The sequence below is a fragment of the Salvelinus sp. IW2-2015 genome, linkage group LG20, assembly GCF_002910315.2.
Source record: "Salvelinus sp. IW2-2015 linkage group LG20, ASM291031v2, whole genome shotgun sequence".
NCBI lineage: Eukaryota > Metazoa > Chordata > Actinopteri > Salmoniformes > Salmonidae > Salvelinus > Salvelinus sp. IW2-2015.
Window position 1 is genome coordinate 48328076 of NC_036860.1, and position 59661 is coordinate 48387736.

The 59661-nt window shown below is 43.0% G+C and overlaps 2 protein-coding genes and 1 pseudogene across 5 annotated transcripts; 2 read left to right on the top strand and 1 right to left on the bottom strand.

Moving 5' to 3' along the window:
- Positions 1-660: 660 nt before the first annotated feature.
- On the top strand, positions 661-28293 carry LOC111980677 (platelet-activating factor acetylhydrolase IB subunit alpha2). Of its 4 annotated transcripts, none has more exons than XM_024011539.2 (6): positions 661-861; positions 1535-1616; positions 13122-13211; positions 14801-14917; positions 15061-15183; positions 25670-28293. In XM_024011539.2, the coding sequence occupies exons 2-6, from the start codon at positions 1536-1538 to the stop codon at positions 25946-25948; spliced, it is 690 nt and encodes a 229-aa protein (XP_023867307.1). In that variant the 5' UTR covers positions 661-861; position 1535; the 3' UTR covers positions 25949-28293. The 4 variants fall into 4 exon arrangements, with proteins under 4 accessions (XP_023867307.1, XP_023867310.1, XP_023867308.1 ...); XM_024011540.2 differs by lacking the exon at positions 661-861 and adding an exon at positions 868-1033; XM_024011541.2 differs by lacking the exon at positions 661-861 and adding an exon at positions 1063-1436.
- A 14383-nt stretch (positions 28294-42676) lies between these two features.
- LOC111981507 (apolipoprotein A-Ia-like) lies at positions 42677-45110 on the top strand (annotated as a pseudogene).
- A 516-nt stretch (positions 45111-45626) lies between these two features.
- LOC111982129 (RING finger protein 214) lies at positions 45627-53629 on the bottom strand. The gene is made up of 15 exons (XM_024013709.2): positions 53147-53629; positions 52847-53012; positions 52697-52756; positions 52367-52507; positions 52112-52245; positions 51896-51964; positions 51663-51759; positions 51412-51500; positions 51217-51304; positions 51016-51111; positions 50580-50911; positions 50320-50437; positions 50058-50228; positions 49849-49950; positions 45627-49620 (listed from the first exon to the last, which is right to left on the bottom strand). The coding sequence occupies exons 1-15, from the start codon at positions 53182-53184 to the stop codon at positions 49558-49560; spliced, it is 1764 nt and encodes a 587-aa protein (XP_023869477.1). The 5' UTR covers positions 53185-53629; the 3' UTR covers positions 45627-49557.
- Between the last annotated feature and the right edge of the window lie 6032 nt (positions 53630-59661).

Here is a 59661-nt window from a genome sequence, read left to right on the forward strand (position 1 = left end):
AGGGGATTAATTTACAATTATAAACTGGGTGGTTGAAGCCCTGACTGGGTGGTTCGAGCCCCTCCCCTTAGCATTTGCCATATACCACACCCCCTCAGGCCTTATTGCTTAATTATAAACCTGGTTTGAGCCCTGAATGCTGATTGGCTGAAAGCCGTAGTATATCAGACCATATAGCACGGGTATGACAAAACATTACTTTTTACTGTTGGAATTACTTTGGTAACCAGTTTATTATAGCAATAAGGAATCCCGGTGTTTGCGGTATATGACCAATATCCCACGGCTAACGTCTGCGTTGCCTCATGCTTAAGAATAGCCATTAGCAGGTATGTTGGCCATATACCATACCCCCTTGTGCAAATGATCTAGCGAGTTTAATAAGGGTGAATTGTCTTTTATCTTGCCACATATTCAAATTCCTTTATTACGTCATGTTATAGCTTGCAATAATTATTATTTTGAGGAAACACGAATTTTCGTCTTTAGAAGTTACTCTGATATTCCTTCTTAATTGGCTCGATAACGTTGTGGGAAAAGGTTTTATTGTATAAATATGGCAACTCATCTCTTGCTGTGAAAAAGAAATGTGGCTAGTTTCAGGTCTTTTGTGCACATTTTCTGTGGTAATTGGGCTAGAATTTTTAGCTTTACCTGGCAACCCTGCTGGAGAGAGAAGGGAGGGAACAAAACGGAAACGTCGGATGCTGAAGAGCGGGAGGTTGGGTCGACTCGACCGATAAGTTTCACATTTAGAACAATCTCTGAGACATTTATTTTGCAGATAGTTGATTGTTAGAGTAATAGAGAAGCTATATCGTAGTTCTTTATTGACAGGAAACGAGGAGCTAATTTATCAGGGTGAGTTGTTAGCCAGCTAACGTTAGCTTGTTAGCATCCAAGTGCGAGAGCAGAATCTGCACCGAAGCACTATCATCATTGGATGCAAAAAAATCGGAGCCGTGCAGCCTCCGTGCGCAAGGAAATATTCATGTTATATTGACAAGAACTAGCCATCATCAGAAGCTTCCAGGTACAAGGGGTAGGGTACGGCGGTTTCACGGGCTGACTGACTCGCGGGCTTGCGTTGTGTGTTGGTCGAGAGAGACAACAGCGACAGTCCGCAGTTATTAACGCAGTTTCTTGGGTCGTCTAGCATGGCCCTTTCATAATTCAAACTCAAATTAAGCTCGCAGAACTGCTAGCGCTAAGGACAGTGCGTTGTTGTTATCAGTAGATACGATGTGTGCGAAATTCCAGCCCTTTGGCTTCATTGCCCTCGCCTCGGTGTTGTCATTAGATTCTCCCGACCATCCCACCCCTGGCTGTCTGTGAGGCCTCCCAGCAGGCAATGTTGTCTCTCACCACCCACTCTGTGCACAAACCGAAAGCTAGAAGCTAGCCTCAACCACTTTCTGTCAATAGAAACCTACCAGGTGTTATTCTCCAGAGCATATTAATGGACATATTATGTTTTATTGTGTGTGTGTGTGTGTGTTGTAACGTTAATTCCTCTGTGATGTGTGTCTGATAGGATGAGTGGCGATGAGATGAACCCAGCAGCAGTGGCCCAGGCAGTGGAGGATATACAGGGAGACGACCGCTGGATGGCCCAGGTTAGTCGACCCTACTGCCTCTGTCTAACTGCACCATACTGTCCTGTCAGTAACTTACCCGAAGTACTCAGCCTCTACAAAACCTAAGGTCACTGATTCATGGTAATACATGTGTGTGTGTGTAGAAAACATAGAGAGAACCTAACATGGATGGAACAGAGAATCATGTCCATCTTAAATTCAATCTCCATCTCCACCAGTATGTAACAAATCAAATTGTAGTTGTTACATGCGCCAAATACAATGGGTGTAGACTTAACGGTGAAATGCTTGCTTACTAGCCCTTCCCAACGATGCAGAGTTTAAAAATAATAATGAAAAGAGAAATAGTAACACAAGGAATAAAATACACAAGAATGGAGATACTTTTGTATATATAGTGTATGTGGATTTGGCTATTTTAGCCACACCCGTTGCAGACAGGTGTATAAAATCAAGCACACAACCATGCAATCTGCATAGATCTCTATAGACAGACATTGGCAGTAGAATGTCCTTACTGAAGAGCTCAGTGACTGAACGTGGCACCGTCATAGGATGCCACCTTTCCAACAAGTCAGTTGTCAAATTTCTGCTCAACTAGAGCTGCCCCAGTCAACTGTATGTGCTGTTATTGTGAAGTGAAAATGTATAGGAGCAACAATGGCTCAGCCGTGAAGTGGTAGGCCACACAAGCTCACAGAACGGGACTGCCGAGTGCTGAAGTGCGTAGTGCGTAAAAATCGCCTGTCCTCGGTTGCCACACTCAGTACCGAGATCCCAACTTCCTCTGGAAGCAACGTCAGCACAAGAACTGTTCGTCTGGAGCTTCATGAAAGGGGTTTCCATGGCCGAGCAGCCGCATACAAGCCTAAGATCACCATGCGCAATGACAAGCTCCGGCTGGAGTGATGTAAATCTCGCCGCCATTGGACTCTGGAGCAGTGGAAACGTGTTCTCTGGACTGATGAACCACGCTTCACCATCTGGCCGTCCGACGGACGGATCTGGGTTTGGCGGATGCCAGGAGAATGCTACCTGCCCCAATGCATAGTGCCAACTGTAAAGTTTAGTGGAAGAGGAATAATGGTTTTGGGCTGTTTCTTCATGGTTCGGGCTAGGCCCCTTAGTTCCAGTGAAGGGAAATCTTACCGCTAAAGCATACAATGACATTCTAGATGTTTCTGTGCTTACAAAGCAAGGTCTATACAGAAATGGTTTGTCGAAATTGGTGTGGAAGAACTTGACTGGCCTGCACAGAGCCCTGACCTCAACCCCATCAAACACCTTTGGGATGAATTGGAAGGCAGACTGCGAGCTAGGCCTAATTGCACAACATCAGTGCCTGACCTCACTAATGCTCTTGTGGCTGAATGGAAGCAAGTCCCCGCAGCAATGTTCCAACATCTAGTGGAAAGCCTTCCTAGAAGAGTGGACCAACTCCATTAATGCCCATGATTTTGGAATGAGATGTTGGACGAGCAGGTATCCATATACTTTTGGCCATGTATTGTGTATATACAGGGAGTACTAGTAACACTAGGAATAAAATGCACAAGAATGGAGCTATATACAGGGAGTACCAGTACCAGATCAATGTGCAGGTGTATGATGTATTTGAGCTAGATACAGTATGTACATGAAGGCAGGGTAAAGTGACTAGGCATCTGGATAGATAATAATACGATTAAAATAAAGAACTGAGTAGCAGCAGCATATGATGAGTGTAAAAGTGTGTGTGGGTGATTCTCATTAAACCATGTCTGTGATGAATTCAGATACAGTGCCTTCAGAAAGGCTTAAATTCAACATTTTATTAAATACATTTTTTTCTCATCCATCTACACACAATTCCCCATAATGACGAAGTGAAAACCAGTTTTTAGAAATGCTAGCAAATTTATTGAAAATTAAATGCAGAAAAACAGTATCTCATTTACATAATTATTCACCTGAGTCGATATAAGAGCTAAGAGCTTTGCACTCTCTAAGAGCTTTGCAAACCTGGATTGTAAAACATTTGCCCATTTATTCTTTTCAAAATGTTACATGCTCTGTCAAATTGGTTGTTGATCATTGCTTTAAGTCAAAACTAACTCGGCCACTCAGGAACATTCACTGTCTTCTTGGTAAGCAGCTCCAGTGTAAATTTGGCCTTGTGTTTTAGGTTATTGTCCTCCTGAAAGGTGAATTCATCTCCCAGTGTCTAGTGGAAAGCAGACTGAACCAGGTTTTCCTCTAGGAGTTTGCCTGTGCTTAACTCCATTCCATTTATTTTTATCCTGAAAAACTACCCAGTCCTTAAAGATTACAAGCATACCCATAACATCATGCAGCCACTACTCTGCTTGAACATTTGTAGAGTGGTAATCAGTAGTGTGTTGTATTGGATTTTCCCCAAACATAACACTTTGTATTCGGGACAAAAAGTGACTTGCTTTACCACATTTTTTGCAGGTTTACTTTAGTGCCTTGTTTTATTTTTTACCCATCTACCAATAGGTTACCTTCTTTGCGAGGCATTGGAAAACCTTCCTGGTCTTTGTGGTTCGATCTGTGTATGAWATTCACTGCTCGACTGAGGGGCCTTACAGATAATTGCATGTGTGGGGTACAGAGATGAGCCAGTCCTTCAAAAATCATGTTCAACAGTCCATGCAATTTATTATGTGACTTGTTAAGCACATTTGTACTCTTATTATMTAGGCTTGCTATTACAAAGGGGTTGAATAATTATTGACTCAAGACATTTAAGCTTTTCAAATTGTTTTAATTTGTAAAAAAACAACAACAAAAAACATAATTCAACTTTGACATTATGGGGTATTGTGTGTAGGCCAGTGACGACAAATCTAAATGTAATACATTTTCAATTCAGGCTGGGGGTGTGAATACTTTCTAAAGGGACTCGTAAATTATTTACTTTCATATTAAGGCTCACTATGCTTGGTTTCTGGCTCTTTAATCTGTTTTGGGCTTAAATCTTAAGTGTAAAAAATGTAAATAATAATCTCATTAACGTAATACGTTCGGGTCCAAGGACTTTACATGCATTTAATTGCTAAAAAATAACGGTAACGCTTTACTTGACACACAGCGTCACAACACGTTATGACACGGTCATAACCATGTCATATGTCATAACAGCTGACATAACACTTTCATTACACATATATTTAGACCAGTTGTGATATATGTTGCGTTATTTTGTGGCTGACTATGACACCTACATAAATGTCAAAACCTACACAAGGCAAAACATTGCATTACACCATAAACATACTGTTGACAAGTAGGCTATGTTATATTACATTTTCAGAAATTGACCATATTAAATGATCATGGTAATTGTGCACACATTGATGTCAGACACGCACCTACCCCAATGCTCTGTTTCTGAAGACTGGGATGAATGTAGGAACAGATTTCAGCGGCAGGACTGATGACTGACAAGGGCATGTACCTGATAGGCCTATCTAGTTTATACGATTATGATGGTCGTAATTCTTCTTGACGTGTCATAGAGTGTATTTTCTTAGTCGTAAGTGACACAGGATGGTCATAATGCCTTATGATTTTCGTCATAAAGTGTATTTTCTACAAGTTATTTAAAATATGATGAAAAAAAATGTAAGGAATTCATTACAACAACAAAGGACTTTTGAATAAACACAAATACATTTTAATAAACGTGGGTTTTGACATAACCAGCCATAAAATAACGCTATATATGTCACAACAGCTGTATATATATGGGTCATGACAGTGTTATGACCATACTATGACAGATTATAACCTATGTCAGCTATTATGACATGATTATGTCCGTGTCATAATGTGTTTTTACGCTGGGTGTCAAGTAAAGTGTTACCAAAATAACTAACATATTTAATTAAAACCTATGAAATATTGTTTAAAGTGCTACGTATTCAAAGACAGTTATCATTTCTAGGTATTCCCGTTACAAACTAGTCATATTTTAGACAAAACATGTCTGAGCACGTGTTTCACATTACCGTAGTATTTCTTAATGTTCCTGTACAAAGTACAGTGTTTTTGTTTATTTATTTTGACCCATAATGCATTACTAAGAAGAGAAGATCAAAGATGGCTACAAGGTAAGCTGGTCTCTTTTATTATGTTTAAATTGATAATTGTCCTCTTACACCCCATTTAGCCATTTTAGATGACCATCACCATAACTGTGTAATACTTTGAGCAATATTATTGATTCAACTATTTACAGTATAATAGATTAGAAAGTGCATGAATAGATTTTTTMGGGGTGCAGATTTTTCCCAGACCGAAAAAATGGTCTCCTGGTGTGGTTTAAGCATTGTTAGCACATWAAATTTTGTTGTTTTTCTTTTAGAAAAGTGATTTTTAAGAGGGGAAACCTGGAGGAAAAAAATCTGACCAACCACCACCCCTGCCCCTTCCATGACCATTTCGTGTCCCACCACTGCAAAAATAAAATATAGGGGAAGCACTTTGTTTTTTAAAGGCACATTACACTTAAAAATCTACATTTTGTCTGATGTTTTCAGAACTCAAAAGTGGTCTTTGGTCAACAAATGTCCCCATCCTAGACCATCTGTTTTGTAGATTCAGCTCAGCTGTATGCAAACAYTCCAAAATGAATGAAAAAGTTGAGCACCAAAAAATCTTCCCTGATTTGTGGTGGGTATCTTTTCCACTGAAGACTAAACTTCTTGGTGTTATATTAGATTGTAKACTTTCATGGTCAAAGCATATTGATTATATTGTTGTAAAGATGTGGAGAGGTTTGTCTGTGATAAAGAGATGATCTTCTTTTTTAACCTCACATGCTACCAAAAAGTCCTGCAAGCTCTGGTTTTGTTGCATCTTGACTATTGCCCAGTTGTATGGTCATGTGTGGCAAAAAAAGACAGAGAATGCTYCAGCTGGCCCAGAACAGAGCAGCACGTCTGGCCCTCAAATGTACACGGCGGGCCAATGTCAATAACATGCAGGTCAGACTCTCCTGGTTCAGAGTGGATGAGAGATTGACTGCGTCACTGCTGGTCTTTGTAAGAAGTATTGACATGCTGAAAGTACAGAATTGTCTCTTCAGCCAGTTAACAGACAGCTCAAAACCTATACATATCCCACATGACACGCAATCGGGGTCTCTTCTCAGTCCGGAACAGAGGCTGGGAGACGCACAGTGCTGTATAGAGCAATGACTACATGGACTTCTCTTCCAACTCAGGCAAGCAATACAATCTCTTAAAAAAAAGAGAAGAAAAAAAGAAAACACCTCAAGGAACAATGAGGAGACACCCACACATTACTTGTAGTATTATTAATTWATTTTTCTTTATTTTCTAGTTCTTATTACTTTTTAAAATAGTCATATTGTTCTTTAGTCCTAGTGTTAGTTAAAATTTGTGTTCCTGTCAATTAGTGTTCTGTATTTGTCATGTTTTGTGTGGACCCCAGGAAGAATAGCTGCTGCTTCTTCAACAGCTAATGGGGTTCCGAATAAAAGCAATACAAACCATTTGGGTGGAGACATATAGTATGATGTTCTAATTGTTGGCATGCGATTTAGACTCTTCTTGAGATTACACTACTTTTGAGGTCTGAAAGCAACTGACAAACTTTGATATAAATTGTGTTAAGGGGACATTACACTCAAATTCCAACATTAATTCTCATTATGAATAGAAGATGATGCCAAAACTGGTGGTTTACCCAATACATTACATTACTGGGAGCTTACAGTGCATTCGGAAAGTTCAGACCCTTCCCTTTTTCCACATTTTGTTATGTTACAGCCTTATTCTAAAATGGATGGAATATTGTTTTTTCCATCCATCTACACACAAAGCCCCATAATGACAAAGCAAAAACAGGTTTTTAGAAATGTTTGCAATTGTCTTAAAAATAATAAACAGAAATACCTTATTTGCGTAAGTATTCAAACCCTTTGCTATGAGACTCAAAATTGAGCTCAGGTGCGTCCTATTTCCATTGATAATCCATGAGATGTTTCTACAACTTGATTGAAGCCCACCTGTGGTAAATTCAATTAATTGGACATGATTTGGAAATGCACCTGTCAGAGCAAAACGCCTTGAGTCTTCTTGGGTATGTGGTCGAAGGAATTGTCTGTAGAGCTCAGAGACAGGATTGTGTCGAGGCATAGATCTGGGGAAGGGTACCATCAAATTTCTGCTGCATTGAAGGTCCCCAAGAACACAGTGGCCTCCATCATTCTTAAATGGAAGTTTGAAACAACCAAGACTCTTCCTAGAGCTGGACTCTTAGACCATGAGAAACTAGATTCTCTGATCTGATGAAACCAAAATTGAACTCTTTGGCCTGAATGCCAAGCGTTACGTCTGGAGGAAACCTGGCACCATCCCTATGATGAAGCTTAGTGGCAGCATCATAATGTGTGGATGTTTTTCAGCGGCAGGGACTGGGAGACTAGTCAGGATCGAGGGAAAGATGACCGGAGCAAAGTACAGAAAGATCCTTGACGAAAACCTGCTCCAGAGTGCTCAGGACCTCAGACTGGGGCGAAGGTTCACCTTCCAACTGGACAACGACCCTAAGCACACAGCCAAGACAATGCAGGAGTGGCTTCGAAACAAGTCTCAATGTCCTTGAGTGACCCAGCCAGAGACCGGACTTGAACTCGATCGAACATCTCTGGAGAGACCTGAAAATAGCTGTGCAGCAACACTCTCCATCCAACCTGACAAAGCTTGAGAGGATCTGCAGAGAAGACTGGGAGAACTCACCAAATACAGGTGTGCCAAGCTTGTAGTGTCATACCCAAGAAGACTCGAGGCTTAATCACTGCCAAAGGTGCTTAAACAAAGTASTGAGTAAAGGGTCTGAATACGCATGTAAATGTGACATTTCTTTTTWAAATTTGTAATAAACTTGCAAAAATGTCTAAACCTGTATTTGCTCATTATGGGGTATTGTGTGTAGATTGAGGGGGTGTAAAAATATTTAATACATTTTAGAATAAGGCTGTAATGTAACAATATGGGGAAAAATCACGGGGTCTGAATACTTTCCAAATATACTGTATATAGAGAGTGTGCGACTCTATTTTTATAGCCTACAGTTTTACTCACTGTTAGTCAGCACCTCTACTAACTTTTTTGGGGTGTGTGCCAGCTCATGCTTTTCACAAGATAAATACACATCCCATGCCATTGATTGTGTAGAGCCAGTTGTATGCCTCAACACCATCATTTCCAGATCTTATTTGGTGCCTGTCTTTTTCATTAATTTATTTAATATTTTTTTTGCATAATGGGTGTATTTACACAGTGAATGGCCTGGGATGTGAACTTAAAGGGATAGTTCACACACATTACAAAATGGCATATTGGTTTCCTTACTCTGTAAGTGGTCTATGAACGAGATAAGACTATCTATGCTTGTATTTTGTTTACCTGGTCACTGTCTCCAACTTTGTAGCATTTATAGCACAAAACCAATGTAAGTTATTATCCATGATATTAGAATTTTTCGCATTTCATTTCCATATCTTAAATTAACTTTATTGAGCTATGCAATGCTTTTTTTTTACACTTTGGGATGATTTGGATATGGAGCGTGAAAATGCTTATGTCGGGGATATCCACTTGCAATGGTTTTGRGCTATAAATGCTAAACAAAACCAAAGCATGGTTTGCTATCTTACCTTGTTCATCAACTGCTTACAGTTTTCATCAGCCGATGTCACAAAGTGCTGTACAGAAACCGAGCCTAAAACCCCAAACAGCAAGCAATGCAGATGTAGAAGCATGGTGGCTAGGAAAAACTCAGAAATACCAGAACCCTAGAGAGGAACCAGGCTCTGAGGGGTGGCCAGTCCACTTCTGGCTGTGCCTGGTGCGTTGCACAAACAACATGCTGATCTACACCACCACTGGTAGCAACCTGTATTAGAGCTAATGTTTGCTTTGCCCTAGCTGGTGCATTTAGCTAAATGGCATTTAACTAAACTCAGCAAAAAAAGAAACGTCCCCTTTTCAGGGGACGTTTCTTATAGTTATATTACAGTTCGTAGAAACATGTCAAACGATGTATAGAATCAATCTTTAGGATGTTTTATCATAAATCTTCAATAATGTTTCAATCGGACAATTCCTTTGTCTTTAGAAATGAAAAGGAACGCAGCTCGCTCTCACGGCCGCGCGCCTGACTTAGCTCATGGCATTCTGCCTAGACCTCTTAGTCAAACAGCTCTTATTGGCTCCCCCTTCATAGTAGAAGCCTGAAACCAGGTTCTAAAGACTGTTGACATCTAGTGGAAGCCTTAGGATGTGCAATATGACCACATAGACACTGTATATTGGATAGGCAAAGACTTGAAAATCTACAAACCTCAGATTTCCCACCTCCTGGTTGGATTTTTTTCTCTGGTTTTTGCCTGCCATATGAGTTCTGTTATACTCACAGACATCATTCAAACAGTTTTAGAAACTTCAGAGTGTTTTCTATCCAAATCTACTAATTATATGCCTATTCTAGCCTTTGGGCCTGAGTAGCAGGCAGTTTACTCTGGGCACCTTATTCATCCAAGCTACTCAATACTGCCCCCCCAGTCCCAAAGAAGTTAAAACAGAAATAATTTATAAAAATCCAGGTTATGAACATGTCACATGTTACGGTAATGACAACTGATTAAAATGAAAATATACTTAAATCAAAATGACCTTTTTTTTATCTTAGGCAATTAGGCATTACAAAATAAAAAGTGTTTTGCCTATGAATTTTCAAAATGTACCAAGTTCGTGAGAATCACCCACGTGTGTTTGAGTTGTCGGTAGAGATCTTCACGAATCCACCTGTACGCGAATACCCGATCCTGTACCCGAATTCTAAATAATGTTGCGGGTCTCGGTCGGTTCTGATATGATTGTCATGGGTCTCGGATATGTGTAATTTTGAGAGCGAGAGACGTTATGTTGCTGCTCTTGCTTTTCACGATAGTGGAGGGTGGCGTGTGTAAATTGTTCTTGTTGGGCGGCCAATCATAAGTCATCAAAGCGGCAATAGGTTACAGTCATAGAGCCTCTGTTTGGCAAAAGTTAGGAGATATCTAAACAATGGAAGATGGAATTAAAAGTTAAAGGAGAAGGATCGGGTACAACGACCAAGAGCCAACTGGCAGGCTGCTACTTAATATRCTGAATGGAGTTATTTGTAACTGTAGGATGGGAAAGCTCATGCACTGCAGCCTCAATTAGCCTAGCTAGCTAACATTAGCTAGCGTAACTAGCTTCTCCCGGTTTGACTCAGTCAAGACGGGTACTACGTTAACATATTTGATGATAAATTACTTAGCTATGGCAGCTATTAGTCTACTAAAGCACGAGTCTACTTGGTCGGTTCCTGTCTCTCCCTCCCTGCTTCCTGTCACTCATTCACAGTACGGCCCCTCCCCCGCCTGCTAGAGTGGCACCTCTCTCCTCCTTGCGCTTTATCAGCTCCGGTTAATAAAGTAGCTTAAAAAATGACTTTTCTGCAGCTTCCCTCACTCAGACCGGATCTGGATCCGACCAGGTCTATACGAAATGGGTCTAGCTTTTCTCTGGTCCGTTCGGAGCGGGTCTCTATATATAAAACAATTATTTGTGCATATTGGGTCTGGGTGGGGCAACCCCAGGTCCATTTCAGAAGGGGTAAAACTTTTTGAACCCGTGAAGACCTCTAGTTGTTTGTGTGTAAAAGCCAATTCATGCTTAATCCAAAATGTGGTCGGAGACTCCACATTGAGGCTATGATGCAATTGTGGAGCCTCCAGAGGCATGCAGAGGCCAAATTGAGCTCCGTAACGCATCGCCGTGCGCCTCCCAAATTCTGTAACAATGTGGAGGGCTCCACATTGACATGATTGTTTGATGGTAGGTGGGGGCGGGAGGTCCTGTATAAATAAACACACTCACTTCCTTGACAACAGCTCTGCTCAACAGCTCTGCTCAACAGCTCTGCGCTGCTCAACAAAGCGCAAGAAGTATGAATGCCCTGACTTCTGCTGAGGCCGTATCACATGCAGCGCCTTTTAGGCTTGGGAGATATCCAGAATGTCATACCGACCTTGTGCCATACCGGAATATTTGGTAATACTGGCACTGAACACAAGGGCTGCTGTTTTCAAAGCCCACTCATACTTTGTAATCCTAATGTTAGCAATGCTAACAAGTACATGTCAAATCCCGTAGAGAATGCTCACTAAATGCAAACGAGCGCATTGCAAACATTTCATACAGTGTCTGACCTAAACTATACAAGTAACTCAAGTGCTTCTCACAGTTTGTTGCACGCACAAAACAAATATTAGGCAGCAAGGCTCTTGATCCAGGAGGAGATTCTCTGCTGTTACCAAGGGAACGCTTGGTTTCGGAAGACGCTAACCAGTAAATTAGCAAACTAAATCTAAACTGCAGAGCATTTATCACATTTTAGACAGTTAATATAATAGTTATAAGATATCTAGCTGATTAACATTACATGGAGCATGCTGCACAACAGTTGGTCTCTCGTCGTTGTGTGCTTGTAAACAAGCACCAGGTGACGTGACTGGGGACTACCAGAGGTATTGACATGTTGAATGCACCGAGCTGTCTGTCTAAACTACTGGCACACAGCTCGGACACACATGCATACCCCACAAGTCATGCCACAAGAGGTCTCTTCACAGTCCCCAAGTCKKYYWCKSKKWGMSKYGKACACAGTACTACATAGAGCCATGACTACATGGAACTCTATTCCAGATCAAGTAACTCATGCCAGCAGTAAAATTTGATTTAAAAAACAGATAAACACCTTATGGAACAGCGGGGACTGTGAAGCAACACAAACATTGGCACAGACACATGCATACACACCCACACACACACGATAACATACGCACTATACATACACATTAATTTACTACTGTAGATATGTGGGAGGGGGAGAGTATGGGCCTGAGGGCACACAGTGTGTTGTGAAATCTGTGAATGTATTGTAATGTTTATAAAATTGTATTAACTGCTGTAATTTTGCTGGACCCCAGGAAGAGTCAGCTAATGGGGATCCATAATAAGTAATAATAAATACCAGTAAGCTTCATAATGAAAATGATATGAAATTAAGAATGCAGTCTTCTTTATCTCCAAACGAATTGCACAAGTTGACTGCAGGGATTTACTTAGGTACAAATATTCAAATGTTTTAAAATAAATAGTTTCAATGGTATTGAAAAACCATCCCGTGGCTTTTTCCAAATACCCCTGTATACAGTATATAAGGTATACCGCCCAGTCTTATGACTTGGGGGTAGAAGCTGTCTCTGAGCCTGTAGGTCCGGGAGCCGATGCTCCGGTACCACTTGCCAGACGGTAGCAGAGTGAACAATCTTATGTCTTTGGTGGCTGGAGTTTACCAAGCGGTGATGCAGCCAGTCAAGATGCTCTCGATGGGGCAGCTGTAGAACTTTTTGGCTGTAAAGTGTCTGCCTGGGGATGACGTGTTGTGTTTCTGCAGCACACGCGGTTTGTTCAGGAGTGTAAAGATGCAGAACCAGAGGTGCTGTTTATTGGAGACTCCATGGTGCAGCTAATGCAGCAGTACGAGGTGAGAGAGGACAGATGCCTGTGTAGACAACATACTTTGTGTGTGTGTGTGTGTCAGGGTTTCCGTTAGCTGGTAACAGCTGGCTTTTGGCCCCCCAAAAATATAAATGAAAAGGCGATAAATACAATTTGGCGCCGGCCAATTGTCCGGGAGAATAAAAAAATTCCATTGCAAAATAACACATTAGCCTATTTATTGATTGTTCCCAGTCAATGTTGCGTGAGCGCTGCTGCTACAGCTCATCAAACAGCTAGCTGTTGGTTGCTACTGGAGTGAAACCTACCCAATCATTGCACTACAATTCTTAATGCAATCGCATGTTAAAAACGATGGCCAAGATTAAAAAGAGCTACTATTTTTATTTCTCAACTGGTAATTAAAGCGAGTTTCCCATTTGCCATTCAAGTACATAGGCAACTAGGCAAGCCTCAGCAGGTCACACACCACTTTGCAATGAGCTGGAGTCAGTAGGCTTATCCATTTTGAAAATGTATACATATTTGTTTGAAACCTGAATGTTTTACTGCATATAATGAGGCATGTCTTACCTTGCTTCAAAGTAGCTTAGCCAAAATCCAACCAAACGTGCAGGCAGTTATTTTATAGACTTCCATATACCATTGAAAACAGTAGCCTATTTCGCTCATGTTCTATTGGTTTTCAAATCAACTTTCTTTCATTGTCCAGTAGCCAAATGCACAATCCTAGTCATATTAGCAACTCATGCTAGTTCTTGCATCTTTAGATCTCCCCTCTTTCAAAATTTGTAATGGATATTTTAATTTGTCTCATGAAACCACTCAAATGTGCGGCGCGCTTTTGACAATGTTTTCCCGCTAATTGCATTAGGTAAAGAACAGTCGCATGTAGCCTACTGCCATGTGCGCATTTCTGCGCTCATAATGTGAAAAAATAATAGTTTACCAACATTTAAGCTAAACATTCTGATCTGTTGCATGAGCCTCATTGCGTTTACATTATTTTGACTGTTGCCTAGGCCTACAGGTTGTATGAATTTGGGATCTACCGTCCCACAACTTTCCCAGTGTGTGTTTGGAATGGGCTATTTCTTTCTTGCACAGAACGACAAGCTGACCAATAGAATAGGTTAACTTTTCTACTTTGGGGCATAGTAGATTGGCATAGGCTAGTGATTTTGCTGTTCGGAAAAGTAAATATGGACATCTTCAAATTGTGCATTCGGTAAGGACGGACGCCATTGCATCCTTGAGTTTTATGTTCTGTTAAGATTAATTACCATGAACTAAATGTGATTGCTGTCATTCTGAGCACTGTAGGTGGATGCCCTAATCCGGTTATGCACCCAATGCATATGGGTCCGGTAAATCTCTTAAATGTCTGTTAAATTAGAATGCTGCAGGTCAACTGTCCAGCACCACAACGGAAACCCTGGTGTGTGTGTGTGTGTGTGTGTGTGTAATACATGTTGCTGTGCATTATATCAGTTATAATACTGTGTATGTGTGGACCTCTGTGCATGTGTTAGTTGTTTACCTGTTGCTATGACACTGGTATTTTACACTAATCCTTGTCCTGGATCTCAACCTGCTACATCACTCACTCCACAGATCTGGCGGGAGCTCTTCTCTCCTCTGCACTCGCTCAACTTTGGCATCGGGGGAGACACCACCTGTAATGTGCTGTGGAGGCTGCAGAATGGAGAACTGGACAACATTGGGCCTAAGGTGAGACTCAATGGGCCAGCACAGGCTCTGAGAGAGGAAAGGGCACAGCACAGGTGGACAGTTGTGGTCCTGGAGTGCTTTTCATCCAGATCAGAACTATAACATCTGATTAAACTAATCAATACCTCGTTGGTCCCCTTCAGGTGACGGTGGTGTGGGTAGGAACCAACAATCATGAGCATTCGGCAGAGCAAGTTGCAGGGGGAATCCTTGCCATTGCACAACTGCTCACCTCCCGTCTTCCTAAGACTAAGGTTGTTGTTCTGGTAAGTGAAAGTTTTTGTTATTTTTGTACAGTGGAGTGTACCATTATGCAATCTCYTGCAGGGTTTGCATTCAGATTCAGAAAGTGTAATTGTCCCTTTGGTAATTTGGTTTGCTTTATCACCTCAGTGTCAATACTGTACTATATGAGCCAGACCTGGGTTCCGATACTATTTCAAATATCTCAATTACTTTCACATACTGTACATACAAAGTAAGTATTGAGATATATTTTATTTAAAAGACAAGTAGTTGAATATTTTAATGTATTTGGAAATACACTTTGAAAGTATTTTAAAATATGGAGTGATCTCATTGCCAACAGAGATTGTATTTGAATTCCATAATTTTGAATTTGTGTTAGGATATTGAATTGGGATGTAATATTTTTTAATTGAATCGTTGATTTCATGATTTGAAACTGAATTGAGTGAACACAGTGTTTTACACATGCACATGGAGTAGCCAGCCAAATACAGTGCATTCGGAAAGTATTCAGACCCCGTGGCTTTTTCCATATTTTGTTACGTTACAGCCTTATTCTAAAATGTATTAATGTATTTTTTCCCTCATCAATCTACACACAATACCCAATACAAATGTATAAATACATAAAAAACTGAAATAGTACATTTATATAAGTATTCAGACCCTTTAACTCAGTACTTTGTTGAAGTACCTTTGTCAGCGTTTACAGCCGTGAGTATGACACTACAAGCTTGGCACACCTGTTTTTGGTGAGTTTCTCCCATTCTCTGCAGATCCTTTCAAGCTCGGGCAGGTTGGTTGGGGAGCATCGCTGCACAGCTATTTTCAGGTCTCTCCAGAGATGTTCAATCGGGTTCAAGTGGCTGGGCCACTCTAGAACATTCAGAGACTTGTCTCGAAGCCASTCCTGCGTTGTCTTGGCTGTGTGCTTAGGGTCGTTGTCCTGTTGGAAGGTGARCCTTCGCCTCAGTCTGAGAACCTGCTCCTGAGCGCTCAGGACTTCATCAAGGATCTCTCTGTACTTTGCTCCATTCATCTTTCCCTCGATCCTGACTAGTCTCCCAGTCCCTGCCACTGAAAAACTTCCCCACAGCATGTTGCTGCCACCACCATGCTTCACCTTAGGGATGGTGCCAGGTTTCCTCCATACATGATGCTTGGCATTCAGGCCAAAGAGTTCAATCTTGATTTCATCAGACCAGGTAATCTTGTTTCTTATTGTCTGACAGTCCTTTAGGTTCCGTTTGGCAAACTCCAAGCAGGCTGTCATATGCCTTTTACTGAGGAGAGGCTTCTGTCTGGCCACTCTACCATAGAAGCCTGATTGGTGGAGTGCTGCAGAGATGGTTGTCTTTCTGGAAGGTTCTCTCATCTCCACCGAGGAACTCAGGAGCTCTGTCAGTGACCATCAGGTTTTGGACACCTCCCTGACCAATGTCCTTCTTCCCTGATTGTTCAGTTTGGCCGGGCGACCAGCTCTAGGAAGAGTCTTGGTGGTTCCAAACTTCTTCCATTTAAAAATGACGAAGGCTACTGTGTTCCGGGGGACCTTCAATGCAGCAGAAATTGGTACCCTTCCCCAGATATGTGCCTCAACGCAATCCTGTCTCTGAGCTCTACGGACACTTCCTTCAACGACATGGCTTGGCTTTTGCTCTGACATGCATTGTCAACTGTGGGTCCTTATATAGACAGGTATGTGCCTTTGCAAATCATGTCCAATCAATTGAATTTACCACAGGCGGACTCCAATCAAGTTGTAGCAACATCTCAATGATGATCAATGGAAACTGGATGCACCTGAGCTCAATTTCGAGTCTCATAGCAAAGGGTCTGAATACTTATGTAAATAAGGTATTTCTGTTTTTAATTTTGTATACATTTTCAAAAGTTTTCTACAACCCTGTTTTCACTTTGTCATTATTTGGTATTGTGTGTAGATTGATGAGGAAAAACATTTATTTAATCCATTTTAGAATAAGACTGTAACGTAACAAAATGTGGGAAAAGTCAAGGGGTCTGAATACTTTCCGGATGCACCGTAGAAAAAAGAGTGGGTTAAGACATTTTTGCCAAACAAGCTGTGTTTTGGTGGGCTCTGGTGGCCTTGATTCRGTTCGAAAAACAGCATAATTATTATTTTGTTTACAGTTACTGAAAATGTATGAATTCAGTGTGTTAGTAGTTTTGGATATTGTCTAGGCAAAGACCTATATGATCATGAGAACATTKAACCTTTTTTAACATTTAAGCTGTCTTCTCTTGAGATTAAAGTATTTTCCTGCAAGATATGAATTGGCACCATTATATTTGTTTTTTAAATGATATATTTTATTAAAAAAGAAAAATGAAGTAAATAGCCCAAATGATCTTGATATATAAATTAAAGATACCTTTTTAAATCAAACTAGTTGTGTGATGGACACTTTCATATTATGAAATGGATCTCTAAACAGAACAGATGTTCACATGTTAACCTCCTAGAGCAGGGATGGGCAAGTTTGATGGGGATGGGGGCCACCAAAAATTCCGAACTCAAAGAGGGTCCGCAGTTGCTCGCTGGTCTGCTTACCCACATCCATACCCCACACAGTCTTGACAGGGAAGAGAACATTTTTACGTTTTAGAGTACATTTTGTGCATTTGTACACATTTTGCCATGGGGTGTAGAGAAAATGTTGCCGTTTCGAAGCAAGTTTGCTGCAATTCTATACATTTTGCCATGGGGCAGAGAAGATTTAGCAATTGTATAACTAATGTAATGCCATTTTACTTATTTTGCTATGTTGCGGAAGGGAAAATTAGATGTTTTACAGTTATTTTCTTTCAATTCTACACATTTTGCCATAGGGTGGAGAGATATTTGCAGTTTTTAATATGATATATGACTGAGACTAACAACCAAAATCAATGGGGGTCCCACTGCTGGTAATTTGACCATGATAACAAGTTTAGATATTTGGCAACTAAACTAATTTAGCAATCTAAAAATGGAGGGGAATTGATCCGTGTCCCTTCAAAGGGGTGTGGGCTGCCAGTTGCCCATCCCTGCGCTAGAGTCTAAGGGCCCAGGGCTGGGTTTCTACTAAGCTAAGATATGGAGTTCTTTTAAGATGGTCATACCAAGGATCATTTAGCTATTTGATTTTGACCCCTGTATTCATTTAACCAGGGAGACACATTGAGACTTAGGTCTCATTCACAAATGTGCCCTGGGAACAAGAGTCATCACATCAGCACACAAACAATTATATACATACAATATACACATTAGCCATTATAATCAAATACATTTATTTTTATTTTTTATCCTTAACCAGTTTCCTAAATTTATCCAGGGACACCAAATCATTCAAAGGAAGTGACTATTCCACACGAGGTGCCTGATATGAAAAAGTAGATCTTCCGAACTCTGTGGTTACCAAGGGAGTCATCATCGTTAACCAACCCTGTGACCATTAACCAACCCTATTTTCCACGTACCAGAACCCATCACTACACTGGTAAAGGCCTATTTCCAAGACCTGCAATTATGTTTCACAACACCTGACTTCACAACAACATGGCAGCGCTTGGAAGTAGGCATAATGGCAGGCTGTACAATTTCAACTCTGGCCTTCACTATGGCCATGGAAGTCATCATCAAGGCATCGAGATGGGTGGTCGGCGGTGAGAGAACTAAGGAAGGGCTCCGTCTCCCACCTATCTGAGCATACATGGATGACATGGACTACTACTGAACCACCACTGCAGCATGCACCAGGCGGCTACTTGCAAAACTGCAGGATAACATCAAGTGGGCCGGATGAAAATTAAGCCAAGCAAATCTCGAAGCATTTCCATAGTCAAGGGACAGCTTAAAGATGTGAGGTTCTGCATTGAAGATGACCCGATACCAACGGTGTCTGAGCAACCCGTCAAGAGCCTGGGTAGATGGTACAACGAAAGCCTCCGGGATAAAGATCAAGTGCAGCAAGTAAGGCAGGACATCGCCGACGGTCTTGAGAACATCAACAAGACCCTACTGCCTGGGAAGCTCAAGCTTTGGTGCCTACAGTTTGGACTTCTCCCCCGGGTAATGTGGCCACTCACCGTCTATGAGGTCACAATAACAACAGTGGAGAAGATGGAGCGAACCTTTACCTCATACGTGAAAAAATGGCCTGGTGTCCCACAATGCCTGAGTAACATCGGCCTCTATGGTAAAGGGTCCTTGAACTACCTCTTACAAGTCTAACAGAGGAGTACAAGTGCTCTAAAAGTAAGACTTCAGATGACATTGAAGGACTCCAAAGACCAGACCATTAGCCAGACCACAAACTGGACGGAAATGGACATCATCCAAGGCTGTGCAGCAAGCAACATCAGCCCTGAGACACCAAGACATTGTGGGGAATATCCAGCATTGAAGAGGAGGCTTTGGCCTGGCAGCAAGCAAACCAACGTTCCATAAGGCAACAACATCTGAACGCAGGAAGCTGGTGGTCGAGGAGGTGCGCAGACAGGAGGAGACTGCAAGAAGTGCAAAGGCTGTCTCTCTTGCTAAACAAGAGGCAATGGACACGGTGGGAAGGCCTGGAGAGGAGAAAGATCAACTGGAGTGAGCTTTGGCAAATGGAGGCAAGCAACATCAGCTTCATCATAAGAGCTGTTTCTGATATGCTTCCATAACCAAAAAACCTACATCAATGGATTGGCGAGGACCCGACCTGCCCCCTCTGCCCAGCTCCAGCGACTCTCAGGCATATAATGACAGGTTGCAAGACCAGCCTCTCACAAGGCCGCTACACCTGGAGGCACAATCAGGTCCTCAAAAGCCTGGCTGCAGCACTTGAGACCAAGAGAGTGCAAACCAATTCATTACCTCCAAAAACAAGCAATCCAGTCAAAACAACAACATTCATCCGGGAGGGACAGAAAAGGCCCAAGCATCCTCCTACGAAGCCAGAAACTGGACACCTAGCCACGGCCCGGGACTGGAAGATGCTTGTCGATATTGGCCAGCAACTCATTTTTCCACCTGAGATTGCTTCTACCAACCTTAGGCCAGACATGGTACTCTGGTCCCCTTCACGAAAGGCTGTGTACATCATAGAGCTCAAAGTCCCGTGGGAAAACTCTGTTGAAGAGGCCTACGAGCGTAAGAAACTGCGTTACACAGAGTTGGCAGCAGACGCAACTCAGCGTGGCTGGAATGCAAAAGTCTGGCCAGTTGAAGTGGGATGCAGAGGATTCGTGGCTTCTTCCACCATCAGGTTGCTGAAAGAACTTGGAATCCATGGACAGGCTCTGCGGCAGACTGTCAGAGCAGTTTCTCAAGCAGCTGAAAGAGGCAGCCAGTGGTTCTGGATCAAACGGAAGGACCCTTGCTGTGCTATAACTTCATGACCCCCCACCCCCACCTGAGAACCCAATTCAGATCCCTCCAACTTGAGGAGGACATATGAGGTATGCGGTCAGCTGTAGGGCTGGCTCAGGGAAGAGGACGCCCCTGCCTTGCATAGTCCCGTGGGAAATCTTAATTGGGCATGGGACACAAGCTAAGGCTTGATCACCCTTTAGCTGGCCACCTTTGAGGGTGTTTAGTGATCAAAGGCCGAAACACCCACTGATTCGAAGGCACACTACTGAGGATGTGTCCCAAAATTGACATCTTAACCCAGTCTAAGAAATAAACCTCCCATGCCACTCTGTCAACATCACGGCAAATCTCATGTGAGTGCATACCATCTATTGGCACAATGGACAGTTTTAACATCTCGTCCCGTGTTTTATGATTCTGACCTTGTATTATAACCTGAAACTCTAAATTTCAACCAAGATGTTAAGTATATTGGAAGCTTGTGGAGTAGGGCTTTATAAACAAAAAGAGAGTAATGAAGTGTCTTTAAAGAGGTCCAGACACATTTTTGTTAAAGGATGCAGTGATGAGTATTAAAACTGTCAGATGTAATAAAACGAAGTGTGCTATGATTAACAGAATCAAGGGATTTTAGAGTAGTCAGTTGCACTTCATAACAAGCTCATTTGTATGCTTCTTAAATTATAGATCATTGTCCATCCAAATACCAAGGTATTTGTATACAGGGACATGTTCTATTACAGAACCATTCAAGGAGTGAAGATGTAACCCAACTGAGATACTTTTATGAGACTTTGACAGTTTCGTCAACACAATACCATGATCAATATGTGTGATAGGCCTTAGACAGATCTATAAACAAAGCAGCACAACTCATTTTAGCATTCAATGCATTGACAAGGTCATTCACAACTAATGTGGTGGCTGTAATAGTGCTATGCCATGGTCTAAACCCTGATTGATTTACATTTAAAATACATTTCTCAGTCAAAAGACTGCACATTTATCAACGACTCAAGAATCTTCGCTAGACAAGGAAGCCTAGAAATTGTTCGGTAATTGTCAAGATGACTACTATCACCACCCTTATGGAGTGGCAACACATACGCAGATTACCATACTTTAGAAATAATTCCTGAAGACTGAGGCAGCAATGAGGGTCGCTGCACATTTTAGCAGACCAGGTTCCAAATTATCTGCCCCTTTAGATGTATTAATGTCTCATACTAGCAAGGCATCAAGGACTTCCTTAAAAGAGAATTGTCTGAAAGAAAACCCCAGATCAACATTTACAGTATCAATCAACAAATTATCTCCATTAATATGCAGACTACACTTAATGTGAGTTGGCTTAGAAACTGAGTCAAAAATATAGCCCACAGAAATAAAATGGTGATTAAATGCATTAATTACATCAATTTTATCAGTAATGGTGCTAGCTCCACTCCAATTTGCATACCGCCCCAACAGATCCACAGATGACGCAATCTCTATTGCACTCCACACTGCCCTTTCCCACCTGGATAAAAGGAACACCTATGTGAGAATGATGTTCATTGACTAGAGCTCAGCGTTCAACACCATAGTGTCCTCAAAGCTCATCACTAAGCTAAGGTCCCTGGGACTAAACACCTCCCTCTGCAACTGGATCCTGGACTTCCTTATGAGCTGCCCCCAGGTGGTAATGGTAGGCAACAACACATCTGCCACACTGATCCTCAACACAAGGGCCCTCAGGGGTGCGTGCTTAGTCCCCTCCTGTACTCCCTGTTCACCCACGCCTGTGTGGCCAGGCACGACTCCAACACCATCATTAAGTTTGCAACGYTGGTAGGCCTGATCACCGACAACGATGAGACCGCCTATAGGAAGGAGGTCAGAGACCTAGCGGTGTGGTGCCAGGACAACAACCTCTCCCTCATCAAGACAAAGGAGATGATCGTGGACTACAGGAAAAGGAGGGCTGAGCACGCCCATATTCTCCTCGACGGGGGTGTAGTGGAGCAGGTTGAGAACTTCAAGTTCCTTGGTGTCCACATCACCAACAAACGATCATGTTTCAAACACACCAAGACAGTTGTGAAGAGGGCACGACAACGCCTATTCCCCCTCAGGAGACTGAAAAGATTTGGCATGGGTCTTTAGATCCTCCAAAAGTTATACAGCTGCACCATCGAGAGCAACTGATTCAGAGGGGTTGGGATAAATGAGGAAGACACATTTCAGTTGATTGAATTCAGTTGTACAACTGACTAGGTATCCCCCTTTTCCTTTCCCGACTAGTTGCATCACCGCCTGGTATGGCAACTGCTCGGCATTTGACCGCAAGTCGTTACAGAGGGTAGTGCGTATGGCCCTGTACATCACTGGGGCCAAGCTTCCTGCCATCCAGGACCTCAATACCAGGTGGTGTCAGAGGAAGGCCATCCTAATTATAGACTGTTCTCTCTGCTACCGCACGGCAAGCAGTACCGGAGCGCCAAGTCTAGGTCCAAAAGGCTCCTTAACAGCTTCTACCCCCAAGCCATAAGACTGCTGAACAGCTAATCAAATGACTACCTGGACTACTTGCATTGACRTGCCCCTGCTCACTTTTTTTTTATGCTGCTGCTACTCGCTGTTTATTATCTATGCATAGTCACTTTACCCCAACCTTCAGTATCAATGAAAAGTTTCAACACACCAACTCATTCCAGGGTTTTTATTAGTTTTACTCTTTTGTACATTGTAGAATAAGTGAAGACATCAAAACTAAAAAATGGAACACATGGAATCATGTAGTAATGACAACAGTGTTAAACAATTTAAAATATATTTTATATTTGGGATTCTTCAAGTAGCCACCATATGCTTTGATGACAGCTTTGCACACTCATGGCATTCTCTCAACAAGCTTCATGAGGTAGTCACCTGGAATGCATTTCAATTAACAGGTGTGCCTTGTTAAAAGTTCATTTGTGGAATTTCTTTCCTTCTTAATGCGTTTGAGCCAATCAGTTGTGTTGTGACAAGGTAGCTGTGGTATACAAATGATAGCCCTGTTGGGTAAAAGACCATGTCCATATAATGGCAAGAACAGCTCAACTAAGCAAAGAGAAATGACAGTCCATCATTACTTTTTAAGAAATGAAGGTCAGTCAATCCGGAAAATGTCAAGAACTTTGAACGTTTCTTCAAGTGCAGAAACCATCAAGCGCTATGATGAAACTGGCTCTCATGAGGACCGCCACAGGAAAGGAAGACCCAGAGTTGCCTCTGCTGCAGAGGATAAGTTCATTAGATTTACCAGCCTCAGAAATTGAAGCCCAAATAAATGCTTCASATAGTTCAAGTAACAGACACATCTCAACGTCAAATGTTCAGAGGAGACTGTGTGAATCAGGCCTTCACGGTCAAATTGCTGCAAAGAAACCACTACTAAAGGACAGAGTCCAAATTTGAGATTTTTGGTTCCAACCGTGTCTTTGTGTAGGTGAACGGATGATCTCTGCATCTGTGGTTCCCACCATGAAGCATGGAGGAGGAGGAGTGATGGTGTGGGGGTGCTTTGCTGATGACACTGTCAGTGATTTATTTAGTATTCAAGGCACACTTAACCAGCATGGCTACCACAGCATTCTGCAGCAATAAGCATCTGGTTTGCGCTTAGTCCCACTATCATTTGTTTTTTAACACACCTCCAGGCTGTGTAAGGGATATTTGACCAAGAAGGAAATTATGGAGTTCTGGGTCAGATGACCTGGCCTCCACAGTCACCCGACCTCAACCCAATTGAGATGCTTTGGGATAAGTTGGACCGCAGAGTGAAGGAAAAGCAGCCAACAAGTGGTCAGCATATGTGGGAACTCCTTCAAGACTGTTGGAAAAGTATTCCAGGTGAAGTTGGTTGAGAGAATGCCAAGAGTGTGCAAAGCTGTCATCAAGAATATAAAATGCATTTTGATTTAACAATTGTTTGGTTACTACATGATTCCCTATGTGTTATTTCATAGTTTTGATGTCTTCACTATTATTCTACAATGTAGAAAACAGTCAAAATAAAGAAAAACCCTTGAATGAGTAGGTGTCCAAACTTTTGACTGGTACTGTACATATTACCTCAATTACCTCGACTAACCTGTACCCCTGCACATTGACTCGGTACCAGTACTACCTGTATATATAGCCTCGTTATTGTTATTTTATTGTGCAACTTTTTAAAAACTTTTAGTTTATTTAGTAAATATTTTCTTAACTCTTATTTTTCTTAACTGCATTGTTGGTTAAGGGTTTGTTAGTAAGCATTTAACATGTAAGGTCTACCTGTTGTATTTGGCGCATGTGACATAAAATTTGATTTGATTTGAGAGATGAATTTTATGGGGAAGAGAAGAAGAGCTACAGAGATGAATGCTTTTCCAGTTCTTGGCCAGATTCCCTGCACAATCAGTGCGCTAACAAAATAATCAGATTTTGCTTTTCTAACTAGTTTTACACAGATTTCTCAATCTCCTAAATGATTGCCAATCTGGMCTTGAGTCTGTAAAGCTAGTTTTGGCCCAGACAGCATCTCTATTATGAATGTATAACTTTGTCTAGCTCCAGTGTTTAAGGGAATATGCTCATCGACAATAACATTTTTATTGAACCTTTATTTAACTAGGCAAGTCAGTTAAGAACAAATTCTTATTTACAATGACGGCCTAACGGGGAACAGTGCCCCTGAACACTGCCTTGTTCAGGGGCAGCACGACAGATTTTTACCTTGTCAGCTCGGGGATTCGATCCAGCAACGATTGGGAGCAATATTCATTCAATTCAGTTTCAAATAATGAAAAAGTTCAATTTATTAATTCAATGATTCAATTTGTGCATTACAAATTCAAAAATATTAAATAAAAATGCAATATCCTAATATAACTTCAGAATGATGGAATTCAAATACAATTTCTCAAGTAAAAGTATTTTTTTGGGGCTGTATAATTAAAAATACTCATAAACAGAGAATTATTTTTTTGTTAAAAAAAAAAWKCCAGTTACTCAAATACATATGTATTTGAACCCAGGTCTGATATGATCATGTATATGAGGATGCATGCATTTACAGATGTGTCCTTAGCTCCCAGTAATAACTAACCTCTCCTGTCTGTCCGTTTCAGGGTCTGTTGGCACGGGGCGAGTGGCCCAACCCGCTGCGGGAGAAGAACGTGGCGGTGAACAGCTTCCTGCGTTCCTGGCTGCCACGGCTGGGCCAGACCCAGTTCCTGGATGTGGGGGCGGGCTTCGTGCACTCTGACGGGACCATCTCCACCAGGGACATGTTTGACTTCCTGCACCTGACAGCGGCGGGCTACCGGGCCATCGCCAAGCCCCTCATTGACCTGCTGCGGCAGATACTGGAGGAGACGCCTGAGGAGAAGAAGGCCTCGCTGCTCTGAGGGCCTCGCTGCTCTGAGGGCCTCGCTGCTCTGAGGGCCTCGCTGCTCTGAGGGCCTCGCTGCTCTGAGGGCCTCGCTGCTCTGAGGGCCNTCTGAGGGCCTCGCTGCTCTGAGGGCCTCGCTGCTCTGAGGGCCTCGCTGCTCTGAGGGCCTCGCTGCTCTGAGGGCCTCGCTGCTCTGAGGGCCACGGCCCAGGGGCCACAAACCCACACAGCCAGGGGCATGCCTCACTCATTCACTCTGCTGGGGAGTAGCTGGAATTTGCCTAAAACCACTAATCCAGGATCTGGTCCTAGATCTGTCCTAGATCTGATCTGTTGCTAGATCTGTCCTAGATCTGATCTGTTGCTAGATATATCCTAGATCTGATTTGGTCTTAGGTCTGTTGTTAGGTGCAAGATCTCTGGCAACTTCTACCTCTATGGGGGGGGGGGGGGGMGGTAGTAGTCAGGGGTGAGGCATGCTCCTGTCTATTGAGATGGGGTCAGATCAAGATGTCACTTGCTGGGCCAAGCAGAGAGAATGGGCACACATATGAGTGGAACTGGAAGTGCAGGAGAGGAGGGGGAGTGCATGGGTTCATGTGCATGTGTGCAGGGAGACAGAGTTGACGGTGTGGAGAAGTGAAAGAGAGCGAGACAACAATACTTCCAGAGACATCGTACACGCTATAGCAGCAACAGAGGATAGAGAGAGATCGGACACCTGCACAAGCTGTATAAAGAGGCTAATGGCAAACATGCATAGACTCTGAGAGAAGAGAGACACAGACACTGTAGTAGACTCTAAAATGTCAGCTTTGCCAATTGAAATGTAAATTAGCTTCCTACTTGGGCACAGCTTAACAGCACAGTAATAAACACTCCTATATATTCCCTCTCAGAAATCTGTTAGAGTTGGCTCCATATGCCACAGTCTAAACCAACAGCCCTTTAAAAGCTTTAAACCGCCATCCGAGTACCAAGTGTAATCTTCTCTCCTCCCTCCCTCACTCTGTGCCTTGAAACAGTGAACAGTGAAGTCCAGCTATCCTCCCATACCTGCCACACACACACACACACACACACATCGGCTTTCTCTCCCTTTCTTACACATAGGAAACTACACTCTCCTACAGACTCCAATACCTGCTTACTCTGTCTCTCGCCTACTCTTCATTTCTGTCCCTATTTTGTCTCGTTGTGTGTAGCATACAGAACTCCGACCCATCCCTGTCCACACTACCACCTGCCTCCTAACATATGACATTGTCGCAGGACGTCTTAAACAGTAGCATCATGATAAAGCTACTGACATAGAATTACATAGATTTTATAGTCTACTACTACAGTAAAACCCAACCACAGGTCACAACCCTGTTTTGTCTCTTCCTGGTGCAGTTGAACTGAAGTGGTTTCTGAGGTCCTCTTGCTCTCATGTTACTAGCTACTGTCTTTAAGGAAATGTAGCTCTTTTTTTTTTACAACCAAATCTCTGTTTTGATGTAGATGGCAAATTTATAGAAAGGTTCAAACACTTTTTTTTCTTTTGCGATTTCACTTGTTTTTGGGAAACTTACCCCAGCCATAATTTCCTCGTCCTGCAGTACTGGGGCTCTGAACAAATGCTCCAAAAACACCCAAATACGTCCTTTTATAAATGGAAACGCTCTCAGTATAGTGATGCAGGTCTTTTGAACTTTATGCGCAACTTTATATTTCATTTTGTGCTACTCAAGCCGTCAAGCCCCTATCCAGCTGTTTCATTTCCCATGTAGCCTGCTGCTAGAATGGGCGGAGAGATATCACTCGAGTTGTCTGTTTCATGTGTACAACATCTAAAGACCTGCATCACTATACTGAGAGCTTTTCTGTTTCTAAAAGGATGTATTTTGATTTTTTTGGAGCCCCCGTACTGCACATCGAGGATAAGGAAGTGAATCGTTGGTTGGGGTAAGTTTCTCAAAAACAAGTGAAATCACCAATTGTCTGGACATGCCATATGCATTTTTTTTTTTTAATGATTTGGTTGTAAAAAGCTAAATTGTCCTTTAAGCTCTACACGTATTCTTCTTGTGCTCTGTGTGTGTGTGTGTGTGTGTGTGTGTGTGTGAGAACCTTCAACACTGGCTTGGGTGAGAAGTGTGTACAGTATGTGTCACTTATGGTTGGTTGTATGACTGTTTAGAAGTGACCCATTTGTATATAATACATATATGTGAAGCTTGGATAGATGACCTTGTATTGCGGATGTGGTAGTGTTTGTAAGATAATTAACGTTAGCGAGTATCTGTATTTGGTGCAAACTGCGCTATATTTGGCTTATTCTCACATGCTTAAGTGTTCCAATAAAGGACCATGAATGTACATCATTTGTGGTGTTGCTTCATTTCACTTGATTTTAAGGTGTAAGTGTGAAGAAAATTTGTTTTATCATCAAGGTTTGTGATTAGCTAGCCTATCTGCGATTCAGTCACTGCATTACTAACTTGCGGGAGTCCCATTTAACCTCTAGAGCGGCCATTCCCAAACTGGGGTACGCCAAATTAAAATGTTATTCACATTCAAACAGTTCATTTAGATTTTCCAACAGGGCTATACATTTTGGGTGATTTTTCTTTTTTTCTCACCTGAGTAGCCTCGTTTCACTGCCAAAAATGAAATTAAACCGTCTAGTGACACAATGTCAAATACAGGTAGCCTAGTCAAATAATTAACATCCAATCACATTAACCGTTACTCTCTCGGGAATTCCACAAACCGTCCGTATGTAGCCAAACGTAGCTGCAGCTCATTCCGTTTGCTAACAAAATCGATAAATGGTTTGAAAAAAAGTAAGGCCGCGTCCATAGAGACACATCAGCTCTACTGGTAGTACTGCTACGACCAGCAGTACTACACCTGCACCTGTCGACGACACAAGTTCTGCTTCCACGAGCACATCCAATGCTAGCATCAGTAATTCTACATTTGTTGCTAGCCCAGTGAGCATGGACACTGACAGTTGTGAATCTAATGCAACCGAAGAGCTACTGCCCCCTTACCAGGGAAAGCCCCGAACGACAGGGACGTTTGACAATTGGAAAGGCGCAAATATGATGAGAACTACATTGATTTGGGATTGACTTATATTGGGAGTAGTGCCTTTCCTCAGCCACAGTGTGTTATATGTGCAAAAGTACTAGCTCATAACTCTATGAAACCTCCACTCTTGCGCAGACATTTAGACGAAACATGCCAATTTGAAAAATAAGCCACGGGAGTTTTTTGAGTGAGAATTAAGACGACTTTCGAGTAGTAAGACATGTATAAAAGCAACAGATACCATTAATAAGGGGCTAGAACTTCTTATATGGTGAGCTACCGAGTGGCTATTACAGGAAAGCCCCATACTATTGTGGAGGACTTAATTCTTCCTGCTGCCGCGGATATGGCTAGGACAATGTTCGGGGGATAAGGCAAAAAAAAAATACACAGACAATGCCTTCATCAAACAACACTTTCACGACGCATCAGTGACATGGTAGGAGATGTTTTGAAACAATTACTGCTTTGCATACAAGCCAGTGAATTATATGCATTACAGCTGGACGAGTCAACAGATGTGGCGGGCCTGGCACATGTCCATTACGTTTATGGGGGGGTCAATTAAGGAAGACATCCTCTTCTGGACACCAGGACAACAGGATAGGATATTTTTTAAAGTCCTGGACAGCTTTGTGACATCAAATGGACTTTGGTGGTCAAGATGTTGGTATCTGTACTGATGGCGCAAAAAACATGACAGGGAGACATAGTGAAGTGGTAATGAGTGTGCAAGCAGTTGCTCCCGAAGACACTTGGGTACACTGCAGCATCCACCGAGAGGCTCTTGCTGCCAAGGGAATGCCTGACAGCTTGAAAGACGCTTTGGACACTACAGTGAAAATGCTTAACTTTGTTAAAGCACCTAAACTCCTGTGTATTTTCTGCATTATGCAATGATATGGGCAGCGACCATGTAACGCTTTAACAMACAGAAGTGTGCTGGTTATCAAGAGGCAAAGTATTGACACATTTTTTGAATTGAGAGACGGGCATAAAGTTGACTTGCTGGTTAAATAAAGGTTACATTTAATTATCACTTGTCTGACTGCTTGCATGATGACGAGTTTCTCACACGACTGGCCTATCTGGGTGACTGCCTGAATGATCTGAATCTAGGATTACAGGGACTCTGCAACTATATTCAATGTGCAGGACACTGTCTGCAATAACGAGGACAACACACAAGTCTTTCCATCATTGAACTCAAACTTACAGATAATGTCAAATGTGATATAGCAAAGCACCTGAGTGAGCTGGGTGCGCAATTACATGTACTTTCCCGAAACGGACGACACTAACAACTGGATTCGTTATCCCTTTCATGCCCTGCCTCCAGTCCACTTACCGATCGATATCTGAACAAGAATACCTCATTGAAATTGTAACAAGCGGTTCTGTGAAAATGTAATTTAATCAGAAGCAACTGCCAGATTTCTGGATAGGGCTGCGCTCAGAGTATCCTGCCTTGGCAAATCGTGCTGTTAAGACACTGATGCCCTTTGCAACCATGTACCTATGTGAGAGTGGATTCTCGATTCCTCCCTAGCATGAAAACTAAATACAGGCACCGACTGTGTGTGGAAAATGAATTAAGACAGACTCTCCCCAATACAACCCAGTATTGCAGAGTTATGTGCATCCTTTCAAGCACACCCTTCTCATTAACCTTCGCCCCAGTCTGAGGGCCTGAGCGCTCTGGAGCAGGTTTTCATCAAGGATCTCTCTGTACTTTGCTCCGTTCGTCTTTCCCTTGATCCTGACTAGTCTCCCAGTCCCTGCCGCTGAAAAACTTCCCCACAGCATGATGCTGCCACCACCATGCTTCACCGTAGGGATGGTGCCAGGTTTCCTCCAGATGTGACGCTTGGCATTCAGGCCAAAGAGTTCAATCTTGGTTTCATCAGACCAGAGAATCTTGTTTCTCGTGGTCTGAGAGTCCTTTAGGTGCCTTTTGTCAAACTCCAAGCGGGCTGTCATGGGCATTTTACTGAGGAGTAGCTTCCGTCTGGCCACTACCTTAAAGGCCTGACTGGTGGAGTGCTGCAGAGATGGTTATCCTTCTGGAAGGTTCTCCCATCTCCACAGAGGACCTCTGGAGCTCTGTCAGAATGACCAACGGGTTCTTGGTCACCTCCCTGACCAAGGCTCTTCTCCCCCGATTGCTCAGTTTGGCCGGGCGGACTGTTCTAGGAAGAGTCTTGGTGGTTCCAAACGTCTTCCATTTAAGAATGACGAAGGCCACTGTGTTCTTAAGGACCTTCAATGCTGCAGAAATGTTTTGGTACCCTTCCCCAGTACTGTGCCTTGACACAATCCTGTTTGGGAGCTCTACAAATATTGTTTATCATGACGTCCAACACTAGGGCATGTTTAGTGATATTGAATATATCCAGTTACATACGTAAAGTATGTCAGTATTAATGTATACAATTTATGTACTAAGATTTTGCGTGCCAGAAACAACACATAGATGATAAGTGTCATCTGCCGTTCCAGAAAAATTGTAATACTTTGACATTCAGAAGATTGATAGTAACCCCAGTACATAACATCAGGCAAACCCAGTAACCCATGCATGTACAGTACCAGTCAAAAGTTTGGACACACCTACTCATTCAAGGGTTTTTCTTTATTTTTACTATTTTCTACATTGTAAAATAATAGTAAAGACATCAAAACTATGAAATAACACATAGGGAATCATGTAGTAACCAAAAAAGTATTGAACAAATCAAAATATATTTATATTTCAGATTCTTCAAAGTAGCTACCCTTTGCCTTGATGACAGCTTTGCACACTCTTGGCATTCTCTCAACAAGCTTCATGAGGCAGTCACCTGGAATACATTTCAAATAACAGGTGTGGAATTTCTTTCCTTCTTAATGCGTTTGAGCCAATCAGTTGTGTTGTGACAAGGTAGCGATGGTATACAGAAGATAGCCCTGTTGGGTAAAAGACCAAGTCCATATTATGGCAAGAACAGCTCGAATAAGCAAAGAGAAACAACAGTCCATCATTACTTTAAAACTTCTTCAGGATCAGGGGGTCCCCTGCGGGACGGTTGAGCTAACGTAGGCTAATGTGATTAGCATGAGGTTGTAAGTAACAATAACATTTCAGAGGACATAGACATATCTGATATAGGCAGAAAGCTTAAATTCTTGTTAACTTCTAGTTGCACACAATCCCGGATCCGGGAGCACCCCCATCAGTAAAAAAGCTGACTAGCATAGCCTAGCATAGCGTCACAAGTAAATACTAGCATCTAAATATCATTAAATCACAAGTCCAAGACACCAGATTTTGCTGCCAACTTTACTTTGCTAGCTGACAACTTACCGTTTTTTTGTTTTGTTTTTGTTTTTATTACCGTTTATATTTTTAGTTTTTTTTCCATCGCAACTTTTTCCCTCATTCAACTTTTTCACTCCGGACGCTTTATCTGGACATGGTTCGTCAACACCTTCAACAGCCGAAGCTAAGTAGTAACATTAACATGATGTCTTCTAATTGCAGTCGCTGTACTCATAATATAAGGGAAACGATCGCCTTACGGCGAGAATAGCTGTGCTACAAGCCCAGCTTCAGACGCAATCGTTAGGCAAGGGTAATTTCAGTGTAGGAAAGGAAGAAACAGCGTCTGTGCCACCAGTAAGTACAGATAGTAACGTTAGTATAAATCCCCCCGCACAGTCCCCGCAGCCGGACAACTTTCTCATGGCTTCTGGAGGGAAATGCTGTTGGAATGCTCAACCGGTGTCGCTCATTCAGCCGACAGAAACTTTCAACCGGTTCTCCCCATTATGTAGCGAGTCGGAGTCTGAGTCTGAGTCTTCTCTTGTCTCTACTCCTCCCGTTACGGGGTCTGAGACGCCGAAGGCTCCCACCATTAGCTCTGACAAATTGAAAACCCTAGTCATTGGCGACTCCATTACCCGCAGTATTAGACTTAAAGCGAATCACCCAGCGATCATACACTGTTTACCAGGGGCAGGGCTACCGACGTTAAGGCTAATCTAAAGATGGTGCTGGCTAAAGCTAATCTGGCGAGTGTAGAGAGTATAGAGATATTGTTATCCACGTCGGCACCAACGATGTTAGGATGAAACAGTCAGAGGTCCACAAGTGCAACATAGCTTCAGCGTGTAAATCAGCTAGAAAGATGTGTCGGCATCGAGTAATTGTCTCTGGTCCCTCCCAGTTAGGGGGAGTGACGAGCTCTACAGCAGAGTCTCAGCACTCAATCGCTGGTTGAAAACTGTTTTCTGCCCCTCCCAAAAGATAGAATTTGTAGATAATTGGCCCTCTTTCTGGGACTCACCCACAAAGGACAAGCCTGACTGCTGAGGAGTGACGGACTCCATCCTAGCTGGAGGGGTGCTCTCATCTTATCTACCAACATAGATAGGGCTCTAACTCCTCTAGCCCACAATGAAATAGGGTGCAGGCCAGGCAGCAGGCTGTTAGCCAACCTGCCAGCTTAGTGGAGTCTGCCAATAGCACAGTCAGTGTAGTCAGCTCAGCCATACCCATTGAGACTGTGTCTGTGCCTCGACTAGGTTGGGCAAAACTAAACATGGCGGTGTTCGCTTAGCAATCTTATTAGGATAAAGACCTCCTCCATTCCTGCCATCATTGAAAGAGATCGTGATACCTCACATCTCAAAATAGGTTACTTAATGTTAGATCCCTCACTTCAAAGGCAGTCATAGTCAATGAACTAATCACTGATCATAATCTTGATGTGATTGGCCTGACTGAAACATGGCTTAAGCCTGATGAATTTACTGTGTTAAATGAGGCCTCACCTCCTGGTTACACTAGTGACCATATCCCCCGTGCATCCGCAAAAGGCGGAGGTGTTGCTAACATTTACGATAGCAAATTTCAATTTACAAAAAAAAAATGGCGTTTTCGTTCTTTGAGCTTCTAGTCATGAAATCTATGCAGCCTACTCAATCACTTTTTATAGCTACTGTTTACAGGCCTCCTGGGCCATATACAGCGTTCCTCTCTGAGTTTCCTGAATTCCTATCAGACCTTGTAGTCATAGCAGATCATATTCTAATTTTTGGTGATTTTATATTCACATGGAGAAGTCCACAGACCCACTCCAAAAGTCTTTCGAGCCATTATCGACTCAGTGGGTTTTGTCCAACATGTCTCTGGACCTACTCACTGCCACAGTCATACTCTGGACCTAGTTTTGTCCCATGGAATAAATGTTGTAGATCGTAATGTTTTTCCACATAATCCTGGACTATCGGACCACCATTTTATTACGTTTGCAATCGCAACAAATAATCTGCTCAGACCCAACCAAGGAGCATCAAAAGTCGTGCTATAAATTCTCAGACAACACAGAAATTCCTTGATGCCCTTCCAGACTCCTTCTGCCTACCCAAGGACGTCAGAGGACAAAAATCAGTTAACCACCTAACTGAGGAACTCAATTTAACCTTGCGCAATACCCTAGATGCAGTTGCACCCCTAAAAACGAAAAACATTTGTCATAAGAACTAGCTCCCTGGTATACAGAAAATACCCGAGCTTTGAAGCAAGCTTCCAGGAAATTGGAACGGAAATGGCGCCACACCAAACTGGAAGTCTTCCGACTAGCTTGGAAAGACAGTACTGTGCAGTACCGAAGAGCCCTCACTGCTGCTCGATCATCCTACTTTTCCAACTTAATCGAGGAAAATAAGAACAATCCAAAATGTCTTTTTGATACTGTTGCGAAACTAACTAAAAAGCAGCATTCCCCAAGAGAGGATGGCTTTCACTTCAGCAGTAATAAATTCATGAACTTCTTTGAGGAAAAGATCATGACCATTAGAAAGCAAATTACGGACTCCTCTTTGAATCTGCGTATTCCTCCAGGGCTTAGCTGTCCTGGATCTGCACAGCTCTGCGAGGGCCTGGGATCGGGAGAGACACTTAAGTGTTTTAGTACTATATCTCTTGACACAATGATGAAAATAATCATGGCCTCTAAACCTTCAAGCTGCATACTGGATCCTATTCCTACTAAACTGCTGAAGGAGCTGCTTCCTGTGCTTGGCCCTCCTATTTGACATAATAAACAGCTCTCTATCCACCGGATGTGTACCAAACTCACTAAAAGTGGCAGTGATAAAGCCTCTCTTGAAAAAGCCAAACCTTGACCCGGAAAAATATAAAAACTATCGGCCTATATCGAATCTTCCATTCCTCTCAAAGATTTTAGAAAAAGCTGTTGCGCAGCAACTCACTGCCTTTCTGAAGACAAATAATGTATACGAAATGCTTCAGTCTGGTTTTAGACCCCATCATAGCACTGAGACTGCACTTGTGAAGGTGGTAAATGACCTTTTAATGGCGTCAGACCGAGGCTCTGCATCTGTCCTCGTGCTACTAGACCTTAGTGCTGCCTTTGACCACATCGATCACCACATTCTTTTGGAGAGACTGGAAACCCAAATTGGTCTACACGGACAAGTTCTGGCCTGGTTTAGATCTTACCTGTCGGAAAGATATCAGTTTGTCTCTGTGAATGGTCTGTCCTCTGACAAATCAACTGTACATTTCGGTGTTCCTCAAGGTTCCGTTTTAGGACCACTATTGTTTTCACTATATATTTTACCTCTTGGGGATGTTATTCGAAAACATAATGTTAACTTTCACTGCTATGCGGATGACACACAGCTGTACATTTCAATGAAACATGGTGAAGCCCAAAATTGCCCTCGCTAGAAGCCTGTGTTTCAGACATAAGGAAGTGGATGGCTGAAAACTTTCTACTTTTAAACTCGGACAAAACAGAGATGCTTGTTCTAGGTCCCAAGAAACAAAGAGATCTTCTGTTAAATCTGACAATTCATCTTGATGGTTGTAAAGTCGTCTCAAATAAAACTGTGAAGGACCTCGGCGTTACTCTTGACCCTGATCTCTCTTTTGACGAACATATCAAGACTGTTTCAAGGACAGCTTTTTTCCATCTACGTAACATTGCAAAAATCAGAAATTTTCTGTCCAAAAATGATGCAGAAAAATTAATCCATGCATTTGTTACTTCTAGGTTAGACTACTGCAATGCTCTACTTTCCGGCTACCCGGATAAAGCACTAAATAAACTTCAGTTAGTGCTAAATACGGCTGCTAGAATCCTGACTAGAACCAAGAAATTTGATCATATTACTCCAGTGCTAGCTTCCCTACACTGGCTTCCTGTTAAGGCAAGGGCTGATTTCAAGGTTTTACTGTTAACCTATAAAGCGTTACATGGGCTTGCTCCTACCTATCTTTCCGAGTTGGTCCTGCCGTACATACCAATACGTACGCTACGGTCACAAGACGCAGGCCTCCTAATTGTCCCTAGAATTTCTAAGCAAACAGCGGGAGGCAGGGCTTTCTCCTATAGATCTCCATTTTTATGGAACAGTCTGCCTACCCATGTGAGAGACGCAGACTCGGTCTCAACCTTTAAGTCTTTACTGAAGACTTATCTCTTCAGTAGGTCATATGATTGAGTGTAGTCTGGCCCAGGAGTGTGAAGGTGAACGGAAAGGCTCTGGAGCAACGAACCGCCCTTGCTGTCTCTGCCAGGCCGGTTCCCCTCTCTCCACTGGGATTCTCTGCCTCTAACCCTGTTACAGGGGCTGAGTCACTGGCTTGCTGGTGCTCTTTCATGCCGTCCTAGGAGGGGTGCGTCACTTGAGTGGGTTGAGTTACTGACGTGATCTTCTGTCTGGGTTGGCGCCCCCTTGGTTTGTGCTGTGGTGGAGACCTTTGTGGGCTATACTCGGCCTTGTCTCAGGATTGTAAGTTGGTGGTTGAGGATTTCCCTCTAGTGGTGCGGGGGCTGTGCTTTGGCAAAGTGGGTGGGGTTATATCCTTCCTATTTGGCCCTGTCCGGGGTTTCTTCGGATGGGGCCACAGTGTCTCCTGACCGCTCCTGTCTCAGCCTCCAGTATTTATGCTGCAGTAGTTTGTGTCGGGGGGCTAGGGTCAGTTGGTTACCTGGAGTACTTCTCCTGTCTTATCCAGTGTCCTGTGTGAATTTAAGTATGCTCTCTCTAATTCTCTCGTTCTCTCTTTCTCTCTGAGAACCTGAGCCCTTGGACCATACGTCAGGACTACCGGGCATGATGACACCTTGCTGTCCCCAGTCCGCCTGGCCTTGCTGCTATTCCAGTTTCAACTGTTCTGCTGTGGTTACGGAACCCCTACCTGTCCCAGACCTGCTGTTTTCAACTCTTAATGATCGGCTATGAAAAGCAAACTGAGATTTATTCCTGATTATTATTTGACCATGCTTGTCATTTATGAACATTTTGAAAATCTTGGCTCTCTCTAATTTTCTCCTTCTCTCTTTCTTTCTCTCGGGGACCTGAGCCTAGGACCATACGTCGGGACTACCGGCCGTGGTGACTCCTTGCTGTCCCCAGTCCGCCTGGCCTTGCTGCTATTCCAGTTTCAACTGTTCTGCCTGCGGTTATGGAACCCCTACCTGTCCCAGACCTGCTGTTTTCAACTCTTAATGATCGGCTATGAAAAGCCAACTGAGATTTATTCCTGATTATTATTTGACCATGCTTGTCATTTATGGAAATTTTGAAAATCTTGGCTCTCTCTAATTTTCTCCTTCTCTCTTTCTTTCTCTCGGAGACCTGGGCCCTAGGACCATGCGTCGGGACTGCCGCCCGTGGTGACTCCTTGCTGTCCCCAGTCCGCCTGGCCTTGCTGCTATTCCAGTTTCAGCTGTTCTGCCTGCGGTTATGGAACCGCCACCTGTCCCAGACCTGTTGTTTTTCAACTCTTGATGATCGGCTATGAAAAGCCAACTGAAAATTATTCATGATTATTATTGACCTACTCACTTATGAAACATTTTTGAACATCTTGGCATAGTTCTGTTATAATCTCCACCCGGCACAGCCAGAGAGGACTGGCCACCCCTCATAGCCTGGTTCCTCTCTAGGTTTCTTCCTAGGTTTTGGCCTTTCTAGGAGTTTTTCTAGCCACCGTGCTTCTACACCTGCATTGCTTGCTGTTTGGGGTTTTAGGCTGGGTGTCTGTACAGCACTTCGAGATATTAGCTGATGTACGAAGGGCTATATAAAATAAAATTGATTGATTGATTGACCAGATGAAAGATACACATCTTGTGAATCCAGCCATCATTTCTGATTTTAAAATGTTTTACAGGGAAGACACAATATGTAAATCTATTAGCTAACCACGATAGCAAAAGACACAACTTTTTTTTCCACCATTTTTGCCTGCATAGGTAACTATCACAATTTCGACCAATAAAGATATAAATAGCCACTAACCAAGAAACAACTTCATCAGATGACAGTCTGATAACATATTTATTGTATAGCATATGTTTTGTTAGAAAAATGTGCATATTTCAGGTATAAATCACAGTTCTACATTGCAGCTGCAATCTGAAATAGTGCCGAAGCAGCCAGAATAATTACAGAGACCAACGTCAAATACCTAAATACTCATCATAAAACATTTCTGAAAAATACACAGCGTACAGCAAATGAAAGACCAACATCTTGTGAATCCAGCCAATGTTTCAGATTTTTTAAGTGTTTTACAGCGAAAACACAATATAGCATTATATTAGCTTACCACAATAGCCAGAAACACAAGCCGTTTACCAGCAGCAAAGGTTAGCGATCCTAACAAACCAGCAAAAGATATATAATTTTTGACTAACCTTCATATACTTCATCAGATGACAGTCCTGTAACATCATATTACCAAATGCATATAGGATTTGTTCGAAAATGTGCATATTTAACGGCACAAATCGTGGTTATACAATGTGAATTGTAGCCAAACTTGAAGCAATCTGTCCGGCGCCATCTTGGAGAGGCACCTAATCTAATCAATAACTAATCGTAAACTTGACTAAAAAATACAGGTTGGACAGCAAATGAAAGATACATTAGTTCTTAATGACCGCTGTGTTGGGATTGATTTTTAAAATTAACGTTACTCGACATACAGTGTGCGTTACAGCGAGACCATGCCGAAATTAATGGCGGACTAATAATTTTACATTTTTCCACAGAAATACGAATTAACATCATAAATAGCTCTAACTTTTTGATGAGCTTCCATCAGAATCTTGGGCAAGTGGTCCTTTGTCCAGAACAATCGTCTTTTGGTTGAAAGATGTCCTCTACTCCTGTAGACTTAGCTGCTAACYCCAGCGATGTACCGGAGAGGTGCCCAACTCGCGATAACGCCTGACAAAGAAACTCCAGAAAATCGCAATAAACTGATATAAACTGCTATAAGTCGGTTTAAATTAACTACCTTATGAAGTTTTTAAGACAAAAAACAAATTAAATCAGATCCGGAGATATAGAACTGCTAAACCGAAAGCTTTTCAGGACGCCATGCTTGGTGTCCCTCCTGCGTCAGGCCCCGCGTCGAAAAGGTCGGTCCTTCCGTTCCAAGAGGCTTTATACTCCCCCAGATGGTGCTATCCACTCCATTCAAAGTCTCACCGCTTACTGACATCTAGGGGAAGGCTTATGCAGTGCATGTAGCCCCATAGCTTACAAGGGAATTTATAAACCGACCCTGGAACAGAGACCTCGATTTCAGAAATCTCACTTCTTGACAGGAAGTGTGCTGCAGAATGAGTTCTGTTTCACTCAGAGAAATAATTCAAACGGTTTTAGAAACTAGAGTGTTTTCTATCCAATAGTAATAATAATATGCATATTGTACGAGCAAGAATTGAGTACGAGGCAGTTTAATTTGGGAACGAATTTTTCCCAAAGTGCAAATAGCACCCCCTATTGACAAAATTAATCTAACTGCATTGTCCAATTTACAGAAATTATTACAGTGAAAGAATACCATGCTATTGTTTGAGGAGAGTGCACAGTTTTGAAAATGAAAAGTTATTAATAAACAAATTAGGCACATTTGGGCAGTCTTGATACCAAATTTTGAACAGCAATGCAATGGTTCATTGGATCAGTCTAAAACTTTGCACATATTAAGACATGAAGGTCAGTCAATATGGAACATTTTGAAAGTTTGAAAGTTTCTTCAAGTACAGTCGCAAAAACCATCAAGCACTATGAAGAAACTGGCTCTCATGAGGACTGCCACAGGAAAGGAAGACCCAGTTACCTCTGCTGCAGAGGATGAGTTCATTAGATTTACCAGCCTCAGAAATTGCATCACAAATAAATGCTTCACAGAGTTCAAGTAAAAGACACATCTCACCATAAACTGTTCAGAGGAGACTGTGTGAATCAGGCCTTCATGGTCAAATTGCTGCAAAGAAACAACTACTAAAAGAACACCAAAAGAAGAAGAGACTTGCTTTGGCCAAGAAATGCAAGCAATGGACATTAGACCAGTGGAAATCTGTCCTTTGGTCTGATGAGTCCAAAATGAGATTTTTGGTTCCAGCCGCTGTGTCTTTGTYAGACACGGAGTAGGTGAACGGATGATCTAGTCCTCACCGTGAAGCATGGAGGAGGAGGTGTGATGGTGTGGGAGTGCTTTGTTGGTGACACTGTCAGTGATTTATTTAGAATTCAAGGCACACTTAACCATCATGGCTACCACAGCATTCTGCAGCTATACAGTCGTGGCCAAAAGTTTTGAGAATTACACAAATATTAATTTTACAAAAGTCTGCTGCCTCAGTGTCTTTAGATATTTTTGTCAGATATTACTATGGAATACTGAAGTATAATTACAAGAATTTCATATGTGTCAAAGGCTTTTATTGGCAATTACATGAAGTTGATGCAAAGAGTCAATATTTGCAGTGTTGACCCTTCTTTTTCAAGACCTCTGCAATCCGCCTTGGCATGCTGTCAATTAACTTCTGGGCCACATCCTGACTGATGGCAGCCCATTCTTGCATAATCAATGCTTGGAGTTTGTCAGAATTTGTGGGTTTTTGTTTGAGCCTCTTGAGGATTGACCAAAATTCTCAATGGGATTAAGGTCTGGGGAGTTTCCTGGCCATGGACCCAAAATATCAATGTTTTGTTCCCAGATCCACTTAGTTATCACTTTTGCCTTATGGCAAGGTGCTCCATCATGCTGGAAAAGGCATTGTTCGTCACCAAACTGTTCCTGGATGGTTGCGAGAAGTTACTATCAGAGGATGTGTTGGTACCATTCTTTATTCATGGCTGTGTTCTTTGGCAAAATTGTGAGTGATACCACTCACTTGGCTGAGAAGCAACCCCACACATGAATGGTCTCAGGATGCTTTACTGTTGGCATGACACAGGACTGATGGTAGCGCTCACCTTGTCTTCTCCGGACAAGCTTTTTTCCGGATGCCCCAAACAATCGGAAAGGGGATTCGTCAGAGAAAATGACTTTACCCCAGTCCTCAGCAGTCCAATCCCTGTACCTTTTGCAGAATATCACTGTCTGTCACTGATGTTTATCCTGGAGAGAAGTGGCTTCTTTGCTGCCCTTCTTGACACCAGGCCATCCTCCAAAAGTCTTTGCCTCACTGTGCGTGCAGATGCACTCACAACTGCCTGCTGCCATTCTTGAGCAAGCTCTGTACTGGTGGTGCCCCAGATCAACTTTAGGAGATGGTCCTGGCGCTTGCTGGACTTTCTTGGGCGCCCTGAAGCCTTCTTCACAACAATTGAACCGCTCTCCTTGAAGTTCTTGATGATCCGATAAATGGTTGATTTAGGTGCAATCTTACTGGCAGCAATATCCTTGCCTGTGAAGCCCTTTTTGTGCAAAGCAATGATGACGGCACTATCATTTGTTTTTCAACAGGACAATGATCCAACACACCTCCAGGCTGACCAAGAAGGAGAGTGATGGAGTGCTGCATCAGATGACCTGGCTTCCACAATCCCCCGACCTCAACCCAATTGAGATGAGTTGGACCGCAGAATGAAGGAAAAGCAGCCAACAAGTTTTCAGCATATATGGGAACTCCTTCAAGACTGTTGGAAAACCATTCCAGGTGGAGAGAATTCCAAGAGTGTGCAAAGCTGTCATCAAGGCAAAGGGTGGCTACTTTGAAGAATCTAAAATYTATATTTTTTGGTTACTACATGATTCCATATGTGTTATTTCATAGTTTATGTCTTCACTATTATTCTACAATGTAGAAAATAGTAAAAATAAAGAAAAACCCTTGAATAAGGAGGTGTGTCCAAACTTTTGACTGGTACTGTACATGTAGGTATATTTGTCTGTTTGCTCATCTAACTGTACTTTGTAAAAAAAAATATCTTTGTTTCTGACCCTTGAACTTGCTCCTCCAGTTGAGTTGTAAGGGGTGGAGGTCCATGTCTGAGACAGCACACACACACCTGCTCAGAGACCTATAAAAGCTGCCTGGTGCTGTGCATCAGCCTCACTTAAAGAGCAGCACCACCCCCAGGTAACAGACAGCCAGCCTCACTGAGACTCTCGAAGGGAGGTATGGGGTTTATAAAGAAAACATAGGATATAGCCAACATTGGAAAATGGAGGAATTGAATGACCAAGCATAAAGTTGCTGAAAGACAGCAGATATTATTATTGAAATTAGGTTCTTGGAAAGAAATGTAAGAATTAAATGTTTGCCATTTGAAATATGGATCATATTCATCAAAAGTAATTTAAAGGTTATTATTGTGTTGAACAGTGGCATGTTAGATGGTTGGTGTTAGATTCAAATGTTTTTGGTTGTGTGAAACATTGAATGTTAAGTTGCTTGCTTCTCAATATTTTTATCTGACCCATCCCCCTCTCCCTTTCTATCTCATCTCCTCTCTCAGTCCCTCACCATAAAGTTTGTCGCTCTTGCACTGACTCCCTTCTTGGCAGTAGGTCAGTATTAGCTCTAATGTTATATGACATAGTACATTGTTTTGTGTAGAGGCCTGAACTCTATAGCTAGCCTAGGTCTCATGTGGTTGTTCCCCCACCAGGCTCCCAGGCCAGGGCCCTGCAGAACAATTCCCCCTCCCAGATGGAGCACATCAAGGCTGCTGCCATGGTGTACGTCACTCATGTGAAGACCCCTGGACCACCTGGAAAGAACCGAATATACCGAGTACAAGTAAGAGACAAAAATATCTCCACTCATAGTTAACTTCTATCAGATTATTCTGTCTTCATGTTTTCTTCCCTACAACCCCTCATCCTTCTTTCCATAATAGCAATGGATTGCTCTGGTCTCTCCCTCATTTTACCCTCCACCTCTCTGTACCCCCAGGATGAAGCTGTCCATGAGCTTCGACAAGCTGCATGAGTATGCCCAGACTGCTTCCCAGACCCTGGCCCCCTATGGCAATGCCTTCAGCACCCAGTTCCTTGATACCACCAAGCAGGTGCATCAGATGGTGATGGCTGATGTCGAGGACCTCCACACCCAGCTAGAGCCCAAGCGCAAGAAGCTGCAGCAGGTCCTCCAGAAGCACATTAAGGAGTACCACGAGAAGCTGGAGCCCGTCTTCCAGGAGTATGTCTTCAAGCGCCGCGAGGATATGGACACCTTGAGGGCCAAGCTACAGACCCTGGTTGATGAGATGCGCTCCAAGGTTGAGGAGACCAAGTCCAAGCTGATCCCCATGGTTGAGGATGTCCGCACCAAGCTGACCGAGCGAATGGAGGAGCTGACGCCCCTACGCTGATGAGTACAAGGAGCAGCTTGTGAAGTCCATCTGTGAGGTGAAGAAGATGTCCACATACACCCCTGACCTCCTGACCTCCAAAGCAAGCTGGAGCCCTACTTAGAGGTCCTGAAGAGCAGGGTCATGGACTTCTAAGATACCGTCTTCACGGCCATAAAGGCATAAGAACCTGTGACCCTGGTCAATTAGGACTCCACCTCCCCTTAACTATGTAACACACTAACTGACAGCCTCCTCGCAACAGCACATTACAACAAGAACGGCTGAGACTTACACAGATACACTAACTGGTGAATGTCTCCACGTAGTGGCCACCTTCACTGTGTGATTCCATCCACATGAACGTGGCCTGTCTCAGTTTCATGCTTGCTATTGCTTGGTGAAAGAAACTTGGTGTGCCTGGGGTGTAATCATTACTCCAAATGAAAACTAGCATTTCTATTGGACAGATTCAGGTAGGTCCTTCCCTGTTTGCTGAACCTGTCCAATAGAAATGCTAGCTTTGCAACTGTTTGGAGTAATGATTACACCTCATATAAACTCATCAAAAGAAGAAACGTCTCTTTTTCAGGACCCCGTCTTTCAAAGATAATTCGTAAAAATCCAAATAACTTCACAGATCTRCATTGTAAAGGGTTTAAACAGTGTTTCCCATGCTTGTTCAATGAACCATAAACAATTAATGAACATGCACCTGTGGAATGGTCGTTAAGACACTAACAGCTTACAGACGGTAGGCAATTAAGGTCACAATTATGAAAACTTAGGACACTAAAAAGAGGCCTTCCTACTGACTCTGAAAAACACCAAAGGAAAGATGCCCAGGGTCCTTGCTCATCTGTGTGAATGTGCTTTAGGCATGCTGCAAGGAGGCACGAGGACTGCAGATGTGGCCAGGGCAATAAATTGCAATGTCCATACTGTGAGACGCCTAAGACAGCGCTACAGGGAGACAGGACGGACAGCCGATCGTCCTCGAAGTGGCAGACCACGTGTAACAACACCTGCACAGGATCGGTACATTTGAACATCACACCTGCGGGACAGGTACAGGACGGCAACAACAACTGCCTGAGTTACACCAGGAACGCACAATTCATCCATCAGTGCTCAGACTGTCCTCAATAGGCTGGACTGAGGGCTTGTAGGCCTGTTGTAAGGCAGGTCCTCACCAGGCATCACTGGCAACAACATTGCCTATGGGCACAAACCCACTGTCGCTTGACCAGACAGGACTGGCAAAAAGCACTCTTCACTGACGAGTGACGGTTTTGTCCGGGGGTTATGGTCTGATTCGTGTTTATCGTAGAAGGAATGAGCGTTACACCGAGGCCTGTACTCCGGAGCGGGATCGATTTGGAGGTGGGGGGTCCGTCATGGTCTGGTGCGGTGTGTCACAGTATCATCGGACTGAGCTTGTTGTCATTGCAGGCAATCTCAACGCTGTGCTTTACAGGGAAGACATCCTCCTCCCTCATGTGGTACCCTTCCTGCAGGCTCATCCTGACATGACCCTCCAGCATGACAATGCCACCAGCCATACTGCTCGTTCTGTGTGTGATTTCCTGCAAGACAGGAATGTCAGTGTTCTGCCATGGCCAGCGAAGAGCCCGGATCTCAATCCCATTGAGCACATCTGGGACCTGTTGGATCAGAATGTGAGGGCTAGGGCCATTCCCCCCAGAAATGTCCAGGAACTTGCAGGTGCCTTGGTGGAAGAGTGGGGTAACATCTCACAGCAAGATCTGGCAAATCTGGTGCAGTCCATGAGGAGATGCACTGCAGTGCTTAATGCAGCTGGTGGCCACACCAGATACTGACGGGTTACTTTTGATTTTGACACACCCCTTTGTTCAGGGACACATTATTCAATTTCTGTTTGTCACATGTCTGTGGAACTTGTTCAGTTTATGTCTCACTTGTTGAATCTTATGTTCATACAAATATTTACACAAGTTTGCTGAAAATAAACACAGTTGACAGTGAGAGGATGTTTKTTTTTTTGCTGAGTTCCTAACATCTTGCTCTCTACTCCAGAGATGACATCTTGTCAGTAAAATGCATAAGGTCTCCAAAATACTGCGGTGATTGTTTTCTTTTATCACAGATGGTAATTAACCATGTTTATTGTCAGGTTAATACAACAGTCAAAATAGTTAATGCCATCTCACTTCTCCATACAGTTGAAGTCAGAAGTTTACATACACTTAGGTTGGAGTCATTAAAACTCGTTTTTCAACCACTCCACAAATTTCTTGTTAACAAACTATAGTTTTGGCAAGTCAGTTAGGACATCTACTTTGTGCATGACACAAGTCATTTTTCCAACAACTGTTTACAGACAGATTTCACTGTATCACAATTCCAGTGGGTCAGAAGTTTACATACACTAAATTGACTGTGCCTTTAAACAGCTTGGAAAATTCCAGAAAATGATGTCATGGCTTTAGAAGCTTCTGACAGGCTAATTGACATAATTTGAGTCAATTAGAGGTTTACCTGTGGATGTATTTCAAGGCCTACCTTCAAACTCACTGCCACTTTGCTTGACATCATTGGAAAATCAAAAGAAATCAGGCAAMAACTCAGAAAAAAAATTGTAGACCTCCGCAAGTCTGGTTCATCCTTGGGAGCAATTTCCAAACGCCTGAAGGTACCACGTTCATCTGTACAAACAATAGTACGCAAGTATAAACACCATGGGACCACACAGCCGTCATACCGCTCAGGAAGGAGACGCGTTCTGTCTCCTAGAGATGAACGTACTTTGGTGCGAAAAGTGCAAATCAATCCCAGAACAACAGCAAAGGACCATGTGAAGATGCTGGAGGAAACAGGTACAAAAGTATTTATATCCACAGTAAAACGAGTCCTATATCGACATAACCTGAAAGGCCGCTCAGCAAGGAAGAAGCCACTGCTCCAAAACCGTCATAAAAAAAGCCAGACTACGGTTTGCAACTGCATATGGGGACAAAGATCATACTTTTTGGAGAAATGTCCTCTGGTCTGATGAAACAAAAATAGAACTGTTTGGCCATAATGACCATCGTTATGTTTGGAGGAAAAAGGGGGATGCTTGTAGACAAAGAACACCATCCCAACCGTGAAGCACGGGGGTGGCAGCATCATGTTGTGGGGTTGCTTTGCTGCAGGAGGGGCTGGTGCACTTCACAAAATAGATGGCATCATGATGCAGGAAAATTATGTGGATATATTGAAGCAACATCTCAAGACATCAGTCAGGAAGTTAAAGCTTGGTCGTAAATGGGTCTTCCAAATGGACAATGACCCCAAGCATACTTCCAAAGTTGTGGCAAAACGGCTTAAGGACAACAAAGTCAAGGTATTGGAGTTGCCATCACAAAGCCCTGACCTCAGTTCTAAAGAAAATTTGTGGGCAGAACTGAAAAAGTGTGTGTGAGCAAGGAGGCCTACAGACCTGACTCAGTTACACCAGCTCTGTCAGGAGGAATGGGCCAAAATTCCCCTAACTCATTGTGGGAAGCTTGTGGAAGGCTACCCGAAACATTTGACCCAAATTAAACAATTTAAAGGCAATGCTACCAAATACTAATTGGAATGTAAACTACTGACCCACTGGGAATGTGATGAAAGAAATAAAAGCTGAAATAAATCACTATTATTCTYACATTTCACATTAAAATAAAGTGGTGATCTTAACTGACATAAGACAGGGAATTTTTACTAGGATTAAATGTCAGGAATTGTGAAAAACTGAGTTTAAATGTATTTGGCTAAGGTGTATGTAAACTTCCAACTTCAACTGTAAGTATTTCAACATTCTGCTCATTCAAATTGGGCAGTTTTAAGTTCAATGAGTCATACTTCAGTGTGACTTTTAATAAGGCACTTATTAACATAACACTAGTGTATTTTGTTTGCCATAGAAATTATAAAATGTTCAACATAGAATCATGAAAATTAGAAACGAACATACCAAATGCATGGAAGTTAGAAATAACATACTTACAAAATAACATGTCAAAGTTGTTATAATTATGTCAAAGGGTATGAGAAGTATATTTTACAATAAATAAAAAGGCATACATAACAAACATGATATCCCTATGGGTTAACACACAACAGTAATGTGAAAACAAAAAATAAGTTATGGTGCCAGATTATCATTGCAGTTAACAACAGATGTACTTTTGGTCAGCCTTTAAAAAGGTATTCAATTATTTAGTTAGCTGTATCAATATAGGGGTGCATAATATGAAAGACTTCTGTTTATTGTGTCACCTCAGAAAGGTCAGACCCCTTGACTTTTTCAACATTTTGTTACATTACAACCTTATTCTAAAATTGATCAAATTATTGTTTTCTCCTCATCAATCTACACACTACCCCACAATGACAAAGCAAAAGCAAATTAATTTGATTATTTTTGTGCAAAAATATTAAAATAAACTGAAATATTACATTTACATATGTATTCAGACCCTTTACTCAGTACTTTGTTGAAGCACCTTTGGCAGAGATTACAGCCTCAAGTCTTCTTGGTATGAAGCTACAAGCTTGGCACACCTGTGTTTTGGGCGTTTCTCCCATTCTTCTTTCAAGCTCTGTCAGGTTGTATGGGGAGTGTCGCTGCACAGCTATTTTCAGGTCTCTCCAGAGATGTTCAATTGGGTTCAAGTCTGGGCTCTGGCTGGGCCCCTCAAGGACATTCAGAGACTTGTCCCGTAGTCACTCCTGCGTTGTCTTGGCTGTGTGCTTAGGGTCGTTCTCCTGTTGGAAGGTGAACCTTCGCCCCAGTCTGAGGTCCTGAGTGCTCAGGAGCAGGTTTTCATCAAGGATCTCTCTGTACTTTGCACCGTTCATCGTTCCCTCGATCCTGACTAGTCTCCCAGTCTCCCAGTCTCTGCCATGCTTCCCCGTAGGGATGTTGCCAGGTTTCCTCCAGAGGTGACGCTTGGTATTCAGGCCAAAGAGTTCAGTCTTGGTTTCATTAGACCTGAGAATCTTGTTTCTCATGGTCAGAGTCCTTTAGGTGCCTTTTGTCAAACTCCAAGCGGGGTGTCATGTGCCTTTTACTGTGGAGTGGCTTCCATCTGGCCACTCTACCATAAAGGCCTGATTGGTGGAGTGCTGCAGAGATGGTTGTCCTTCTGGAAGGTTCTCCCAAATCTGAAGCTCTTTCACAGTGACCATCGGGTTCTTAGTCACCTCTCCCGATTGCTCAGTTTTGCCGGGCGGCCAGCTCTAGGAAGAGTCTTGGTGGTTCCAAACTTCTTCTATTTAAGAATGATGAAGGCCACTGTGTTCTTGGGGACCTTCAATGCTGCATACATTTTTTGGTACCCTTCCCCAGGTCTGTGCCTCAACACAATCCTGTCTCGGAGCTCTACGGACAATTCCTTCGACCTCACGGCTTGGTTTTTGCACTGAGATGCACTGTCAACTGTGGGACCTTGTATAGGCAGTTGTGTGCCTTTCCAAATCATTTCCTATCAATTGAATTTACCACAGGTGGACTTCAATCAAGTTGTAGAAACATTTTAAGGATGATCAATGGAAACAGGATGCACCGGAGCTCAATTTCGAGTCTCATAATAGCAAAGGGTCTGAATACTTAAATAACCTGTTTTCCCTTTGTCATCATGGTGTGTGTCAATTGATGAGGAAACTTGTTTAATTTAATCTATTTTAGCATAAGGCTGTAACGTAACAAAATGTTGAAAAAGTCAAGGGATCTGAATACTGTCTGAATGCACTGTAGGTGAATAGTAATACSTCACCATGTCTGCTCTGTTTTTAGTTGATGTGAATCTTATTCCACCATCTCCTTCTTCCGTTCTGTGACGCTGAACAGAACACTATCAGTGTTCAGCTCCTTTTTCCCTTCATGTCTTCTCCTTTCGGTCTTTTTTGCTACTCCTTTCACTTGGCTGGGCAGAAGGGGCAGGTGTTGTTCTTGCTGGACTGTAGCCATACACTGATGCACTGGAACACAGAGGCAAATCAGTTAGGGTTATAGCAAAGTATCATCTGATAGTGTCCATTTAGCAGACGCTATTATCCAAAGCGACTTAGTCATGCGTGCATACATTTTACGTATGGGTGGCCCTGAGAATTTAACTCACAGTCCTAGCGTTGTAAGCGCTATGCTCTACCAACTGAGCCATACAGTTTTCAGTAATCTATACGTTTTTAATTCAGTGTAGGACTTACATCCTTATGAACAGTGTGGGCGCAGCTCATGGGGTGCTGGCTGTCTGCTTCCACGTGGTTCTGGCACATCAAGCACAGCTTACGATTACTGGGAGCCACAGGCTGGAGAGAGAGAGAAGCAGCACCTCAGAAATACATGAATTATGTACATTGTCACCCAAGCCTAAAATTCTCAATTGTGCCTTCTGCGGGTTGGTAGTGGTTTGTACCTGTGGGGGCCTTGTCTGGAAGACTTGAGTTACTGCAGGTCTCTGAGGGGGATTTGTGGGTCTCTGAATGGGGCCAGGAGGCCTCTGGATTGGGCCTGGAGGGCGCTGGATTGGGCCTGGAAGACCAGGAACGCCCCTGGCAGCAGAAAGAGGCCTGATGGGCCCTGGAGCCTGTGGAGGATAAAGGTTAGATTAAGATTTAGACTGTGTTGGTGTGTGTGCACACTTATTGTGTATGTGTCTCAGTGTGAGTTTGTTTTACCGGTTTCTCACTCTGTGCCAGTCTCTGTGCCACCTGCTGTGTGACCTCGTCCATAGACATGCCAGCCATGGTGCCACGGGAATTCTTAATCTGCTGCAGCACTGACATGAGTTGAGTTCTGGAGAGAGAGAGGGACGGAAAGTAGAAAGAGAGGGAGGTAAATGGAAAGAATGAGACTAGAATCAATATTTATTGATTGTAGTCTGCAAGATCTTTTACTGACTAGTAAATTCAGAGTAAGTGACAGACTTTGAGCTCACCTGTTGCACTGTGGAAATATGTCCCCCAATCTCTTCAGCAGGTTGTCCAGTTTGCCAGCAGCAGGAGGGTTACTGAAAGGCAGGGGCTGGGCGGAGGCCACGGTGGTGGGCAGGGAAACAGGTGGGGTGGCTGGGTGGAGCGGTAGAGCGGAGGTAGGGGGAGTAGAGGAGGGGACAGGTGGGGGAGTTAATCTGGCTGGGGCTATGAAGGCAGCTGGGTGGTGCTGCTGGGGTTGGAAGGGCATCCCCACAGCGTTAGGAGGGCCCATCTGGAAATGTTGAAAGGGGGGGAGGGGTGGAGCGTACATCATCGGACTCATCACCAAGTCCACCTGCAGAGGAATGGTTCCATTAACAACAGATACAGTATGCACATTAATCACTGGCATCGACTGTCTTCGTCAGAATCAACTACACACATGTATCACACACAGACCGTGGGGACTTGGGGTAAGTGTGGTAATGTGACTCCAGGGAGGCTTTCCATCGGTTGGCCCTTTTGCAGCAGGTGAAGGTGCTCCTTGAACTGATTCTGAGCGAGAGAAAGAGAGACAAGTCATGTTCAAAATAGTCATGTTCATAAAGCCTACATTTATCCAGTGAGAGGCAGTGGTCTACCATCCCTCTTGTCCCTCACCTGCAGTCCCGCCAAACTGCTGTGAACAACAGCCACATTGTTCTCCCACTCCAGCCTTTGTTGCATGTGCTGCTGAGAGGGGTCAAATCTGCAGACAGAGGAAACACCAATCACTGAAGCACAGCCTTTATGGGAGAAGCTACAATATGTAGGCTACATCCAGCTTCAGTCATAGAGTCATGCTCAGTATAGTACCTAAGTGTGTTTATGTATTGGTCAGCCTCTTTCAGCCAGTCATCCACCTCAGACATGGTCACATCTCTCTGCATTTCCAGAGCTGCAATCTGTTGAACATAAATCAGAATACAAATCAGGGTTAATCCCTGATTGTCTTCAAATCAAACTCCATGGCGACATGTGGATAGGTGAATCAGAGTGAACATTCAGTGTCATAGGGTTGTGATGGTTGACTGATGTAGAGATGATAAATATGGACAGAAACTGACCTCATCCCGTAGAGCTGTCTGGGTGGCCTCCTCTGACTCTTTCTGTAGCCGCTCCATCTCAGTGTTCAAGTCTGCTAGCTCCCGCTCCCACATAAGCCTATAGATGAGCACAGTAGGTGTGTTGTATAGCATTATATTGTGGACAAGATGTGTTGTGTAGCATGATAATGTATATGATATGTTGTCTATGGTTAGGTTATATGAAGTGTAGGAGTGTGGCTCAGTAGTCTTACTTTTCCTGGTTCTGCTCCTCTATCAGCAAAGCCAGCTTCCTGGTGGTCTCCTTCAGCTCCTGAGACAGTCTGGTAGAGGGACAGACAGAGGAACATGGCTGACAGGACATCTTGTCACAGTTCTGTTYGTGGCCACCACCTAGCCTACCGTCTGTCACACACCTCAAAGGGCTTTCCCCAATTTCTCCTTTTCCACCTTCTTCTCAATATCTCTACCTGTTCCTCTCCTCCTCCATTTTGATTTTCTCCGCACTGAGGTCTTGCTTCTTGACTGCAAAGTTCTTGCGGGTGGTCTTGCAGCAGTTCAGCTGAAGCTTCACACGCAGAGACTCAATTTTGTCCAGCAGCACCTGAAAATATTGTCACTCGCAGTTAATTAGTCCAAAGATGTACAACATCTCAAGCTGATGAAAAGACACAAGTAGGCCTGTACGTAGCCTACAGCACAGAGATGTGTGTTTGAACACAGACCTGCTGCTGGTGGATCCCCTCATCTTTCTTCTGAACCAGGCTGTCTACGAGGTTGCCATGATCAGCCTCCTCCTCCTGCTGCTGCTTCATCAGCTCCTCATATTGCAGGGCAAGGTGAGTGCTGTACTCATCCACTGACCGCTAGAGAGAGAGAGAAATAGGAAGGGAAGGAGGAAATGTTGGAGAAAGATAGGGGAAAATGTAACCACAGAATAAGTATGAAAGAGGTTGTTAACTTGTGTCATGCACATGTACAGATATATATGTTGTGTGTGAGTTACCACACTGATTCACCATACCCCAGTCATGCCCCCAGAGTGAACACATTACCATCAGTGACTCCCAATCCTGATCTGTGTTAACATCTTTGTCTGCTGTCCAGGCATCTGTCTGCAAGAGACACAACACATACGATGACTTTCTGTCACATGCCCACAATTGTTTGGGAAATTACTGCTGTCCTATACAAACTCATTCTACCTGGACGCCTTGCTTCTTCGAGTGAGTGCCATGGTGTCCATCCCCTGGGGCCAGATTTTCCAGCTCCCCTATAGATCCCGAGGTGCAGCCTGGATCTGACCATGGGTTGGACTGGTTGGACCAGGGGTTGTATTGCTGCTSAGGGTTTCCCGTGGCGGAGGTTTCGCTGTGGGGGACAGAATTGTTTTTTGCTAGGATAAATAATTCGTTAGGTAGGCGTACTCAGCTGATATAACAGCGTGTAATCACCCACCCCACATAACAAACAAAAGCTCCCAAGATAACAGTCACCGGACTTACCGCGCCATGTCCTCCTCGAGCGCCAATCCCCAGTCCATAACGTTAGTTAGCTAGTTTCTATGACTATAAATTTAAATTAAACAGCGGTAAACGTGTCGGGAAACTGTAGCTTAAATGACAAGGTGCATTATTAGTAATCAAAAACGGAAAATGAAGATGTTGAGTTGTGTGATACCTCATCGACAAACCACGTTAGAAAATTATAAACATTACACGTTTGCTGACATACACTTCCGGGTAAGCTCGCGCAGCAGTGTTGCCATGTTCGCGATTTTCCTGTCATTGGACAACACTGAAAACAATGTCGCGGGTTAAAATGTATTGGTKGCGGGTTTTTGGACTATTTCTAAGTTGCACCGCAGCCGCCAAGACATTTCTCTTAAAAAAATATATACATTTCACGTAAAACACAAAATAATGCATGCAGAGAAGAATTAGGCCGATCCCCGCTAATTATCAAAATCCAGAAAAGAGCCGTTAAATTCTACAACCACCTTAAGGGAAGCAATTCCCAAACCTTCCCTAACAAAGCCATCACCCACAGAGAAATAAACCTGGAGAAGAGCCCCCTAAGCAAGCTGGTACTGGGCTCTGTTCACAAACACAAAAAAAAGAGCCCCAGGACAGCAACCCAATTTGACCCAACCAAATCATGAGAAAACAAAAAGATAATTACTTGAGACATTGGAAAGAATTTACAAAAAAACAGAGCTATTTGGCCCTAAACAGAGAGTAAACAGTGGCAGAATACCTGACCACTGTGACTGACCCAAAATTAAGGAAATCTTTGACTATTGAGAAAGGCCACCGAAGGCAAATAAAATAAAATTGTATTTGTTACATGCGCCGAATACAACAGGTGTACTGTAGACCTTACCATGAAATGCTTACTTACAAGCCATTAACTAACAATATAGTTCAAGAAATAGAGTTAATAAAATATTTATTAAATAAAAAGTTTAAAAAATCCAATCAATCAAAAGGTAACACAATAAATGTACATAACAATAACGAGGCTATATACAGGGGGTACCGGTACCGAGTCAATGTGCAGGGGTACAGGTTAGTCAAGGTAATGTGTAAAGTGACCATGCATAGATAATAAACAGTGAGTAGCAGCAGTGTAAAAACAAAGTGGGGGGGGGGGACTTCCTAACCTCCTGCCAAATGTATGACCATATTAGACACATATTTCCCTCAGATTACACAGACCCAGAAAGAATTTGAAAACAAATCCAATTTTGATAAACTCGCATATCTATTGTGTGAAATACCAGTGTGCAATCACAGCAGAAAGATTTGTGACCTGTTGCCAAAAGAAAAGGGCAACCAGTGAAGAACAAACACCATTGTAAATACAACCTATATTTGTGTTTATTTATTTCCCTTTTGTACTTTTCCCCTTTCATACTACTATTTGCACATCATTACAACACTGTATATAGACATAATATGAGATTTGAAATGTATTTATTATTTTGGAACTTTTGCAAGTGTAATGTTTACTGTAAATCTCTCATTGTTTATTTCACTTTTGTTTTATCTATTTCACTTGCTTTGGCAATGTAAACATATGTTTCCCATGCCAATAAAGCCCCTTAAATTGAATTGAAATTGAGGGTGTGAGTGGTGGGGAGGGCCGGAAAGGGTGTGTATGTGTGTGTGTGTGTGTGTGTGTGTGTTGTGTTGTGTTGTTTTGTGTTGTGTTGTGAGCTCTACAGTTATTGGCTGATTCACGTGAGCGAGAAGAAAGAGAAGAGAGCAGCAAGCGCGCACGTTGACTACTTTTTACCAGTTGTAGGTAGGCTATTTAGATTGTCATTATAGAGACACCTATTTCCTAAAACATTTCTATTAAACATATTAATACTCTAGAACTGATGCACAGTTGGGGCGGCAGRGTCGCCTAGTGGTTAGAGCGTAGGACTAGTACAACATCTGTCGTTCTGCCCCTGAACAAGGCAGTTAACCCACTGTTCCTAGGCCATCATTGAAAATAAGAATTTGTTCTTAACTGACTTGCCTAGTTAAATTAAGATAAAATAAATAAAACATCAATAAATAATGTAGACAAAGCAGTGGAAATCGACTTTGGGCGCACCACCAGAGCGCATTACATAAATCCGCTCGTGGTGGTTAAAACTGCATTCTAATGRTGACCGCTTAAAGAAAACGGTATCAAGCGAAGTGCTTTATGAGTGCTCATTTCTTGCGTCTCTGGGGCTTTCGAGTGGAAATTTGAAATGGAAATTATGGAACTCCCTCGCGTGGTTATTGTTTTTCTTTTTAAGTCCTCAATGACACTGGCATTAGGCTAAATGTGGAGTATTTTACATGTGCCTCTGTTGGCGATCAAGTAGCCTATTAATGTATATGTAGGCTACCATTTGATACAATAAATATGTTGAAATGATATCACTGGAGTCAAAACAATTTGTGCCACTTGCGTAGCCTACCTGGAGCTGGCAAAATAATTTGATAAATAGCCTATAACTTCAGTTTATTGTTGTTGTAGCCTTATTGCTTAAACAAGTTAAATCGACATCAATTGAAAGCTCTGGCGAGTTTAATAAGGGCGCCATGTAATAGCTTGCAATAATTATTATTTTGAGGAAACTCGAATTTAGCTTCAAACGTCGTTACTATGATATTCCTTCTTAATTGGCTCGATAACATTATGGAAAAAGGCTTTATTGTATAGATACGGCAACTCCTCTCTTGCTGTGACAAAACAAATTGGGCTAGWTTTCAGGCCTTTTGGGCGGGTTTTGAATGGTCATCGGGCAATTWTTTTTAGCTAGACCTGGCAACCCTGCTCCGCATTGTTACAACATTTGGGAGGCACATGGCGATGTGGTACAGAGCTAGATTTGTCCTCTGCACATCTCTGGAGGCTTCACACCCTTCATATTGAGCCTCCGACCACATTTTAGTCTAGGCCTCCGCAATGGATTAGTTCACTGAGATGGGCGCAAATATACAGTACCAGTCAAAAGTTTGGACACACCTACTCATATCGAAGGTCGAGAGCCAATGCGTCCTCCGAAACACAACCCAACCAAGCCGCAGTGCTACTTGACACAATGCCTACTTAACCCGGAAGTCAGCCGCACCAACGTGTCGAAGGAAACACTGCACCTGGCGACCGTGTCAGCGTGCACTGCGCCCGGCCCGCCACAGGAGTCGCTAGTGCGCGATGGGACAAGGACARCCCTGCCTGCCAAACCCTCCCCTAACCCGGACGACGCTGGACAAATTGTGTGCCGCTCCATGGGTCTCCCGGTCGCGGCCAGCTGCGACAGAGCCTGGACTCGAATCCAGAATCTCTAGTGGCACTGCAAATAAAACAATCTCGGTCGACCAACAGCCAACAAATCGAATAATTGGGGTCTGCCCTAACACTTTTCAAAGCGCTGYTAGTGTGTTCAGATTTCGATCACCTGAAGCAAGCGCAGAACCATGTAAATACGTGCACAATTTCGGCATGTATTCATGCGTCTCATGCATGTTTTTTTAYTCTTGTGCGCATGCTTCAGGTGATAGAAATCTGAACGCACTACCATCGTTTTGAAAAGTGAATGTAATTATACTTTCCTGTATATAGTCTCACATTACTACCACCAAAATGACCATCTGCACAGACAGACAACTGGTAAATAATGTTTTGCCACAGAAGCAGTATGTCCCGCCTCCTTTAATCCCTACATGACTGACAGCTGTATGTTCCAATTGTCATGATGTTGTAAATTATGTTTTTTTTTTGTCTGTTGGTTTGTCAGTTCTCTTGTATGGCCCCGGCATGGACGCCTACATGTGATCTGTACTGGAGATAAACAGCAACTAAAGTGTTTTATAAACTTGGTGGTTCGAACCCTGAATGCTGATTGGCTGACGAATATGACAAAACATTTATTTTTKTTGCTCTAATTACGTTGGTAACCAGTTTATAATYGCAATAAGGCACCTCGGGGGTTTGTGATATATGGTCAATATATCACTGCTAAGGGCTGTATCCAGGCACTCCGCGTTGCTTCGTGCTTAAGAACAGCCCTTAGCCGTGGTATATTGGCCCTATACCACACCCCCTTGGGCCTTATTGCTTAAATACAATAAACACCCTGAAGAGAGAAGATTGTCGTGGACCTTTGTGTGTGTGCAGCTAATGTTAGAGTTTGTGAGGATCTGTGTTTATTGCACTATAACCCAATACTATAACACGTGATTGAATATTAGCAACTGTTGGTCTGGGTTCCTGTGTGTGTGCTGGAAGTAACATTTTGCCCCAGATAAGTGTGCTGAGAAGCTGTGGTTAACCTTGAGCGAGAACAGTATGCTATCTATGCAGGTGCAAATAGCTCAAACAATGTTACAGAACTGTCTGGCCCCAGTCTCTAGGGTGTGGGAGCGTAATCTACACAGCAACAGCGCCGGACACCAAGGAGCGCCAAGAGGCTGGGACCAGCCTGAGCGCCGGCGATAGGCTGAGCAAGTTTAAACCACGCTCAGCCTCTACTGTGATAGGCCAACAGASGGGTTGGAACTACGTCTATCACAGTATAAGAACAGCTGTTTACTTACCTCCTGCCAGTTATCTGTTCTACCCTGCGAGGTGTTACAGTGAACCCGTATATACGAAAAATGCATTTATCATTTATCGCTTGAGTTTAATAAAAAAAAGTATATTCGGTGACTCTGAATCACATTTTGTCCTGATACCAGGTTTGAATTGACGCAAATTCCTTATAAATTACTTGCGTTTCACTTTTTGCAAGTCCTTGCTAGATAGCTAGCATCTTAGCTAACTAGCTCACCCCTGTCCTGTGTAGTTAGTCTGCTCCACGTGGTAATTCCATGGGCGAGTGTCTCATTTCAGCACCAAGCTTTTTTAGCCTCATGCTAGTTTGTTGTAATTTATTTCAGCTGCTTACTATATATTGAGGACTAATCTGATTTAAGGTGAGTTGTTTATTTAGCCACAAGATTTCTATCACCTGAAGCATGCGCACAAGATTAAAAAAACATGCATGAGACGCATGCATACATGCCGAGATTGTGCACGTATTTACATGGTTCTGCGCTTGCTTCAGGTGATCGAAATCTGAACACACTACCAGCGCTTTGAAAAGTGTTAGGGCAGACCCCAATTATTCGATTTGTTGGCTGTTGGTCGACCGAGATTGTTTTATTTGCAGTGCCACTAGAGATTCTGGATTCGAGTCCAGGCTCTGTCGCAGCTGGCCGCGACCGGGAGACCCATGGAGCGGCACACAATTTGTCCAGCATCGTCCGGGTTAGGGGAGGGTTTGGCAGGCAGGGATGTCCTTGTCCCATCGCGCACTAGCGACTCCTGTGGCAGGCCGGGCGCAGTGCACGCTGACACGGTGGCCAGGTGCAGTGTTTCCTCCGACACGTTGGTGCGGCTGACTTCCGGGTTAAGTAGGCATTGTGTCAAGTAGCACTGCGGCTTGGTTGGGTTGTGTTTCGGAGGACTTGTGGGTGATGCTTATAGATCAATATTGTGGTCAATGCATCAGCAGCTACAGTAGCTAGTCTAGCTAACTGTGTTTCCCACTCCCTTTATCACCAGTTGATTTTGGCGGGCTTTTAAGACTGCTCCTAGAACATGACAACATAATATAGTGACTAGCTGGAATTKTGAGTGTATTTTACTGGACTAATTAGGCCGTCAATATTTCGGGACAGTGAATGTGAGTTGAATAGTCTGTTTGCTGTAGTTTGGGACCTGCTTCAAGTAATATCAGACAAGTTGTGGTCATGATCCAATATTTTCATAATATACTTAGAAATTAACATTGCAGGAGTATTGGTGAAAATGTTTGTAGTCATCCTTATATAATGTGTCATGATTGAAATACAAATGTAATGCTTTTTCATCCATGTTGGCCTTATCTCGTACCATTAACTGCTTTCAGACCTAGTCATGCTGATCAGGGTGATATTCAATGGTGAACAAAAATATGTGAAGATCATTGACCTGACACTTGAAAATCTTTTGATGGGAGGTATATTTTTAATTTGTGATTGGAAATAAATGTATTGTTTTCATACCAGTCAGTCTGATTACTCTTACCATTATGATTGCAATTATAATTGTAGGTTGTTTTAATGTTTGTCATGGCTTTCCTGAAATTTGAGATCCCGCTTACTAGTTTATCAGAGGCAAAGCTGTGTGAAGGGTCTGGAACTGAAGTTGATGGGGATGTGTTTGAGGAGGTGGTGACATGGCCAGACCTTGTGTTTTCAAGCTCACGCTGACCAATGATGCTAAAGGTATGTGCTGGTTTTCAAGTTTTGGTTACTTGTGGCATCACTTTCAATATAACCATACATTTGACATGCCTGTATTGTCATCTTTGTGTATTTAAGAATCTTCCCTGATGAGTCCTGTCTCTGCCAGTTCTGTGATGGGTGGTTCAGACCATGAGTCAGTTGATACAATCATATTGAGCGAGGATGGAAGCCCCTCACGAAAGCGTCAAAGATATGACGAAGCA

What these genes read in the sequence shown, in the direction of transcription:
- LOC111980677 (XM_024011539.2), top strand. Translation starts at nt 1,536, where the DNA reads ATGAGTGGCGATGAGATGAACCCAGCAGCAGTGGCCCAGGCAGTGGAG. An exon ending in ACGACCGCTGGATGGCCCAG is followed by an intron (nt 1,617 to 13,121) that starts GTTAGTCGACCC and finishes GTGTTTCTGCAG; the next exon opens with CACACGCGGTTTGTTCAGGA. An exon ending in TGGACAACATTGGGCCTAAG is followed by an intron (nt 14,918 to 15,060) that starts GTGAGACTCAAT and finishes GGTCCCCTTCAG; the next exon opens with GTGACGGTGGTGTGGGTAGG.